Source organism: Acipenser ruthenus, chromosome 6, assembly GCF_902713425.1.
Source record: "Acipenser ruthenus chromosome 6, fAciRut3.2 maternal haplotype, whole genome shotgun sequence".
NCBI lineage: Eukaryota > Metazoa > Chordata > Actinopteri > Acipenseriformes > Acipenseridae > Acipenser > Acipenser ruthenus.
In genome coordinates this window covers 43,791,658-43,855,655 of record NC_081194.1, presented here as the reverse complement: position 1 = coordinate 43,855,655, position 63,998 = coordinate 43,791,658, and the positions used below count along the sequence as shown (strand labels likewise).

Sequence of the window (63,998 nt, the reverse complement as noted above, 5' to 3'; positions counted from 1 at the left end):
CTCCATGTCGCTTGGGCCAGGAGAAGTGTCGATCCTTTAAAGATCCTTTATATAATCCTTTTTTGGCACCAAGTAATGTCCCTCCTCTATAAAGCCTCCCCTTCCTGGAGTATCTCTGTCCAAATTTCTCCTGTGTATGCAACTCAAAATCTTTGTATACCACAAACATAAATCTACCAACATTTTTATCCTACCTGTGCCACCTATTCCATAAAGGTATTGCGCTTTCCTCCATCAAAGTGCACATCGCTGCAATATCGAGCATTTTACCTGGATGGGAGGATCACCCGGTAGGTTCTCACCCCTGAGATGTCCAGATTCTTCAGGGGGGTTAACCACTTAAGGCCCCCAAGAAAGCATGTCCTTCCACAATGGAACCTCAGTCTAGTACTGAATAAACTCATGGGGCCACCATTTGAACCCATGGCAACATTCGACCAAAAATTCCTCACGTGGAAAACGGCATTCTTGGTAGCAATAACATCAGCAAGAAGAATAAGTGAGGCCAGACAGCACTTAATTGATGTCAGAAGGGCACTAACTTTCTACATTCATAGAACCATCAACAAAAAGACCATCAGGACAGCTCTTTGTAGCTTTCAATTCACAAAATCAAGGTAGACCTGTCTCTAAACTCCAATCTCCAGGTGGATTACATCTTGCATCGAGTTTTGTTATGACCTGGACAAGAAACCGCTTCCAGGACCTGTAAACACACACTCAGTCAGAGGGGTAGCTACTACATGGGCACATTTAAAAACTGTCCCAATTCAAGACATGTGCAATGCCTTTACAAAACATTACAACATTACATAAATGTGTTTTCTTTTCAGCCAACTTTTGCTCACTCTGTATTATCTGTGGCTTCGGGCACTACTATCTAACCTACCACCCTTTTTCTACTTCCTATGGTAGGGTTCACTCTGTGTGTGGAGTTCATCTTACGAGGTAAGAAGACGAAGATTACCTGTAATATGGTTTCTTCGTAGAATGATGAACTCCACACACCTATATCCCACCCTCTTTCTCCCTTTCTTGGTTTCACTTTGGGTAATTGGTTTGGAAATTTGGACATCAATACTCCAGGAAGGGGAGGCTTTATAGAGGAGGGACATTACCTGCGCCAAAAAAGGATTATATCAAGGATCTCTGGGAAAGAGATCGGCTTTTCTCCTGACCCAAGAGACATTGGGACTGGGAGTTCACTCTGTGTGTGGATTTAATCATTCTTCAAAGAAACCATATTACAGGTACTCGACGTCTTTCCAATCAAAATACACAAAAACATATAGGTTTACTTCATTCATTTATGGAAAAGTGAGACTGAACCAGACCTGGGATAAATGTAGTTATAAATATGGTTTGTGAAAAGTAACTATTATTTGAAAATAATTAAAAACACATTGTAAATAATTGAAAATAATTAAATACAGGTTGCAAAAAGTAACTATTATTTGAAAATATTTAAATATGGTTTGTGGAAAGCAATTATTTGAAAATATTTAAATATGAGTAAAGTACTTGAAATACATTGAAATACTTTAAACTCTTCATAAATATGTAACTGTAACATACAGCAGCCTAGTTATTATCCTGCATTCTAAGAAGCTTAAGCCTTGTCCTTGTGTTTTTTTTTTTGTTTTTAATTTAATTTAGTAATCAGCAATTAATTTTACCCCATTTTTCTCCCAATTTGAAATGTCCAATTGTATTTTTAGGCTCAGCTCACCACTACCACCCCTACACTGACTTGGGAGCGGCGAAGACGAACACACGCTGTCCTCCGAAGCATGTGCTGTCAGCCGACCACTTCTTTCACTCTGGAGGCCTGCCATGCAGCCACCCAGAGCTACAGCGTCGGAGGACAGTGCAGCTCTGGGCAGCTTACAGGCAAGCCCGCAGGCGCCCGGCCAGTCTGGTGGGCGGTGAGCCGATGACACCCTGGCTGACCGAAACCCTTAGTTTTTGATTATTCGTTAACTATTTGGGAATAGTTGAACATGTTTTTTTTTTTTTTTTTTTTTTTTAAATAACGTACATATATTTAAATATTTTCAAATAGCATTTGTTTTCTGCAAACAAAATGTAAATATTTTCAAATATTTCACTTTGTGCAATTCATATTTCAATATTTAAAAACAAAATTGATTTATTCGAGCATACGTATTTAAATATTTCTATTTGAAATAGTTGGTGTTTACAAATAAAATATCAAATACATCAAAATTTGTCCCAGGTCTGGACTGAACCGACACAGTTGATTGGGTTAGATTATTGAATATATTCCCTCAGAATGATTTTGGTTGAATTTTAGTTACCCTTCCGCAACCACAGCCATAAACGGGATGTCTTGTTACAGAACTGGTCATTAAAAACCTTGTTATTCTCTTCATTTTGCTTTTCCAGGAAAATGTCAAGCTCCTGTGTTTGATGTCTTTGAAGCGTTTATCAGTACCGACAACATTCAAGTTTTTGCCAATGCTGCCACTGATTACATTATGTGCCTTATGAAGTTTGTCAAGGGGCTAGGTAAGTTGCTTGGTTGATTTTCAGGAGGCCCTGAAAATGAGCCCACAATCTCGAGGGCTGTTCCTGGCTACACGTTTTTGAAAATAGAAAATAAATAAAATGTAAGTTTAGGCAATGTGAACATTGTGTATGGAGAGAAGAGCTTTCAAATTAGTACCCTGTCAATTGGGTGTAGGGCCACCATGAGCAAGCAGGCCTGCACCGATTTGACATAAGCCTGCAAGATGTTTAAATTATTTTGGGAGGATATATAATCACTGTTCCTTTTAAATTCTTCAGGGAAATAGGGGGATGGAAATGTGTAGCAAAGTCTGTTATCCAGACTCTATGGCCTATAGAGTGATTGCTCTTGCTGTTTCAGCAGTATTGGACATGGAAGAGACAGCCAGTCTAACAGCTCTCAGGATTTTTTTTCACTGCTGTCTAACCTTTCATGACTGAAACTGACTTGCAGCTTTCTTCACCCAGAAGTCACTAGAAAAATAGGATGAACACATGTATAAATGGATAAACACAGAAGTTACTATGGTTCCGTGTTTATCCTTTAATAAAAGTGTTCATCTAATTTGTCCAATGACTTAATCACCTTGTATATTACATAATACATGTTAATGAGGACACCCCAGTTACACCAAAGTACATGTAGGAGGTTTTCAAATTTTTTGGTCAAATCCGGTATGAACTGTAGGGTCATTGCAAAACAGAGCTGTTATATTGTTGGCTTGGTCCACACGAAATAGCTCACATCACTCCTTTTGTGAGCTTTAAAACATACAGTAGTCTCCGGCTAAGAGAACAGCCCTCGGGAAGCAAGCAAAGTGTTCTCTTAGCCGAAGTGTTCTTTAAGACAGAGTTGAGCTCCAGACACAATATGGATCAATAAATACATAAATAAATATGTATTACTTGTCATGATACATGTGCGTCAACATATGAAATGAACAGAATAAGTAAGAGAAAATAGGCAAGTGTAGGTTAATAAACTGTAATAATAAAGTAACCCTGTGGCGGAGTGTCTCGCCTCTATGTATTATTATTTGTATTTTTGTTTACGGCGCGGGTAAAAGCGCCGCGTCTTTTATTATTATATTTAAAAACCCTGTGAGGATGCATGGCTGATCAGCTACTGATTATTTAACTAGCTGACAGTCATGCATCCTTACCAAACGCGTGCAGACTCTGGCCGAGGGGTAATAAGATAATTAACAACTAGTTAATCCCTCGGCCAGAGTATATAAACCTGTGCCAGTCTGGCTCGCAGTGGTGACGTCACGGACCAGGAAGTAACTGACACCAAAACAGTGGATGGGCGGGTGAAGCTGAATGCTAGTGCACTCAGCGTATTTATTAATAAACAAAACAAAAGATTTAAACAAAACAACAAAACACAAAACAAAAGGGCACGAGGGCCAAACGAATAAACAAACAAACAAGTAACTGTCATGCTGGATAATCCAGCACGTTTTAGCAATTGTTTTTAGATGTTGCTCACTCTCTCCGCTCCCCGTACTCTCCTCTGTACACCCAACCTCGAGTGCAGAGAGCTGCAGGTTTATATACTCTGGCCGAGGGATTAACTAGTTGTTAATTATCTTATTATCCCTCGGCCAGAGTCTGCACGCGTTTGGTAAGGATGCATGACTGTCAGCTAGTTAAATAATCAGTAGCTGATCAGCCATGCATCCTCACGGGGTTTTTAAATATAATAATAAAAGACGCGGCGCTTTTACCCGACCCGTAAACAAAAATACAAATAATAATACATAGAGGCGGGACACTCCGCCACAAACCCCTACACATGTTAAAAAATGCAGCAGCAGCTCTAGATTAATTATAAATACCTGTACAGGAGCAATATTCAAGACATGCACAACATTATTTAACAGAATGGTGAAGCAACTCACCAGAATGGGAAACACCAAATTGCTCAGCAACTTGTGTCTGATTCAGGTTTTTTTTAAGAGCTTGAACAATTTCATACTTTTTTATAGCAAGAGAAACAGTGCCGCGTTTCGCCGTTTGTTTGCATGCCATTTTGTAGCGATGGGCCAGCCACCACTGCATGGCATCAATGGTTACCTCATGAATTTGGGCAGCCAAAACACTCTCCTTCAGTTCGTGTTCACTAATGCTGGTGTGTATAAATATTTTCTCGGTAGCTACCAGTCGCTGCTGGATTAATCCATATATATTCATAAAACTGTTTTGGACTTTTGTGGACTGCAGCTTATTGAATACCTAACTTTATTTAAGAAAATGCATGATTTAAAGTTTTGTATAAAGTAGAATACTACAATGTGCTTCGCCCCCTCCCAGGAGAAGTGGACTGTAAGGAGATTGGAGACTGCGTTCATGGCTCTGGGTACAGTTCTACAGATTTGTGCCTTCCTGCTCTAGACTACTTAAGAAGGTGTTCACAGGTAGGTGTGAAGGAACCAGTAATAATCATACCTGTTGTAAACTGTCATCTTGAATTCGTTACATTCGATATAGTAAATACATGTCTGGAGCTAATTTATATAAGGTAATGCCTGCATGGTTGCCGTTGACAACCTTGTAAAAATAATGTATAGTTTTTCAAAGCTTTATAGTGTAGTTCAGTATACAAATAATGAAAACTTTTGAGTATAATATCAGTAATTGTCTGAAGGTTACAAAAGTTGGGATGACAGTATTAAAGGAATATTTTCATAGATGTGTGTTCAGGTTGTTTCTCCATTGTTTCTGAATAGATCACTACTTACTTGTCATGATTTCTTACTACGACAGGGAAAAAAATCTGAATAGAGAATTATACACACGTAAAAGGATATCAAACGGGGAAGAAATGAAATCTAATAAACTATAGAAGATATAAACTGCAGTATTCCGTTCGGCTGGTGTTACCTCAAGTGCATCGTTTCAGTAAATGTAATACAGTGCCTATAGTAAGTATTCACCCCCCCCCCCCCTTGGATGTTTTCACAGTTTGTTGTGTTACAACCTGAAATCTTGGTGCATTTAAATGTGATTTTTTTTCCTTTAATTTACACAACCTACTCAACACTTTCAATGTGTGAAAAAATGGGGGGGGGGGGGGGGGTCAAAAAACAACAATTAAAAATAAAAACCTGAAAAGTCTTCATTAGATAAGTATTCATCCCCTTTGCTATGACACTCATAAATAAGCTCAGGTGCAACCAATTGACTTCAGAATTCACACAATAAATTAAAGGGAGTCCATCTGTGTGCAATAAAAGTGATTTCAGATGATTTTCACATGATTTCAGATTAAATACACCTGTCTCTGTAAGGTCCCACAGTTGGGTAGTGCATTCAAAGCAAAGATACTACCATGAAGACCAAGGAGCTTTCAAAACAACTCCAGGATATAGTTGTGGAAAGGCACAGATCAGGGGAGGGGTATAAAAAGATTTCAAAGGCATTGAATATCCCTTGGAGCACAGTCAAGTCGATCATTAAGAAGTGGAAGGTATACAGCACCACCCAGAATCTGCTTACAGCAGGCTGTCCTCACGAACTGAGCAGCCAGGTAAGAAGGGCATTGGTCAGAGAAGCCAGCAAGAGGCCAATGACAACTCTGAAAGACCTACAGCGTTCCATAGTTGAGATGGAAGAAACTGTCCATGTGTCAACAATAGCTCGGGTACTCCACAAATCTGGCCTGTATGGAAGAGTGGCAAGAAGGAAGACATTTCTGAAAAAAGCCTATGTAAAATCCTGCTTGGAATTTGCAAAAAGGCATGTGGGAGACTCTGAAAAGATGTGGTAAAAGATTCTGTGGTCCGATGAAACAAAAATTGAACTATTTGGCCTAAATGCAAAGTGTTATGTCTGGCGCAAACCCAACACAGCACATCACCCAGGTAACACCATCCCTACTGTGAAGCATGGTGATGGCAGCATCATGCTATGTGGCTGCTTTTCATCGGCAGGGACTGGGAAGCTTGTCAGGGTAGAGGGCAAAATGGATGGAGCTAAATACAGGCAAATCCTTGAGGAAAACCAGCTTCAGTCTGCAAAAGACCTAAGACTGGGACGGAGACAGGACAATGACCCCAAGCACACAGCCAAAGCGAAACTGGAGTGGCTTAAAAACAAGAAAGTGAATGTCCTAGAGTGGCCCATTCAACGCCCGGACTTGAATCCGATTGAGAATCTTTGGCAAGACTTGAAGATTGCTGTCCACCAACGATCCCCATCCAACTTGACAGAGCTTGAACAATTTTGCCGAGAAGAATGTGCGAATATTGCACGATCCAGATGTGCAAACCTGGTAGAGACTTACCCCAAAAGACTCACAGCTGTAATTGCTGCCAAATGTGGTTCTACTAAGTATTGACTCGGGGCGAATACTTACCTCCAAGACATTTCAGTTTTTTTATTTTTCATTAACTGTTGTTAAACAATAAAATTTTTCTTGCCTCTTCAAAGTGTTGAGTAGGTTGTGTAAATCAAAGGGAAAAAAATCCAATTTAAATGCATCAAGATTTCAGGTTGTAACACAACAAACTGTGAAAACATCCAAGGGGGTGGGGGGTGAATACTGACTATAGGCACTGTGTCTCTCACTGGCTTGTGTTTATTTTCTTGTTAGTTTCTTTTCAGTAACTCTTCTCCACCTGCCCACGTTTCTCATCCCCTAATTCACATCCTGCCCATATCTATTGTATAAGGTTAACTCTGTTAAAATTCTCTCTTGTAGTTGCTTGCCAAAATCTACAAAATGCCCTCCAAGCCTATTTTCCTCAGTGCGCGATTGGCCAGCTTGCCTATGAAAGTGCAGGAGAGATCCAGCAGCAGTGAAGACGGCGTCGAGTCCATTCTGGCAGAGTTTGATGATGACACTGGTAGGTGATCACAGATTGTCAGGACAGCAATAATACAATATATATATATATATATAAATTACTATATGGTGCTGCAACCATTTTCGGCCAATCACATCGCATCTTTTTCATATTTTATCAGTACTCAAAACGAAGTTATTAAAGAACTGCAAAATGACAAACCATACAGTATATGTCATAACAACAAACAAACTTATCATATAATACGGTGAAGTATGAAAATATTTTTTGGGAAGTAACAAATATTTTTTGTAAATATAGTACGTATTTTTAATTATAATATAGGAGTTACATTAAAAGTTCATCCTTGCCTCAGAAAACATATGAAATTGACATCACTCAGTTGAGGTTATGTGATATGGAATACATATAAACTGTGTTAAACCTGTTTTATTCATTTAATTGTGAAGAACTTGAGAATACATGCATCCATTGGATCCTATGAATTGTATACATAATTTATCAGATTAAAAAAGCTCAATTATAGTGTTTCAGTGGGTTGATTTTTGTAATTGTTTGTTTTTCCAGGACTGATCCAAGTCTGGATCCTGTTACTGGAGCAGCTCACAGCTGCTGTCTCCAACTGCCCACGTCAGCACCAACCCCCAACGCTCGACTTGCTCTTTGAGCTTCTGAGAGAAGTCACCAAAACACCAGGTACATTCCTACCCTCATGCTTCTATTATTCAACTCAAGTCATTCAGTATTGTTAGTGGATGTGCCAGTTGGTTAATACTGTATAGCAGAGAGGATGTTTGACTATATTGACGGTTGTGGAAAATAACTTCAATAAAATACATGGAAAAACCTATGAAAATGTGCGTTCTCTGATGCATTATTGCTTGTTGATCTAGTTGTGTCTGTGTTTAAATACATCATGCATTTAAAATATAAATAACAGTATCACTTTCAGATCAAGGAAAAAGACTCGCTAGAAAAGATAGAACTACTTAACGAGTAAGAAAGTGTAGAAATATAGCTCAAACGTAACGTTAAACAGGCTATGACGAGGTTATATTAAGCTGTTGCTACCATGTGAATGTATTTGCTTTTTTGTAGCTGCTTCACGGTAGCGAACTGGTATGGTTCCTTCATAATTTAACTGTTCATATAAGCATAATGTTTTAAAATATATATATATATATATATATATATATATATATATATATATATATATATATATATATATTGTGAAAGATTTGACCCACTCGGGTTCGTTGCCCCTTTAAAAATAGACTCAACACGACAGAAATGGCGTTTTAAGCGTGGTTGCGCTACTTTTAATTCAACACAAAAACAAACAAATACCAAACAAAAACCTAACTCCGTTTGGAGTGCTTACTAAACAGGTACTTTCCCTGACTAACTTGCAGGACGGCTAAGCCGTTTACCTTGCACCACACAACACACACTAACACAGCACTTACTTCACTCTGGCTACTCGGAGACAGAGCACCTCTTGTGCCTCCTTCTACTCAGCAGCCCCGAGTAAACTGACTATTCGTCTTAAATACCCTTGCACCTGGGTCCCATTCTTAATTACTACCCAGGTGCAGGGGATAATTAAATAATAAAACAATTAAACAATTAAATTAAACAAAAGCAAAACAATCAAACAAAAAAGGTGCATTCTCTCGCAGGGAGGTTTTAACCCCCTCCCTGCTGTCTCACATTCCCGCTACTGTTACAATATATATATATATATATATATATATATATATATATATGTGTGTTGAAACGTATCTCCATTAAAACAGTCAAAATGTCTAACCTCTATGTGTTCCCCCAATTTGTCATAAAAACACACAAAATTAAAACCTTTTCTAGTTTCTTAGTTTAGAAATATTGCAACCTTGTTTTAATAAAATGTTATACTGCATCATTTTTTATATTTTTGTTCCAATTTCAGCTACACAGTTTTAAACAGTTCAGTCAAATGCCAGGCTGCTGTGTCCCTCATCTGTTTTATCACTGTCGAATCAGCCTTTGCCATTCAGATTTAAACAGTATAAACAGGGAATTACGTTCTGTGTTCAGCAGTGGATTAAACTCCCCAGTGTTATATCTGTGGTAATTTAAGGTCGAATCCCATTTGACTATTCTTTTTAAATATTGCTATTTATATATTTTTTAATTATTGACCCAAGCCAATCTTATCGTCAGGACAGTCCAAATTTCCTACTGTCCTGTGCAAGGAAACTAAATCCATATAATTATCCTGGAAAATAAATGATCACAGCTCTCATATTTGCATATGAAAGATTACTTTTTTAGTGTAAAGTCTTGAAATAAGCTGCTTCCCTTCTGTTTGTTTTGTTTTTTCCCTTTAGGGCCTGGGTTTGCCATATTTTCTGTCATCCAGCTTCTCCTTCCTGTGATGTCACTGTGGCTCCAGCGTAGCCGTGGCAATCACTCTTACTGGGATGTAGCCGCATCTAATTTCAAACATGCTATTGGCTTGTCCTGTGAGCTTGTGGTGGAACATATTCACAGCTTCATCCATTCAGGTAAAACAATTAAAATATGTAGGGAAACGTGTGCTTAGCTGCTTATTATATATTTATATTATTATGATTTAGTCATTTAGCATATATGTTTAGTAATTCAAAGATTGTTATTCAGGACATTTGTTATAGCAAAGCTGTTACTGACCAAAAGATTTTCAGTGCGATGGTTCTGTTCTAGGACCATGGGTTAGATTACTAAAGTGATTACCTCTGAATTGACATTAGCATGATTTTTTTTCAGTTACAATGCACCCAATAAAGATAACAAACCAGAAAATATATACAGTGCCTATAGAAAGTCTACACCCCCTTTTCAAAATGTTCACATTTTGTTGCGTTATAGCCTGGAATTAAAATGCATTCCAATAGTTTTTTTTTTTTCATTTATCTACACATCCTACCCCACAACTTCCAAGTACAAAAAAATATTCTAGAAATTTGTAGAAAATTAATTAAAAATAAAAACTGAAATAGCTTGGTTGGATAAGTATCCACCCCCCTTGTAATAGCAATCCTAAATTAGCTCAGGTGTAACCAATCACTTTCAAAATCACACACCAAGTTAAGTGGCCTCCACCTGTGTTAAATTGTAGTGATTCACATGATTTCAGGATAAATTCAGCAGTTCCTGTAGGTTCCCTCTGCTGGGTAGTGCATTTCAAAGCAAAGACTCAACCATGAGCACCAAGGCGCTTTCAAAAGAACTCCGGGACAAAGTTGTTGAAAGGCACAGATCAGGGGATGGGTATAAAAAAATATCAAAGGCCTTGAATATCCCTTGGAGCATTGTCAAGACTATTATTAAGAAGTGGAAGGTGTATGGCACCACCAAGACCCTGCCTAGATCAGGCCGTCCCTCCAAACTGGATGACTGAGCAAGAAGAAGACTGATCAGAGAGGCTACCAAGAGGCCAATGGCAACTTTGCAAGAGCTACAGGCTTTTATGGCCAAGACTGGTCAAAGTGTGCATGTGACAACAATATCCCAAGTACTCCACAAATCTGGTCTGTATGGTAGGGTGGCAAGAAGGAAGCCATTACTCAAGAAAGCCCACCTTGAATCCCGTTTCGAAGTATGCAAAAAAACACTCAGGAGATTCTGTAGCCATGTGGCAAAAAGTTTTGTGGCCTGACGAAACTAAAATGGAACTTTCTGGCCTAAATGCAAAGCGTTATGTTTGGTGCAAACCCAACACAGCGCATCACCCAAAGAACACCAACCCTACTGTGAAGCATGGTGGTGGCAGCATCATATTATTATTATTATTATTATTATTATTATTTATTAGCAGACACTTTTATCCAGGGCGACTTATAATTGTTACAAGATATCACATTATTTTTACATACAATTACATTATTTTTACACATTATTTTTACGTATAATTACCCATTTATACAGTTGGGTTTTTACTGGAGCAATCAAGGTAAAGTACCTTGCTCAAGGGTACAGCAGCAGTGTCCCCCACCTGGGATTGAACCCACGACCCTCCGGTCAAGAGTCCTTGAGGAAAACCTGCTGCCCTCTGCAAGAAAGCTGAAACTGGGATGGAAGTTCACCTTTCAGCATGACAACAACCCAAAGCACACAGCCAAAGCTACACTGGAGTGGCTAAGGAACAAAAAGGTAAATGTCCTTGAGTGGCCCAGTCAGAGCCCCGACCTATATCCAATCGAAAATTTGAGGCATGACTTGAAGATTGCTGTCCATCAACGCTCCCCAAGGAACTTGACAGAGCTTGAACAGATTTGAACAAAGAAGAATGGTTAAATATTAACAAATCTAGGTGTGCAAAGTTGGTAGAGACCTATCCCAGCAGACTCACAGCTGTAATTGCTGGCAAAAGTGCTTCCACCAAGTATTAACTCAGGGGGGTGGAGACTTATCCAATTATGATCTTCATAATATATATATATATATATATATATATATATATATATATATATATATATATACACACAGTGTATATATATATATATATATATATATATATATATATATATATATATATATATATATATATTATATACAGTGCCTTGCATAAGTATTCACCCCCCTTGGACTTTGTAGTGTTACATCCTGGAATTAAAATGGATTTAATTGGGATTTTTACCATTTGATTTACACAACATACTTAACATTTTGAAGGTGCAAAATATTTTTTATTGTGACACAAAAGTTAATTAAACAAAAAAAAGGACATTTGTTGGTTGCATAAGTATTCACCCCCCTGAGTCAATACTTGGTAGAAGCACCTTTGGCAGCAATTACAGCTGTGAGTCTTTTGGGTAAGTCTCTGCCAGCTTTGCACATCTGGATCCTGCAATTTTTGCCCATTCTTCTTGGCAAAATTGCTCAGGCTCTGTCAAATTGGATGGGGACTGTTGGTGAACAGCAATTTTCTTGCCACAGATTCTCAATCGGATTGAGGTCTGGGATTTGACTGGGCCATTCTAAGACATTCAGGTTCTTGGTTTTAAACCACTCCAGTGTAGCTTTGGCTGTGTGTTTAGGGTTATTGTCCTGCTGAAGGTGAACCTCCACCCCAGTCCCAGGTCTCTTGCAGACTGAAACAGGTTTTCCTCTAGAATTTCCCTGTATTTGGCTCCATCCATCTTGCCCTCAATCCTGACCAGTTTCCCAATCCCTGCCGATGAAAAGCATCCCCATAACATGATGCTGCCACCACAATGCTTCACCGTGGGGATGGTGTTCTCAGGGTGATGAGCAGTGTTGGCTTTGCGCCACACATAGTGTTTTGCGCTGAGGCCAAAAAGTTCAATTTTGGTCTCATCAGACCAGAGAACCTTTTTCCACATGTTTGCTGTGTCTCCCACATGCCTTTTGGCAAAATCCAAACGGGATTTGATATGGGGTTTTTTTCAGCAATCGCTTTCTTCTCGCCACTCTTCCATAAAGCCCAGCTTTGTGGAGCGTCCAGGTTATGGTTGTCCCATGGACGGTTTCTCCTATCTCAGCTGTGGATCTCTCCAGCTCCTTCAGAGTTACCATTGGCCTCGGTTGCTTCTCTGACTAATGCCCTCCTTACCTGGTCACTGAGTTTTGGTGGACAGCCTTCTCTAGGCAGAGTCGCGGTTGTGCCATATTCTTTCCATTTTTTAATATTGGATTTAACGGTGCTCCGGGGGGATGTTCAAAGTTTGGGATTTTTTTTTTATAACCCAGCCCTGATTGGTGCTTCTCCAGAACTTTATCCCAGACTTGTTTTGATAGCTCCTTGGTCTTCATGATGCTGTATGTTTAGATATGCTCTCTAACAAACTCTGGGTCCTTCCAGAAACAGGTGTATTTAATCTGAGATCATGTGACACTTTAATTGCACACAGGTGGACTCCATTCAACTAATTATGTGACTTCTGAAGGCAATTGGTTGCACCAGAGCTTATTTAGGGGTGTCACAGCAAAGGGGGTGAATACTTATGCAATCAAGACTTTTCAGTTTTTTATTTGTAAATAATTTTGAAAAATATGTAGATTTTTTTCCCCACTTCGACATTATGGACTATTTTGTGTAGATCAGTGACAAAAAATCCTAATTAAATCCATTTTAATTCCAGGTTATAACACTACAAAATGTGGAAAAGTCCAAGGGGGTGAATACTTATGCAAGGCATTGTGTGTGTGTATATATATATATATATATAATATATATATATATACACACAGTATATAATATATAATGTGTTTTGTTGGTAGTCTGAAGTTGTTTCTTATTCTTTTATAATTAGAATTGATGACTATTTGGGGTAAACAGCTTTACGAATTGTTAGCACAAGGGCTACATCGGTAAGAGCCACGAGTAGAATGGGAATGATATGGGATTACCATATGTCATATATAAAATCTATTGTTTTGCTGATTATGCTCATATCTGCTAATAGTTCTGCTAACATGTCTTCAGGGCAATACATGGCTATTATAATAGTATCCCAATGTTATTTTCATAGTGGCTAAAAAAAAAAACTTTTTCCTTTTGGGCAGATATTGGTTATGAAAGCATGATTAATTTGATGCTGAAGGATCTTTTCAAGCTTCTGGTCGCGTGTGTGGCGGAGCCTACTGAAACCATCTCCAGAGTGGGCTGCTCCTGCATTAGGTGAGGGTTACCTGTAGAGAAGTCAAACTCAGTATGCGACTCACAGGAGAGTACAGTTCACAAAAACTACATTTCACAGCAGCCTTTGAAACTCTGTTCCAATAGCTGTGCCTCCTATGAACATGGAACAGCAGAAAACAGTTCCTCATACGAAGCTGTAGATTTAATAATTTTTGTAACTATTAGTAGTATTGCAGTGGCCCTTTAATGAGGATCTTTTTGTAAAAATCTGAGACAACATGGTGAATATTGCTGCATTCAAGGCAAGAAAGAATCCAGATATCTTGGAGCAGGGGTGACCAACTCATTCATTTTTCTTTGCGGGCCATAAAAAACATGACTTTATTATTACCATTGCTTCTACTTATTTTTTAAGGGGAGGAACATTAAAAAGGTGGTATATAATAACAAGCCAACATGTACTGCTTTGAAATTTCTTACCAAAGGATTGACAGGAAGTGATCTTTTTTAAATGTAGTGTTATGGAAGACAGTAAAACGATAATTATTAGCTTTTTACACTTGCACACTGGAGCCGAGCCGAGCCGAGTCGTCACGATACGGCTAGTTTCACACTTTTCATTTTGTCAAGCCGAGCCGGAACCGTGAAACTCTGGCCTCGCAAGATATCTGATACTGGCTCGGTGTTGAGCAAGGCTGGGGGCGGGGTTAACTTGTATTGTCCAAAACGATGGAGTCTACCAAAAGATTTCACAGGAATTGAGAAAATTAGGGACTAAACCATGGCGTGATGTGAAAAAAAAAAAAAAAAAAAAAAAAAAACAGGATTACAAAAAAACTAAAGATTATAATAATAAAGCGGGTCAGACAGCAAAAAAAAGTAAATATTATGATTTAATGGACGCAGTTCTTGGTCACAGGCCTGCAACGATCGATATGGTCATTTTAAAAAAATACCGTATATTAACATGCATGTATAAAAACAAGTTGTAAAGAAACATATCTTTAAATATGTTTCGTTTAGATTTTGTTTTTAATAGGCCTACTTTAAATCTATATTTCTGAAGTGTTTACTGACATTTTTCAAATACTATCTGTAACGTTTTAAAGTTATTATTAGACAGTCCGCTGGCACGTTTGTAGCCTACTTTAAATTACTTTACGATTTCAGCTTGAGTGCTTTTAAGTAAGATGACACTGGCTGCAACTCTATTGTCGTTTTTTATACACAAATAAACTTACTTGATTTGAAAAACATCAACGATACAAGCAACTTCTTACACTACTTGGTTTGATTAAATGAGTAGTACACCGCAAAATATAAAAGCTGAACATTAATTTCAACAAAGAACAAGCCTTCTTCAATAGGATCATTAGCCTGCTATATTATATTAAACCAAGACAATAAAAAATAATAACGATCTGGTTCTCTCTTGCCTTTTTCTATTAATATAATTTAATTAATAGAGAATAAAAACATACTAAGATAACAACTACCTAGCCTAAGTTAATCATTTTTGTAATCTACCAGCGGCTTCTGTTGCATACACATCGCTGATAATAGTGCAGACTGTGGAAACCAATGTTCGTGTTGGGGTGCGTATATATATTTTTTTAATCAGTATCGTCCTTCTGGACGTCCTCTGAATGCCTTTTAATTTTTTTTTAAAACCATTTAAATGCAAAACCATAACAAAACATGTATAAAGGCTTTTTTAAAATGTATTTATTATTTGTCCTGCGGTTGCCTTTAATTAATTTTTCTGCACGTACTACTAATTTGTATACGATGTAGAATACATGAATGTAAACATCTAACACTAGTACGTACAATACTCTTTCAAATAAACGTGTAATGATTTTGAACATGCGCTTCTTCGGGTCAGTATTATTGTCATTGTTAACGCCCTGGCACCTCTTTCTTTACAAATTAAGCACTGGCGCTGCGGTTTAGTCCCATATTTCTCAATTCCTGTGAAATCTTTTGGTAGACTTTATCGTTTCAGACAGTACGACCTCGTGATCCATTCTCACAACAAATCCACACCACTCCTCTGTGCTTCTGTGTCCACAGTGCAGCTTCTACTTTGAACAGTAGTGTGAACACACCCGAGCCACCTCGGCTTGGCTCAGCTCGGGTGTGCAAGTGTGAAAAGGCTATTGTGCACCCTTTTAAAGAAGAAAACATGAATCTGCAACACTGTCAAGCAACCCTTAAGATTTCAGTGGGTATGCATCAAAAACAAGGTCGACCAAATAAACCACAGCAGCGAAATCAGTTTTCTAGGATTGCATTGGGTAGCAATTGTGTAATTATAGTCCTGAAGATCATTTTAATAAATGGCAAGAAATTCATAATGAATCCAAGTGGATCACCACAGAAATGGCAACCAATGCATTGGAATGCATATGAATTTGCAGCCATTGTTTTAAAGTGTAACTTTCAAGTTTCAGTGTAGTTATGTTCTTGACAGCTAAACTGAAGTGTTGCCAACACTGGGGAAACTGTGTTAATGGGTCTCCCCTTGCAGTACGGGTTATTACTTTGCTCTTGTTGCAGGTATGTACTTGTTACTGCTGGACCTGTGTTTACAGAAGAGATGTGGAGACTTTCCTGTTGTGCACTGCAAGATGCTTTCTCTGCCACTCTTGAACCAGTCAAGGTAAAGCAAAAGTCGTCTCTGTAAATTGTTATTAGTTTTATAGGGTTTATGTATTTGTTTTGTTATTTAAGAATGCATAGCTTCAGATATCATTTTAGGTTGTTTTGTACATTTACTGTTGGAGTTTTTATTTCCTTACTTGAATGGTTTAAAATGTCATATTGTCTGTGCTGTGTAAAATGCTAAACATTAGGCAGGATTTAGCTGCAAAATGTGGGGTTACAACTACTGAAAAACTGCTTTTTTGGTGATCGCTTAATTTTTGGTTGTATGTTTATTTCCTACATTTTCCTATATAAAAACCACACACATTGTTATTTGATTTTTTTAAAATGTATTTTTGAAAGCTACCAGTGAACTAAATTTACTAAATAGATCCTTCCAGATATTTAACCAATGCACCTCCGCCACATCCCCGCAATGTACTTTTAAGAAGAAAAGCATACCTCAGACTCCCAGAAGCCTCAAGCTTTGGCTCTGCTTCTCAGACTCGCATATTTTCAGACTCTCTGTGTTTCTTCATTTGACATATGGAAGTTGAATGCAGGGTTGTGGCAAAGTGCAGCACTGAAATATCTGGAAGGAGTGATTGGTAAAAATCTAAAACATGTTTACCATAATTGGAAAGTTTTTTTTTTTTTTTTTTCCATTTGCAGAACCTGTTGGCCTGCTTCCGCAGCGGCTCAGATAGCTTCTCTGGAGATGCGTGTGAGGTGAAGGTAGCGGCTCCTTCCCACTCAGCAACTGCAGAGGCAGAGTACTGGAGAATCCGAGCCATGGCACAGCAGGTACACACAAGCTTATAGGATTTAAACACGCTCCCTTCACTACCTTGATATCATCTATTTTCCCAGGCAAAGGAACAGTTAATAAGTATTCATATGTCGCTTATTCATTACTGATATACAGTAATTTAGATGTAAGGGGAAGCTCTAACAATGATGCAGCCCATGCATTTCACCTCCAACTTTCATGAGCACCTAATTCACATGAATTGTATACCTTGGTGAATAAGTTCTAGAATCTCAAAATCACAGAAACACTTGCCAAAACCAGACACAGTCAGATGCTCAGCTGAGGCTTTAGAAATCAGGACACAATCAGGATTTTTTTGTACTGGTTTTGGTAGTTAATAGATAGAGCACGCTGTAAAAATGGTATGTAAAGTTTGTTTGGCATGATAAAGGCACAAGATATCAAGAAGAAAAAACTGAAAAAGCCAAGCACTGACCATACACTAGCAATCATGCTTTCATGTTTAAATTTACAAAAAATAATTACATTAGAAAATACAAAACAAAAGCTGAGTACAAAAAAGAGACAATTCCAGGTAAAAGCAAACACGTTGTGATGCCTTCATCAGTGCATCACAGACCAACCCTTTTATGAGACAAATCATACCTAGAGGATTATATACAATTAACATGGATTATTCAATTATTAGTCATTTCATTGATCTATATTAGCAACATCAATAACATCACCACATTAAGTAATTTATTGCAGCTATTTGGATAACATATCACTACAAATAAAATTATGTCTTGATAATTCATACCAGCAGCATGGGTATCCAGCATGGGATATATTCTTATTATTCCACTTTGTAACGGTCACCCTGCACAACCGGCAGTTGCATTGTCCTCCCTAAGGAGATATTACTGGCCCTATTTAATATTATCAAACAAGTCAGCATAGAGTGGCAGACAGCAAACGCAGGGACGTCAGAGGTGTCAATTTCACGAACAAACGGTTTATTATTGTTATTATTATTATTATTATTTGTTTATTTAGCAGACGCCTTTATCCAAGGCGACTTACAGAAACTAGGGTGTGTGAACTATGCATCAGCTGCAGAGTCACTTACAATTACATCTCACCCGAAAGACGGAGCACAAGGAGGTTAAGTGACTTGCTCAGGGACACACAATGAGTCATTGGCTAAGGTGGGATTTGAACCGGGGACCTCCTGGTTATAAGCCCTTTTCTTTAACCACTAGACCACACAGCCTCCTATATTTATTGTTGTGAACAATAATATATCAACAAATTAAAAAATGAACAGAACAAAATACAAATGGGTATAATAAATAAATGTTTTTTTTCTGCTTAGTTAAGTCAATTTCGAAGCGTTTGCTATTACCTTCGCATCCTCTCCTTCAAGCTGAGTCAGAACCGCTCCTCGTCCTACATCGCTGGCATCTGTAAAGACTCGGAACATCTTGTTGATGTCCAGGTGAGCGAGGACTGGAGGACTGATCAAGGCTTCTTGGAGGAATTTGAAACTCTTTTGACACTCTTCTTTCCATTTCCATGGTACATCCTTCTTTTTCGGGTTATTAAGTGGAGCAGCAATATCCACAAAGCTGGGGATGTACTTGTGGTACCACCCTGCCAAACCTAGGAACCGTTGATCCTCCTTCAAGTTGGTAGGTATGGGATAATCCTGGATGGCTTGGAGCTTATGGGGATCAGCAGCTACACCCTCAACTGAAACCACATAACCTAGGAAATGGAGAGTGTGTTTGAATATGTGGCATTTTTTAAGATGGAGAGTCAGGCCGGCCAGATGAAGTTTGTTGAAGACAGCCTCAAGTTATTTAAGATGCTGTTCCGTGTTTGGGGAATATACAATGATGTCGTCAATGTAGATGAAACATATCTTCCCTCGAAAGTCTCCTAGAACTCGCTCCATCAGCCGTTGAAAAGTAGCTGCAGCATTTTTTAACCCAAATGACATTACAATAAACTGATAAAAACCAAAGGGTGTGGTGAATGCCGTCTTCGCTCTACTTCCTTCGTCCATCGCCACTTGCCAGTAACCTGAGCGTAGATTAAGGGAACTGAATACCACAGCACCACTCAGGGACTCCAGAATGTCATGGATGAGGGGCATGGGGTATGCGTCAAAGACGGTCTTGGCGTTTTAGCTTCCTGTAGTCCACACAGAACCGGAAACCACCATCTTTCTTCTCAGTGAGCACCACTGGAGAGGACCATGGGGAGTTGGATGGTTCTATAACTCCATCCTGAAGCATGTCTTGGATGTGTTCCTTGATCACAGCTTTTTTCAGTGGGGACACCCGATAAGCTCGGCCCCGGACAGGGACTTCGTCCTCAGTAGAGATGGAATGACTGATGACTGTTGTCCTCCCCAACTGGTCAGTGCAGACTGATGACCACTTCTGCTGGAGCTTCTGGAGTTGTAGCTCACCTGATCGTTCAGCAGAAGTCATAGTCATGGTCATGGTCACCTTCGCTGGTTGGCATGGCTTTGGCTCAGATGTGGATGGCGGCTGTCAAGGTGAATGGTAGTAGAGGCTAAGACTTGGTAAGGACCTGTCCCATGAAGCTTCCCACTCATACCCTGGTAAAAAAAGGATGATAAGAGAAATCCTTCTGGTATTTGAAATCCAGGCCTAGGACAAGTGGAAATGTCAAGTGACGATCCTCCAGGACACATGTGTCTAGAAACCAGACCTCTCCATGGAGAATGTAAGTGAGGCAAACTTGACCTTTGGTTTGGTGGGACTGTTCATCAGCCAACGAGAAATACTGGCCCTGTGCAGAACCCAGCTCTTCACCCGAATGAGCTATCTTCCTCCAGAGAATCTCTTTCATAAGAGTGAAAGTGCTACCAGTGTCCAGGACTGCAGCCCGTTGGAGCCCTCGACAGTCAACAGACAGGCTTGAAACAGGAAATGTTTTCTTCTTTTTCTGGCCATACTGACCTCTGCTGTCTTCTTGGCAGCTCCTTTATGGCTCTTCTTGTCCTGGATGGCTTTGCTGGAGTTTGCCTTGGCCCAGTACTCCCGCTGAGCAACGTTGTCTCTCCACCTGGGTGCCAGTGCAAACCAGATCTGCCATGGTCTTCACAGTTCCTTTAGGCAGCTTGTCAGTTTGAGATTGCAGTTATTGAGAATACGGCGAACCACTTCAGCCTCATCCAGGTCTGGCTTCCAGCGCAGGCATAGGGCACGATAGTCATAGGTGAAGTCAAGTATTTGCTCGTCGGTCTTCCACTTCTGCCTGGAAGTCAGATGGCAGAAAGGCTTGACGAAACACAGTCTTCAACTGTTCCCAGGACTGGATTCCTTTGCACTCCGCGACCCATCTGCTCTTTGCTGAGCCTTTCAGAACAGTCAACATGGTTGCCAGGATCTCATACAGCGTCAAGGAATTCATCGCACCTATCCAGGCATCGCTGCTGGCCTCCCCGCCGAATTGTGGGAAGCTGATTTTAATAGGCAGCTTTGCTTGGGAAAGATGTCCTTCATTTCTATAGCCACGGTAATCCACCGACACACCCTTAAATGAGAATTGTTGTGTTACAGACTGTATTCCAGATGAGAGGGATGGCAAAACTAGCGGCAGACAAGGTGTGCTGGTCTTCTTGGTGAGCTTCTTAAGCTCATCTTCCCACAGCACATCACGGCGTTTAAGACAATTGATGATGACTTTCTCTAACTCATCAAATGCTTCATCCATATTCTTCCCCATTTTGTCTGTGGCCTCTCTCTCATCTGCCTGTCCCTATCTGCGAAGCGTCCTTCGATGTACTCTCGCAGGACCTCTTCACAGTTAATGCTGCTCTCCTGACTCTGGCTTAAGTCTTGCTCAAGTAGCTCCACTTGTTGGGTGAGTTGTTGGATCTGCACATACATTTGCTCAATTGCACAACTGTCAGTAGGATTTCCGTCATCATCATCGCCCCCGGTAAGCTCGGCCCCTTCTTGGGTAATATACAGGTCACTAAGGCGGGTGACTAACTCGGTGACAGGCTCTCCGATAGTACTGTGGGGTCTATTTCCAATCTCAGAAAGGTTTAATGTAGACAAGGTCTGATTTTCCATTTCTGACATTAGGTTCACATCAATTTAAACTGATGAATTTAGAGGTGAATTTAATGAGACACAAAGGGTCCCTGTACGGGCCACCACTTCTGTAACGGTCACGCTGCACAACCGAAAGGCAGTTGCACTGTCCTCCCTAAGGTGGGATAAAATGATGTATTCATAATTCATTCTACCATCGTGGGTATCTAGCATGGTATACATTTTTGTTATTCCACTTAATAACATGCTTATGGGGACTAGTTTTGATTGTGTCACTTCCCCAAGGTGGGGTATCCACAAGCTCAACACCCATAAATCTGAGAGTGCAAACATTGTGTTGTTGTTCATTAAAGTGTCTTGCTACTCTTGTGTTCCCCTATACACATTTTAAGTTCCCTGATTGTCTTACCAACACAGCAAAGACAACAAGGGCATTTCAACAAGTATGCTACAAACTTTGATGCACATTACATTATTTTTTGTAAATAAAACATAAAAGCATAATTGCTCGTGTTTGTTGAGTGCTTGGCATTTTTCTATTGTTTTTTTTTTGTTTGTTTTGTTTTGTTACTGGTTTTGAGAATAGCACATATCCAGTGGATATGGATTACGCAAACACCTATACAGTTGGGAATTTCATTATGTTGGATTTTATCATTTTTCGAGAGGTTGTCTGTCTACCGTAAGTAAGGGAAGTCCTCCTTCTGCTTTTACTATAGTTAAAAGGGATATTATACTGTATTAATCTTGTAAAACAACAATTAAAGTCCTTATTACTGTACTGATTTGTTATTTTCTTTCTGAATGCATCATTTGGTCTAGCTTAAGAGATGTCTTTTTCTGTTTTTTGCAGGTCTTCATGCTAGACACCCAGTGTTCTCCCAAGACACCCAATAGCAAGGAGGGCTTTGAGCATGCACAGTCCTGTGTACTTATTATTGAGTTACCTGCTGATGAAAAAACAAATGGCCACACTCAGAAAAGGTAATTTGTCATTTTAGAATGGCAACCATGACTTATATACTCATCAACAATGCAGATGCATGGCAGAATTTGCTGACTTCCTGGCTATTTTATCTGCTAAACACAATAGGATTATTTTACATGATGACATTGAATTTGATCCAAAGAGTGTGGAATTAAGGCTTTTTGATTCTCTCCATTATATTCAGCATGTTACAGGACCTACTCAGAATCTTAGATTTAGTCATTTCTTGTTCATAAATAGTCAACAGGAGATCTTACTCTTTCTGATCATTTTTGCATTCTTTTTCAGGCCTTGCCTTTACCCAAGAGTGTGGCGCGTACTAATAAAACATTTTTCAACTGCAACAATGTTTTCCAAAATAGTGAGACTATCACCCCTCACTGCTGCCCACTCTCTGTCTACTGATGTTAGTTGAGATATAATCATCTTTTAACAACACTTTTGATATTGTGGCCCCAGATAAAACTCAAACAGTCTCTTCTAAGCAAACTGCACCATGGGTTAACAGTGGCCTATACCCAATGAAAAGGGAATGTTGTGAATTAGAACATAGATGTCGGCTACTAAATTGCACATTCACTATGATATTTAGAAACAACATCTATTAAAAGGACAATGAACCTCTGCCGTTGCTATTTCTCAAACCTTATTGATGTTAATAAAAAATAACTTGAGTGCTTTTTTCAACTATTGATAGATTTAGTAAATCCATCATTTGTTGCACTTTCTTATACTGAAGCCTCTACCACTAAGTGTGAAGAATTTCTTAACTATTTTCAAAATAATTATTACCATTAGCGATAACATTCCTCAGGATAGTTCTTATTTGAATGTGCCCACCAGACCGATTACGCTAAAGGATCTGAATATGTTAGTGATGCAGGTGAAATCTGCCACTTGTTCTTTAGATCCAATTCCAACTGGATTCCATAAAGATGTATTTTGTTATTTGTGTAATGGTGTTCTTACTATTATAAATAGATCTCTGTCAACTGGAATAGTTCCAAATGCCTTGAAAACTCTTTTGGTTAAGCCTCAACTCAAAAAATCTAACTTAGAAATTGCTAAGGTTCTTGAAAAGGTAGTAGTCAAACAACTCAACAGATTTCTGGATAGTAGCTATGTCCATGAAAAGTTTCAGTCTGGGTTTTAATCTGCTCATACTAAAGAGACTGCCCTTGTCAGAGAAGTAAATGACTTCCTGGTGAGTGCAAACTCTAACTCTTATTTCCATTTTGGTACTTTGATACTGTGAAAAAAAGCTGGGTTGGCTTAACTGGAATGGTTTTAAACTGGTTTAAGTCATATCTAACTAACGGACAATACTTTGTTTCGTTAGGGGAGTCTGTATCAGGATTATCTACTATTACTTGTGGTGTCTCCCAAGGCTCTATTCTTGGTCCCATGTTATTTTCTTTATATGTGCTACCAGTGGGTGAGATCATTCGTAAACAGTGTACATTTTCACTGTTATGCTGATGACACACAACTTTATATTTCTATGAAACCCGGTGACACAACTGCTATTTCCCCCTTACTAGAGTGTCTTGCTAATACCAAACGTTGGATGTTTAAAAATGTATTTGCCGTTAGGTTCTCAGCAACAGCTAAACCTTGCAAATTCCTTAAAAATAGATTTGAGCCATCTGACCTCTGATTTGGGGGTTATATTTGATTCTGATTTGAGTTGAGGCTCATTCGAAAAACATTACACAAGTGTGTTTTTTATCATCTATCTGAATTCATGCTTTTGTTTTGTCCGGACTTGACTATTGCAATGCTTTATTTGCTGGGCTTTCTGGTCGTGGTTTATCATGTTTGCAGCTTGTTCAGAATACAGCTGCTAGGGTTCTCACAAGAACAAAGAAAAGGACACATGTAACTCCTGTGGTGGCCTCACTACACTGCCTTCCAGTGCGTTTTAGAATCTTACCGTTGACATAAAGCACTAAATGGCTTGACACCAGATTGTCTAAGAGTTGAAATTTGAAATTGACACATTTTTATAAAATACTCACCTGTTCTGGAACCCTTTTCTGTATCACATGTGGTTGATGAATCATCAAGGAATTGGGAGGGCAGGTGTCATTTAATTATATTTATGTAAAGCTGCTCTAAATGCAATCACGTTGGGCTGACAATTTATTTATTACAGTTACAGAAAGCAATTTACTAAATTCTAAAGCTCAGTGTGTTATCTTCTGTTTTTGATTCCTCTTCTATTCATGCTGGACTGTTCAACAGGAAAGTTGGGTAAGGTATAAACACACGTTTCTAAGGCATGCTAATGATCTGCTTAAAGAATGTGCCATTCTTGTAGACCAGTAGCCCCAAAACACAAATATGGGTTTGAACAGTACCTGAAACCTGCATGTCAAAAGCTTTTATTAGAGAGTTTCCAGACCATGTTCCACAAGTTGCATATATAACTGCACCATGCCTTTGTTTGTGGTAGTGATTCACTGCAAGGCATTGATTTGAGTGCTGTTAGGGATTGAGGCAATGCAGAATTGGGAAAACTGTGTTCCATATTTCCTTAAATTGTGTCACAGTAATGCAAGATTGCAAAACAGACAATAAGCTGGGCTTTGACGCTTTCACAAAAACTGTCAAGCTGGAACCCATGCAAACAAACTTGAACTTTAACCTGGCATAGCTACGTGGCAGTTATATTACCTGGTCTGCAAACTCTCAATTCCTTTTTTAATTTAATATTTTTGGAAATAGAAGTACTTTTAAGGCTGTATTGAAATGTAGACCTCAGTTGCATACCCTTCCCAAGAAAACTGAAACATATACAGAACATATGTAGCCCACATTTTGTTCAAAAGGGCTATCTTTCCCAAGATTGGTAATTTATTATGCAAATTGAATTCCTTCCTTGAATTCTTTAAAAATGCATCTTCCTGTGCAAGTTATAGCAAATCTGGCAAGACTTTGATAGAGAGCTGATTGTAATTTGGTATCTCTAGGCTGTTAACTATATAAACTATTTTTGTTTTGGGACAGTGGAGTGGGGAGGCAATCTTCAAAAACTGCTTTTATTTAGCAGTCTAATCTAAATTTGCAACTTGAAGGTGAAAAAAACACTATTGGCCTGTCATCATGTTCTCTTTTTAGCAACAGAAACACCACATGATATGTGTAACCTCAAGATGGGATACTGTAGTTCAAATATGTACTATTGAAGTCTTAGTTATTACACCTTTCTTTTTGAAATTAAACACAAAAAGATCAAATAACTAATGTTGTGCTGCTATATAAATCTGTGCAATTCTAAAAATATCTATATGTTTCTCTTTTTATTTCATGCTACAGAATCCCATTTAGGACCATAGTGGTCAGCTTGCTCTCCCATCAGGTGTTGCTTCAGAACTTGTATGACATTCTGTTAGAAGAGTTTGTGAAGAGCTCCTTCCAGGCAGAACCTCAAGAGAAGTCTACCCCGGTGTCGGAAACCAAGCCAGCTGGGTTCTTGAAATACATTTCCATGCAAAACCTGGCCATTATCTTTGACCTTCTGCTGGACTCCTACAGGACTGCCAGAGATTTTGACACTAGGCCCGGACTAAAGTACCTGCTCATGAAAGTATCTGGAGTCTGCGGGGCTGCCAACCTCTACCGCCAGTCTGCCATGAGCTTCAACATCTACTTCCAGGCCTTGATCTGCGCTACCTTGACCAGCCAGGAGAACATCACCGCCGAACAGGTGAAGAAGATCCTCTACGAGGAAGAAGAGGGCAGTACAGACTCCTCCCAGCAGTGCTCCTCGGAGGATGAAGACATCTTTGAGGAAACTGCACAGGTCAGCCCTCCAAGGGGAAAGGAGAAGAGACAGTGGAGAGCCAAGATCCCCTCCCTCAGCATCCAACCTACTGGCAATGCAGACTGGGCTTGGCTTGTGAAGCGCCTCCACAAACTCTGCATGGACCTTTGTACCAACTACATCCAGATGCACCTTGATCTAGAAAGTAACATGGACGAGCCCCCAGTCCTTAAAGCAGACACTATTTTCTTTCTACCACTGTTTCCTTCTGAGACTTCAACACCCTCTACCGGAGGTCTTTCAAGAAAGGCCACCCCATCAGAAGAAAGTATACGTAACCAAGTTGTGGAGACGCCAGCAGAGGAGACACCAACATCGGGGCTAAGCACGGGCTGCCTGCCACCGCTGGAAAAGAGAGAGCAGGGCAAGAAGAAGGAGTGGTGGGAGAGTGCTGGGAACAAGCTTTACACCATTGCCACAGACAAGACCATCTCCAAGCTCATGGTAGAGTACAAGAAAAGAAAGCAGCAGCACAACTTGACTACCTTTGTGAAGGAGTCAAAGAATGACAAGAAGGGGGACCTTGTCACACTACGGGGCCCGGACTCCCCGGTTCCACAGAGGCCACAGCAGCTGGTGGATCAAGGTCAGATGAGACATTCATTCAGCGCCGGCCCAGAGGTTTTGAGGCAGGAGAAACGACCCCGTTCAGGGTCTATGGCCAATTCCCAAAATATTTCATTACGAGATGCCGAAGCACAAATACAGGTAAACTTGTAAATCAGAAATGCACATTGTGCATGTGAAAATGAGCTGTTTTCATGTAATATACTTCAGCACAAGACCTTTAGTAATACATAGTCGGCATAATGTTAGATTCTAATTTACCAATTTTCAATTTGTATTCTATGCAGTGAGAAATGCTGACAAGGTCTGTAAAAATAATCAAATCAGCTTGTATCGTTGTGAAAAACAATTGTACGCTAGTCAAGTATGTCTCATTGGGGGAGATTATTTTACCTCTTTGTGGGGTATTGAGACAGCAGGGATAATTATTACAATAAGAAGAAAACTGAAAACACAAAAAAGGTCATTCAGCTTTAAGGGCCAGATCCATTCTGCAATTTGCCATTTTTAACACGAGTAACGAGGGATCAAATCAAAATGAAATCCAGAAATAAACGCATCACACTAGTACAACAATTACAGACTTGGTATACCAGGTGGAATTCAGATAAAGAGCTCCAGCCTCTAAATCATTTAGATAAAGAGCTCCAGCCTCTAAATTATTTTAGTTTTGTGATTTGGGCACAGATACACACACAAGAGTCATGTAGCGTCATCTTGCCTTCAAATAGAAAAGCCTTATGAATAATACTTAATCCAACAAGTATGCATTGATAGATGGATTTTTATATATTTTCTAAAACATTTGCTAATTCAAAAATTGACCTGTATGTATATTTGTTTTTTTAGGCATGGACCAATATGGTATTAACAATCCTTAATCAAATCCAGCTCCTCCCGGACCCAACGTTTGTAGCTCTGCTACCTGCTGTGTTTCCATGCATCAGTCAGCTGACGTGTCACGTGACCGACGTACGGGTTCGCCAAGCTGTGAGGGAGTGGCTGGGGAGGTTGGGCAGAGTCTATGACATCATTCTGTAAGACGCATTCCGTTTCTAAAAAAAAAAAAAAGAGAGAGAAAATAAGAGAGAAATAAAAACTACCATATTTTTCCTTCAGTGGGCTATGCCTAAATAAGGGGGTTGTTTTTTTTTTTTTGTGCAGTGTTGTGACAGTATTGGGGTGGGGAAATGGATATAGGCGCTGAATAATAGTTCAAATATACAGTGCTAAAACTGTAGAATATATTTTAGCAGTAGTCGTGTTCATTTTCCTGCATTTACAGGTGGAAACTTGGCATTTACCGCTTTATCAAAATACAAAAATGAGGAAATTACAAACCTAAAATGGAAAAAAAAATATTGGCGAGTGCATGTGTATGTAGTCCATTTAAACACTTCTTCCCCAGAATTCAATGCTTAAAAATCTACATCCAGCCTTCTCTTTGCAACAACCATGAATCTGCTCTGATCTGATGAGACTCATTACAGGAGTTACCTAGACAGTTTCATGAGAGGGTATCCCACAACCTCTTGTAAAGGCACCTGAACTTTTACCTTGATCTCTTTTTGCTTCCTGGGGCCGGCTTATCAAAATTTGTAATCCTGGATAAAAGTAATTGTAATTGATCGTTTTGATCCAGTTTTTCAGAAAATGTCACTGCTGGAATACATTTATCCAGATTACAAATAATTATGGATTATGAAGTCAGTTTTTTAAAAAGTAATCTCGATCCCAAAATATAGGATTTCAAAATCCAGATCACTGTTATCCAGATTACAAGTTTTAAAAAGCCAGCCTCTGGGTATCAATTATTTTTACAGTTTTACAGCAAAATGTGCCCTAACGGTCCTGTTTTGGCCGATTTCCGATTTTTAAGAACTGGTTAAAATTTGGACAAAATTACTCTAGTAGATGTAAAAGTATGTGCCCTCACCTAGTGTAGATTCACTGTGCATCTTAACGGTTTTATGCTGCAGACATCTAGGCACTTAACACTCTAGACCTCAGACTGCGATGAATCTTTACAATAGGCTACTAGTTATCTTAAAATATCCATAAGGGTACCCAGTTATTTCACCAGATATTGTACCTGTGCCCTACCTCTTGAGTTTACCGTCCAGTAAACCAAATTTTGCTTGTTCCCAATTGTCAGACACCTCTTCATTTTCAAATGCAGGACAAGTGGGTTTTCCCCCATTTTATTCTGTAATGATATATTGCCTTGTTGTTACTCATTCAAGCTGATGTGGCTCCAGTAGACTTGTCAGATGCAGTAGGTCTGGTTTTCTTCTCAAATGGCAAGTATGAGCCACCAGCATGTTCTTGCATTAAAAAACAGTAGTGGACATCCTCCATCTAAATATATTTGCTGTCTGCTAGGAAATTATAGTCAGCTGCCACCCCCCCCCCCCCCCCCAAAAAAAAAATGAAGGCTTTGAGAAAATCTCAATTCATATACTCCCCAGCATGTCTAAATTAAATTCCATTCATAAGTACTAAAGAGGTTCTTCCGTCCTGTGCTTAGTCCCATTTGAGAGTTACAAACAACATGCTGTAAAACTGCAACTCCGTTACTGACTGCTACCACATGTTGAAGAGACACCTGTGTGAAATGTGATTTCCCCATCTTGCTTTTCTGATTACGAATAATCAATGAATTATAATCAATATTTAATGATTAGCAATGCATTTTATCTGTGAATTTTAGATGGATTGCTAAAAATGGAATGTATGAATTGCTGTGAATGTCAAATTTCCACCCAACAGATTTCCATAAGCGGCACCATGAACAGAAATGACATCAAACTGCTTTGTTCATTATTTCTTTTCATATTGATCATTGATTGTCGGTTATCTTGTTCTCAAAACTAAATGCACAAAAGCCAATGGTATCATCAGAATTATTTTGTATCGAAGATGAAATGCAGTGAACATTCAGGGAATGAAAATTTGTTTCTGGTATATGATTTGGGGTTTAAGTGTTGTTTACTATAACACTAAAAACATTTACACATTTCCAAAGATCAGTTTAGTAGTACAAGATGTGAATTCTGATAACAAATAATTCAGTGATGTCTGTAACCTCAAGAACAAATAGCTTCAGAAGTCATTTTATTTGCTTCCTTAATTTCCATTCTGAGTGGCTATAGGTTTGTTTGCTCTGATATCGGGCTATTATCCCCAGCGCTACCTACTCTGTATATATATTAACTACATGTAGAGTAGGTGGGACTGAAAGGTCATATTGTTGTATGATTTGAATGGTATGGGGAAGGCTATTCAGTCCCGCACTTAGGATTCAGTAGACCATGATAAACTCAATATTGGAGAAACATGACCCAGAACCACTCAGTAATATTAAGGAAAATGTAAAAAAAACAAATTCATTTCTATTCAAAATTTCAATTCTATTCAAATCTACTTACTCTGCTAAATGAAGAAAGCATTATAGCAGTAATGCTTTAAAACTCCCTGAATGATTACATAACAAGCAACTGCCTTGTTGTAAGTTGTTTGTTTTTCTGTAATTTAGTGGCAAGTCAAGTTCAGGCAACCAAGTGTTGAAGATTATTTGTTTATTCCAAGGCATTCAGCAGCATCTGCCAGCCCAGGTTCAGTGAAATGATCCTGTTAGCAGCACCTATTCACACTACAGCAGGATCCACTGGACTGAGCAGCCAACTGGTACCCATGCCCCCCCAGTGTAATATTAGTAAAGTCAACCACCAAGCTAGGGATTAAATCATGAAACCTCTTAAGGATGGATCAAGTGAAACAAGCCCTGGAAGGTGTATCATAAACATAACATAATAACATGGCAATGTGCACTAAAAATTGAAATTCCTTTTTTGTGATGCTTATTAGTCTAGTGCTGATAAGAAATGAGGGACACTATGAGAGCTTCCTCTTACAGCTCTGCAAGCACACTGAAATCCTAACCTGTACACTCCCTACCATTCAGACTCAAGCCAAGCAGAGACTGCCTGTTGTGCCACATGGAGGAATATTGTCCGAGCAGCAACAATTGGGCAACGTGCTGTAATAGCAGTGCTTTAAGGGCTTGTACATGACATCACAAGATGTCCCTAAACACCAAGGGTGTGTTTCACTTGAACAAGGCTTGTATAAAGGCACATTTGGGTACCGCATACAAAAGACACAAAATAATCATTAACTGGAAAACATCAGAAAGAAAATTCTGGATGAGAATTCCACAACATTTCAAAACAGTATTGTTTAGTAAGTCAAGTTGATTTTTCTGATTATGCAAGACATCTGAGCATAACTCAAAGTAAAATATTGGCTAAGAAGCTACAGAGAATTTAAACAACAACAAAAAAGCCCAATGTATTAAAGTTGTGTGTTTTTCCCATTACTGTCAATATAAATCGCATTTAATGAAGCTGTTGACAAAGAATATTTAAAATACATTTAGTTTTGATATGAAAAAAAAAAAACTTTGCCCCTTTTAAAAAAAAAAGGGGGGGAAATATTCTAATGCTAAAGCGGAATATTTTAATAAGGCTTACATGTACATTTAACATGCCTTTTGGTGTAAATTAGTGACGTTTTGAATATTGTACATTTATTGTGTGTATTTAATAGGCAGGAAAGCCACTTCCAAGTTAGTGTTTTCAGTATTGGAATTGGTGGGATTCTATTCTGTTTAAAAAAAGAGACTGCATTGTGTTATAATTGACTGTTCCACTTACTTCTATAGGCATTCCAAGTCGGCATATCCTACAATATAGTGCCTCAGTACAAAATCAAGATATCCTGTAATAAGCAAAATGTCATAAAGGCTTTATTTTACTAAACCTCAGTACAGCTCAGCCATGAGCCACTGAATGAATCTGACACCGACCTGCACTTTCAAAGGCCTGTCTATCATTTTGATAAAACTAACACAGATGTCTATACCATTTTGAAATAATATTAAAAATAAGTCTCCTACCTGATCATATCCCGACTGCGCCAACATAAAACACATACTGTGATCACTTTAAAAGGTATGTTGGAAACTAATCAATCCTCATAAGGTTTTAACTGTTTATCCAAATGGGAGTCAGTTTATTACACTTAACCAAACCTAACGCTAAATACCACAGAGATATCCTCAATTGTACAGTAGGTGTGCATATGCCTCTGAAGCCGAAAGGTCCGTTTTAGGCATGTATACGCAGAATAGTGTGATTTTACATGCAAAAGTTACTTACAGAGTTGTATAGAAGAAAAGGCCTGCTTTAAGTTATGTTGGAGTTCATTATAAGGGGAAATCTGAATTGACTGTAAATTAAAGTATTATGATGCACTCTAATTTACATTTTTAAAAATCACAGCCACTATAAAGGCGTGAATAATATAAAGGTACTATTTTGTTCCTGTAAAAGTCTATATATATAGAGAGAGCGAGAGCTATATATATAGAGAGAGAGAGATAGATATAGCTATATATCTATCGATGGATATATATATATATATATATATATATATATATATATATATATATATATATATATTGGGACTTTTAGTGAAAGTAATGAATGTAAAGGTATTTAGAAAGAAATATTATTAAATACTTTAACGTTTTTTTTCTGTGTGTCTAAAGGGTATTCCTTTTTTAACTGTATCAATGTACGTGTTCAGTCCTCTTTGTAATCTTATTATGCCACTTTCGTGTGTCAACAGTTGAATCTTGTTTAGCGTGTTTTTTCAGCAGTACAGTATTCACATTGACTGGAATGTTAATGCTAGAGGATCTCTCTCTGCCAAAAACAATCATACCAGTTTTATAAGATTCTGTTCAGGCAGTGTCTTGAGGGTTCAGTCAGCCTGGTGTGCCAGGTGATCTTACTGTACCAAAGGTTGCTTTTATTTTAGCCCTTTCAGTCCTGACAGGACCTTATCTTGGCGCTGTATGTTAACCTATGCCATCAGAAATCATGTTGGAACCTCACAGGACTCCTAGGTCCTCGTCTGAAGTAGTGTATACATATAGATCTAAAAAAAATCCTATTCTCGTGTATACTCAGTAAAGTGTTGCATTCTTCAGCTTGACAAAAACAATTCAGTACTGAAAGGGTTAAGTATTAATTGTGTTTATGCTGCATTATGTAAACTGATGACTTTTTTATTTATTTATTTATTTTACCACTGCCTGGTAAAATGAACACACACTGACCTAACGTTAGTTCAAAATATGACAGAAGATATTTTCCCCCAGATTAAAACAAGTTCAGCATAGGTTTTATCTAGTATCACTTTTTGGACTGTACACAATCTTCTACAACGATATTGTAACCTATTCCTTATTGGTTTTTTTAAGTCCTGTCACGGTTGTTTTTAATATTTATTTAGCAGAGATATCTTCAGGACTACTGACTAGCAGAGGGGGAGAAACATACATACTGATTACATACATACTACATCAGGCCTAACAAAAAACAACTTGGAGATATTTAGACATCTGATTGAATTATGAACATTCCAAACTTTTTGGGTTTCTCAACACACCAAGACAGTTAGGATGTCATTGAGCCTATGTTTTGGATTTGTTTCATTTTTCCTGTATTTAGCCAATTTACAAGTATAACAACACTCTTCTCTGTGCCCGGTTATGCCTAGTATATATTTATAGACATGGCTGTGTCACCTATTACTCAATACAATTGTTTGTACTCTATATACAATATCAATATACTCACACACTTGTGTGTTGTTTACTTGATTTCCTATTGGCCAAATAACATTCAGTAAACTGTTGCATGTGCCAATTATTGTTAATATGCTACACAAAGAGAATACAAAAACCAAGCCAATTTTAGATACTTTGGGGTCTTTCTTTTAAAAAGCTAAACCAGCTAAACAAAAAGGTCAAAATAATAAATGGGGGTAAAATTTCAAGGACTGATACACTGGCAAAATGTCTACTGTGTTCTGTGTTATTCTGTAGGAATGTTTCATTTGGTAACATTATTGTATGTTTGGCTGCGAGAAATGTATTTTTTTTATTGTAGCTTACGTTTAAATGTTTAAAAAATAATCAAGCGGTATATATCATATATACTGAAGTGTTTCACAGATTTTAATTTGTTGCCTGTGCTGTAGAATAAACAAGCACATGAAAAGCAAGTATACTTTTTGTGTTTTATTTCTGGGTACATTCAGGTTGAATACATGATCTAAATGTTATTAGTTTTTAAAAACTGTACAGCTTTCCCTCATCAAGACCCTAAAAACCACAACCCCTGCAATATGGCCAGATTTGACCAGAAAAATGTAATTCCTGACATTTTGTGTGTATCCCTTTAACACACCACCCCCACTGACCACAATCCATCATACCATGTCCAACTTCTCTGGAGTATCCTATGTGCTGGGATTGAACAGCTTTCCTCAGTCCATTCAAACCATGTGACAATGTGATCGTTCAACTCTGTCAGCCCCCAGTTACTTTCTGTCTATATATATATATATATATATATATATATATATATATATATATATATATATATATATATATATATATATATATACACACACACACACATACACAGTGGTTTGCAGAAGTATTCACCCCCTGCAAAGTTTTGACATTTTGTTGAATTTCAAATAATGTATGCACAGTTTTTCAAACAAACTTTTTTTATTCAAAGCTGTTGTGGTTAAACTGAACACTGTTATATGAGAAGGAGTTTAAATGTCAGCAAAACTTGCAAAGAAAATGTACAAAATGAAATTTGCTGGTTGCATAAATATTCAGACCCTTAAGTCAGTACTTGGTAGAAGCACCTTTTGCAGCAATTACTACTGTGAGTCTCTTTGGATAGGTCTCTACTAGCTTTGCACAGTAGGCTGGTGAAATCTTTCCCCATTCTTCACGGGAAAATTGCTCCAGTTCTGATAAGTTTGTTGGGGATCATCGATGGACTGCAATCTTCAAGTCTCGCCATAAATTTTCAATTGGATTCAAGTCAGGACTGACTGAGCCACTCAAGAACATTAATTCTCTTCTTGTTCAACCACTCCAGTGTGGCTTTGGCTTTGTGCTTCGAGTCATTGTCCTGCTGAAATGTGAATTTCCTTCCCAGTTTCAGAGTCTTGGCTGACTCAAACAGGTTTTCCGCAAGGATTCGCCTGTAATTTGCACCATCCATTCTCCCCTCTATCCTGACAAGCTTCCCAGTCCCTGCTGAAGAGAACCATCCCCATAACATGATGCTGCCACCACCATGCTTGACAGTTGGGATGGTGTTGACTGGGTGATGTGCAGTGTTGGCCTTGCGCCAGACGTAAAGATTGGAATTTAGACCGAAAAGTTCAATTTTTGTCTCGTCTGCCCACAAAACCTTTTTCCACATGTCTGCAGTATCATCTACATGCTTTTTGGAAATTCCATACTTGCTTTAAGATGAGGTTTTTTGAGTACTGACACAGGCCAGCTTTGTTTAGGGACTGGCTTATTGTTGATGTGTGAACACTGACTCCCATCTCAGACACAGAACTTTGCAGATCTCTCAAGGTCACTGTTGGCTTCAGAGTGACACACCAAACCATTTTCTTGCTTGCCTGGCTGCTCAGTTTGGGAGGGCAACCTGATCTGGGTAGTGTCTGGGTGGTATGATGCATCTTCCACTTCTTAATGATGGACTTCACTATGCTGAGAGGGATAATCAGCGCCCTTGAAATTTTCTTGTACCCTTCACCTGCTCTGTGCCTTTTTATCCCTGACTTGTTTCGAAAGCTCCTTGGTCTTCATGGTTGCTTTGTTGGATCACTATGTGAGTTGCAGCTTGAAAGTCTTTATATACCTGAGGGAAATTATCTACAAGTTAAACCACTTTGAGTACACACAGACTCAAACCATTTCACTAATTGTGTGACCTTTCAAACAAATCATTTGCACCAGAGCTGATTTAGGGCTGCAGTAGCAAAGGGGTTGAATACTTATGCAACTGAGATTAATGTGTTGTTCTCTGTAAATCTTACTTATTTATATTCTATATGCATTTTTTTAACTTTATCAATGTGGAGTAGTTTGTGTAGATTGTACATGTGAAGTCTAATTTGAAAGCGTTGTGGAGTACGCTCAGGTGGCAACAAAATGTGAAAACTTTGCAGGGGGGTGAATACCTCTGCAAACCACTGTGTATGTGTGTGTGTGTGTATATATATATATATATACTAGGTTTCAGAGAGGGTAGAACTGCAGTGTACAAAAATGAAGGTTGATAAGAAGAAAACATTTAAAAAATAAAATAAAAGTAATGTACACAAAAAGTTTAAATGATTAAAAAATAATTTATTTCAAGACGTTTCAGGCAAAAGCCCTTCTTCAGCTGTGTAGAAAGAAAAGTAATACAGTGCATTAAACTTTGAGGATTAGGTTAAGATGATGTCAGAATAGAATGTTCATTGCATGAGGCTCCAAAGTCCCAAGTTTGAAGATAAGCTTACGTTCTCTTCGCACCGACTATAATTTGTACCAAAACACTGACTGATTCCACAGATGGTGATGTCTTCACCAGTGTGATTATTGCTGTTCAAGTGTCGGGCTACTGGAAATGTCAAGGTGTAGAATCGAATGCTTCATAAATGTTCCACAAAACTATCTGCTAAACGTCTTTTAGTTTCCCCAATGTATAATTGGTTGCATTTTGTGCAAATGGTGCAGTACACTACTCCTTTAGAAGTAAATGTAAAGGGCTGGTGGATGTGGAGTGATGATTTTGGGCCTCTGATCTCAGTTTGGGAGTTAATATATTTGCATGTCGTACACGGTGGTCTGTTGCATGGGACTGTGCCTTTTAAAGGTTCTGCAGAAGAGCAAATTTCACTGTGGACCACGTATTCTTTTAGATTCATGTCTCTTCTATAGGACATTAGTGGTGGATTTTTAAAAATAGGTGCTGTAGATGGGTCTTGCTGTAGAATTTTAAAATTTCTTTGCACAATTTTCTGTACTTCTCTGTTGGTGGGATAGTAGGTGATGGCAAGTGCTAAATACCGTGTTTTGTGTTTAGACAGAAAGCATGTTTTACATACCGGCACCACTAAAAAACACACAGTGAACTCTAGTCCTCACTTATCTCATTTTCAAACGTGGAACTTTGGAGTCTCTTGGAATGAACATTCTGTTCTTAACATCATCCTCAGAGTTTATGAAAATCAACAAGTTTACTGCACGGTGTAGAAGGGCTGAAGAAGGGCTTTTGCCCGAAACATCTTGAAATAAATACTTGTATTGTAACACTTGAAATGTATTTGCTTACGATTGTAAGTCGCCCTGGATAAGGGCGTCTGCTAAGAAATAAATAATAATAATAATAATAATAATAATAATAATAAATGATTTTTTTAATCATTTAAACTTATTGTGTACATTGTTTTTATATTTTAATATTTTTTCTTCTATTATATATATATATATATATATATATACACAGCTCTGGAAAAAATTAAGAGACCACTGCAAAATTATCAGTTTCTCTGGTTTTACTATTTATAGGTATGTGTTTGGGTAAAATGAACATTTTTGTTTTATTCTATAAACTACTGACAACATTTCTCCCAAATTCCAAATAAAAATATTGTCATTTAGAGCATTTATTTGCAGGAAATGACAACTGGTCAAAATAACAAAAAAGATGGATGGTCACAAGCCATCAAACAAAGCCGAGCTGCTTGAATTTTTGCGCTAGGAGTGGCATAGAGTCACCCAACATCAATGTGAAAGACTGGTGGAGAGCATGCCAAGACACATGAAAGCTGTGCTTGAAAATCAGGGTTATTCCACCAAATATTGATTTCTGAACCCTTCCTAAGTTAAAACATTAGTATTGTGTTGTTCAAAAATGAATATGAACTTATTTTCTTTGCATTATTCGAGGTCTGACAACACTGCATCTTTTTTGTTATTTTGACCAGTTGTCATTTCCTGCAAATAAATGCTCTAAATAACAATATTTTTATTTGGAATTTGGGAGAAATGTTGTCAGTAGTTTATAGAATAAAACAAAAATGTTTATTTTACCCAAACACATACCTATAAATAGTAAAACCAGAGAAACTGATAATTTTGCAGTGGTCTCTTAATTTTTTCCAGAGCTGTATATATATATATATATATATAGTAACGTGGTGATTCTGTGGTGCAGTATGTTGGTTCAATAAACACAGACTGGCAACTTCAGATAGGGTGTAACGACACTCACGATGCCCTTTATATGAAGGCAGGTTGCAAAAATAAAGAAAACACAAACAGAAGAAAACAAACAAAAACCTATCTTCATAAGAAGATGCTAACTACTTTATTGGCCAGAGGCCCTACCTACCACCTGGGACAGCTAAGCTGTTTACCCAGTGCTGTTAAACAAGCAACAAAAAAAAGACCCAACTTCACAGCGTTCCCTTCTCTTTTGATTTCCAACAAACTCACTCCTCACAGTACCACACCCAGTCTTCTCTTCCCCCAGCTGGCTAAAACCTGTCCCATTTATAGGGCTCACAATTATCAAACTACCAGCAGGTGTCAACAATAATTCAATCCAATAAGCATTACCTCATCCTGTAATGTTGAGAGCACCCTCTAGTGGCTCTGATAATGCTACACAGGGAAAAGATACTTTGACAGGCGCTGGCTCACATAATGACCTTGTATGACCTTATTACAATATATATATATATATATATATATATATATATTACACAGACACACACACAGAGTCAGTGGATCTAACACAGCTGAAAAATCAGTCACATAATTTGAATGGAATGAGGAAGTCCCAGCACTCAAAGCACGTACAAAGTCAGGTAAAGGCAGATTTAGAAAAAAATTATATGGGAACAACAGAACCGAGAACCACTCAAAGACTGAAAACACTATAAAACAGTAAGGTAATCTAAAATGACTTTAAAAATCCTAAAACAAATTAAAAAAAGTTTGCTCAGCCTTTTATTCAAATGCAAAACAAACCAATAAATTATTATTTGATTGTAGACAGACATATGAGCAGTAAGACATGAGCTAATTACTAAAGGATTTTATAGGATTTCATTTATAACAGTATTTATCCACCAAAATATATTTGAGCTACTTAAAAAAAGTTAGACCTCAACTTCATCAAAAGACAGATGCTTGCATTATTTTGCTTAATATCCCTTAAGCAGGGCTGCAGCACACCATGGCAGGTGGATTCATAATGACCGCCTCATTCCTAGTAATATAGTGTACAGATTTAATCAGAAATGGACTGGAGTCTGAACACAACCTAGCACACATGCGACTTGTGATATTATTGCATTTAATCAAAATTTAACAAATACCCTTGAGGCAATACAGAGGATTTCTCCTGGAAACAGAACAGATGGTGCTTCCCAGCCAAACACACAGCAGCAGCTGGTTGCTCATTTCTTCAGCTATCCTTTAACTGCTAAAGATACATTTTCATCAAGGTGGCTTTTTCAGTGCTTTAATCCGTACTCGATAAGAAACATCTTAACCAACTTGCAACTGTTTTCTGTTAACTGTCTATAGAACAAACAGGGGAGTTGAATGAAAAGCTCTTGAAACATTTTAAAATGTTATTTGTATAGATCATCCTCCAATGTGGAACAAAATGTATACACCACCTTTCTTGGCACCATTTTGCACATGCAGTGTATGTATCATCATCAACCACAGGAGGTGGAAACCCCAGAAATGAGTTCTCTTGAGCTTGAATGACCCAAGATTATTACCTCATTGACCCATTTGTGGTCCGTACTCCCAAAAGAGTGAAACCTGTGTCTGTCGTCATTGTAGCAAGACAGACCAGATTACTAGTATTCAGCCAGTCAGTGTTTTATAAGCATGGGTAGTCTTATGAATTAAATATTATCAACACAACTGTCTACTAAAATTTTTAAGTAAAAAAAGGTAGATAAAAACAAGCACCCACAAGAAATATTGTATTGCTATTTGAACTAATGATCTTTAGTGTTCATGTACAGCACCCTACTGGTGAACAAACAGCATGTATGCTATTTTTGTGCACAGCAGGCTATTTCTGGAAGCTTTTATAGTAACAGGGTCTTTAGGTTGTTCATTTTGTTAAATTATAGGTTCTCCCGAGAGCATTGTTTTGCTGATGTCAAGCTTGAGGGGCAGATGCTACCTATTGAGAGTATTATTCTACAGTAATCTCTGCGTATAGGAACATCTCCTAAGAGAACACTTCGGCTTATGGAACAACCTTGTGGTGAAACAGAATTTTCCCATTGGAAATGTCGCTTAAAGAATACCTTTTTGGCTCAGATAGCGATTCGTTGCTAACCGATTCAAAACTGATACAGTACTGTTTTGTAACCTGATAACTCATCATTATCAAACTCAAACTCAAATGGTTTACTGGTATTCAATCTTTTCAAAACTGACTTGTCATCCGAGAGTAATCTAGAGCTGCTGCTGCATTTTCTTCTTTACATGTGTAGGGGTGATGTGTTAATAACCATTGTGTTAAAATTAATTATCTTATTCATAATTGCTATATGTAAGTGTGCTTTGTTAATTTATTTTGTCAGTTTGTTTATTATTAGAGGTTATTAACATGCCTGTAACAGGGCGAGATCTGTGCTGGCTATCTATCGCATGCATGATCCTGCAGGGGGAGGTCGACAGCCTCCTAAGTTCCGCCTGTCAATCATGGCAATGACACAAAGAGGTTGGGTGAGGGTGTGTTGTCTTTCCTTCTCTCTGAGTGGTTGAGAGGCGGGCCTTGGAGTGTCACTCGACCTATAAGACCTATAAGAACTACTCTCTGTTATCCATTCGGGTGTCCATTACAGGGGAAACCCAGTGACGCCGGTGTAAATAAACCAAGGCAGGAACGCCAGCGGCTGGAGCGAGAGAACAGGACAAGCAAGCACGGCTGAGGAAGACAGTCAATATTAAATTGACCACACATATCAGAAAACCAGTGCCGAATAATGGTCAAGGGATAAACTAGGTAATTGATAACCAGTTAATCCCTCGGCCACAATATAAAACCACGCAGCTTTGGCTGAACGAGGTTGGTGTGTTTGTTCAGAGGCGGAACGAGAGTCGGGAGGTAAAGAGAAATAATTAAAATCAAATAAACAATTGCTACGCATGCTGGGTCGACCAGGGTGTCCTCGACTCACCGCGCACCAGCGACCCCTGTGGTCTGGCCTGTAAGCTGCCCAGGGCTGCGTTGTCCTCCAACAATGTAGCTCTGGGTGGCTGCGTGGACAGCATGTGTTTGTCTTCACCCCTCCCGAGTCAGCGCAGGGGTGGTAGCGGTGAGCTGAGCCTAAAAATAATTTGACTACTAAATTGGGGAGAAAACAATAAAAAATAATTGGTGACTACTAAATTAAAAAAAATAAAAATAAAGTTGCATTCCTAAAATAAAGGCCTGCAGTCAGAATCAAGCTGGTAACCAAGGTAAAGTTTGGAACCCCTTCTTCTTCGCTGTTGAACTCCACTTCTAGTTTTACTAACAATTTCAGAAACATGACGAAACAATGTCTGCACATAACATCTGCTGCTTGCAATATACAGTTTACAAGACTTAAAACACTACGCAGTAGCTTGCAGACAACTTCCTTTGTCTCTACCCACCTCTCTCCTCTCAAACACTAACATGTATCCAGGTGCTGTCCTAATTTGACAGTCAAATGGGCACAATCATATTAAACCTGACAACAGAACGTACTGAGACTGTACTGTATAAAAATACATTTCTAGACTTGGCGTGCATGAATTAAATAATACATTTTCCCAGTAAGCATTCATTGACTATACTTTAATCAGTAAAATGGCAGCACAATTAAATCACATAAATAAATCTATCCATGCAGGGTATATATACATATATATATATATATATATATATTGTGACAAAGCACAACTCACTCGGGTTCGTTGCCCCTTTAAAAATACGACCCAGAACAATTAAATGGATTTTTAAGCGCTGGTGCGCTATTTTTAATAAACACAAAAATCAAACACACAAAACCAAATAAACACCTAGCTCTTATCGAGCACTAACTACACACACAGGAACCTAACTAACACAGGACGGCTAAGCCGTTTCCCTGCCCCAAAACTTAATTAAACCACACAGGTTTGACACAGCACTTACTTCTGTCTGACTGCTTGGAGACAGAGCACACTATCTGCCTCCTTCCATACAACAGCCTAGAACAGACTGGCTGCTCTCTTTAAATACCCTGCACCTGGCTCTGATTTACAATGATCACCAGGTGCAGGGGATAATTAAATAATAAAACAAAACAATTACATCAACCAATGTGCATTTGCACATGTTTTCTGCAGGGAGGATTTAACCCCCTCCCTGCTGTCTCACACATCCCCCCCCCCCCCCCCCCCCCATGTCTTTTCAAGACACCGGCCATACCACGGCCACCTCCCTCCACCCTTAAAAGACCACCCAGCCTCAAGTCCAGCAATGTCCATTGCCGCCCTCTTCCACGGGCGGGCTTGAGGATGGGTCGGTCCTTCCGGCGCTGCCAGGAAGGGACCGCAAACCGGCGACACGGGACCCCACCGGGCTAACAGGGCCGACCGAAGCGTAGGCCGGGGCACTGGAGGATGCCGCAGTGGACTCAGGTCTTCCCCTGGGAACTGGCGCAGTGATGTCCGATCACCCAGGGGGAGCGAAGCAGCTAACAGGGGGAGCAACAGCGACGTCTGGCAGCAGCCCAGCGACGTCTGGGTGCTCGGGGAGAGCAGAGCAGGTAACCAGGGGCAGAGCTGTGGCCAGTGCTGCAGACTCCTGGGCTTCAGGTCCAGCACAGGGAGGTCCAGGAAGACCGGCAGGGTGTCCAGGAGCAAGGGGTGAGGGACTGGACGCAGCGGCGCCGAACTGGACTGTAGGGGTGGTGGTCGGGGCTGTGGTGGAGGTATGCTTTTCACCTCCTCCCCTCTGGGCTCCTCCCCTCTGGGCTCCGGAAGCGACGGCTCCTCCCCTCTGGGCTCCGGAAGCGGCGGCTCCTCCCCTCTGGGCTCTGGAAGCGGCGGCTCCTCCCCTCTGGGCTCTGGAAGCGGCGGCTCCTCCCCTCTGGGCTCCGGAAGCGGCGGCTCCTCCCCTCTGGGCTCCGGAAGCGGCGGGTCCTCCCCTCTGGGCTCCGAAAGCGGCGGCTCCTCCCCTCTGGGCTCCGGAAGCGCAGGCTCCTCCCCTCTGGGCTCCGGAAGCGCAGGCTCCTCCCCTCTGGGCTCCGGAAGCGACGGCTCCTCCCCTCTGGGCTCTGGAGCTGGAGTCAGCGGGGTACCTCTTGCTTGCTCCCACTTTTGGAGTAGCAGGTCTAGCTCTGTCGGCTCCGGATCCGGTAGCCCCCACTCCTGTCTCCACTTCTTTGTCTGCTCTTTCTGAGCAGCGGTGTTACGATTGATCATTGCGATCAATTCTTTAAAATCCATTTTCTGGGTCGTAGGGGTGCCCACACACTCTGCCCGCATTCTCCACCATATGTGACAAAGCACAACTCACTCGGGTTCGTTGCCCCTTTAAAAATACGACCCAGAACAATGAAATGGATTTTTAAGCGCTGGTGCGCTATTTTTAATAAACACAAAAATCAAACACACAAAACCAAATAAACACCTAGCTCTTATCGAGCACTAACTACACACACAGGAACCTAACTAACACAGGACGGCTAAGCCGTTTCCCTGCCCCAAAACCACACAGGTTTGACACAGCACTTACTTCTGTCTGACTGCTTGGAGACAGAGCACACTATCTGCCTCCTTCCATACAACAGCCTAGAACAGACTGGCTGCTCTCTTTAAATACCCTGCACCTGGCTCTGATTTACAATGATCACCAGGTGCAGGGGATAATTAAATAATAAAACAAAACAATTACATCAACCAATGTGCATTTGCACATGTTTTCTGCAGGGAGGATTTAACCCCCTCCCTGCTGTCTCACACATCCCCCCCCCCCATGTCTTTTCAAGACACCGGCCATACCAATTATATATATATAATTTTTCCTCTTTTTTGAATACCCTGAAAACAGCAAAGCTGAAAGTTAATTTGTAGCAGAAGGCTGTCCCATTAACAATATCCACTGTCTGTAATCAATCCACTGTCAATGGGGTCTTAAATACTATTTGAGAACACACTTTCCTGTCAACATGAATTTACTACTAATTCCAGTCTGAGCAGCCTTTGGTTCTAAGTTAGCATGTTATATAGGGCAGACAAAACAGTGGTCTCAAGTTGTTTATGTTTGGTAACAGATTGGACAACTTTACTGCATATTCATTTCTGGATGTTGTTTCTTTGTAATACTTGAAAGAAAGATAAATGCATGTGGTTCCATTTCAAGTATGAAATGTAACCATTACTGAACGGGTATTTATTATTATTTGTTTATTTAGCAGACAGCAGACACCTTTATCCAAGGCGACTTACAGAGACTAGGGCGTGTGAACTATGCATCAGCTGCAGAGTCAGTTACAATTACGTCTCACCCGAAAGACGGAGGTCAAGGAGGTTAAGTGACTTGCTTAGGGTCACACAATGAGTCAGTGGCTGAGGTGTGATTTGAATCGGGGACCTCCTGGTTACAAGCCCTTTTCTTTAACCACTGGACCACATAGCCTCCTATTTAGCTCCTAGACCCGAAACCTGAATAAGATATAAAGCTGCTCAGTTGAGCCTGTGAGTCATGCCCGCCCCTGAGGGTATAAAGGACTGCGCACACAAATCTCAGCAAAATGTTTCCTTTCAAGAACTGACCTGACAGGAAAACCTATTGAGATAAGTACTTGTTACTTTTCAGCCCTGTGACTCTTAGAAACAGCTGTAAGAAAAGAAAGGGAAAATAAACTGACAGTGTTGAATTGACATTTCTCTCGTTATTATTTCCCTCTCCATGCTACACTGGTATGTGTCCTCACCTTGTCAAACACTGATCTCATCTGCAAGCTCAACAGCTTTCAGTTTAAAGTTGTGGACTTCTTCGCCATCCTGATCAAGTTGTATCCTCAGAAATAAACTTCAATATACGCCTCCATAATTTTTTTTTTAAAAATGCGTCTTATGAAAACCATAGTACTTCTAATTACTTCTGCCCTTGCGCCGTTAATTCAAAGTAATACAGTATATATTTCCATAAACCTAAACCATTAATCTGCTAATCTTCTAATGGTACATTTATTTGATCACTAGAATGGTACTTGAGACTGAACATTAAATGTGAATAAAGACAAAACTGAGTAATGTACTGTAACTGTTCCTTCTTGAGCTCTTGTAAATTAACTTGTTGATTCAACAAGTTATATCATGACTAATAATAATTTAAAACCTAAAACCAAATCCCATTGTATTGCATTAAGTGATGTCAATAAATCACCTCTGGAGGAAGACATGAACAGGATAAATACCCAGGATATTACGATCCTGTGTTAGTAAACTCTTCAGTATGTTTGCCAGTAGAATGTAAACACTGTTGGTTTCAGAGTGTTGGTGCTTTCACTACAGCAGCTTCAAATTTCTTTTTTTTTCTTTTACTAATGACCATAGTTTTGTATAATGTTTCTGTTAAGAGTCATTTTCCAGGAGCGGCTCTTCGATTCTAATTGCCTGCCATAGATATACAGTATGTAACATAGACTAGAATGACTACACAAGTCACAAAAGAACAGTAAAACAAAGAAAATGTCATTTGAATGGAAGTTACTTACTCTTTAACTTATTGTATTATTTGTATTGATTATGAATTCAATGGGATCATTGAAACATATCCCATTGTTGTATTTAAGTTCCATCTGTAGCTTTACTAAAAATACAATATATACAGTATATATATATTGTTCTACGTCACAGAGTTGACATTGGAATGATTACACAATCACTCAGAGGCAGAGGTAATATTTTACATCATCTTTTCCACTGCCTCTCTCCTTTGAATTGGGATAATTGCTTTTCTGTTCTACCAGAGATGTACTCAGAAAAAAACAAGCCTACCAAATATCGTCACCATAGACTTCCAACAAGCAGAATTCCTGTCATCACTGAACTGGGACAACAAGCAGTTTCTGAGCACCAGTGAAGATCTTTCTGAGGAGTGTTTCTCATGGTCTGTCTGTCGCCACTGTATGAAGAAACTATAACTCAAATCTTGAGGGCTAGCAGCAGTAGCTCCTCCTGCGACTTTGCATCACTCTGTAAAGTGAACATAGAGGATTTGGAGATTAAATAATAGCATTCATCCGTGTTTGTCCACATTTTACATTATGGATCAGGAAACCAGGGACAAAACATTGCAACTGGTTGCACAAAATCCTAATTCACTAGTCCCTCATGCATTTCTACTCTGGAGGTCTGGGTTCAAATCCAGTTTAGGACACCAGTGGGGTGTTTAGGTCACTTCTAAAGCTGTGAGGGGACTGTAGCCATTGTTTCTGCTTTTTCTTGAGCACTAAATTAAGTGAAGAACAGCTGCATACAGTTTGCAATACTTTTTATTATGTAGAATTGTTATCCATAATAGGACTGTATGCAATTAGCACTCGGATATATATGTAACATATTTACGCAATTTCCGACTCCGTCACCAGTTTTCTGATACAAAGCCCATCTCTTCAATGTTACAATTTATCTGAATATCCATCACAGCCAGCATTTTTTTCTTGCATGCACAAATCAGCCTGTCTTATATTGTGCAGTTACACAGCGCTTCCTCCAGTTTCACCTGATGAAAATGCAGTCAAAACAAAGCGAACGAGACAAGCTACGGTAATGTAACAGTTCATCATTAAACAGTTTTAGATACTGTGATGTATTTAAAAAAAAAATCTGTGATCTTTAGTTTCTTTTGTGCATTTTCATTTGCAAGTGAACTGTGACATTAGGGTCTTATCAAGCACTATATTCTGCAATTTTGAATACTGACTTTCGATACTGTTTTAATTCTGGAAACTGTGTTTTTTCTTTTTTTTTTTAATCATTTGCTAAATTGCATTGCCTTTTACGTTTTACACAGTTCTGTGCATGAGTAACATTTTGATTTCATTTTGCTGTTGGGTCGTTAATGGGGAATTTTACATGCTGCTACAATATGTACCGTATTTAAAAGTACGTACTGTATTACAGTCCATGTGTTGTCCCTGTTGGCAAGTGATATTTTCAGAATCATAACATTCTGAATTAAAATACTTCTTCTGTTGAAAATATAGTACTGTACCAACAAAACCAGCTACATTACATCTAAATGGAAGCCTACTTATTTTAAAACACAGTCTTTTCAGCTATGTAGTTTTGACATGGTATCTTTTTTGTGTTCCCTGAAAAACAGACAACGGTTGGAACGGGCCAAAATGAAAATATGCGTCACACTCTTTTAACCGTTACTGAACCGTTATAGGATTGGATATGTGAGTGCTGACTGTATTACTAAATGACTAATTACTAATTAGAAAAACACTTTTTGTAGACAGTAAGCAGCCCACCTGTATTTCATATTATGTTATTTTCCGTTCTGTATTCAAGAAAAGGGAAGTTCTATAGGCTAATATGTTAATATGTTACTTTCTGTTTCAGCTGCCTGTTTGGATTTTTTTTCTAGGGCTTCCAATCAAGAAACCATCTTATAAAGTTAAAATATGTAACATATAATACTTTAAATACTTGCGTGTGCATTTTCTTGGAGGAGGGTGTTCAGATTAGGATAATCAAGGATTTACTGTAAAACATCATATATAAGCGTATCTTACAGCAATTCTTCAGTGTCTATATTTTCCAGGTGGAGAAAGCAGTCTCATTGTCACCAAAACTTTCTTTAGAAACCTATTGAAATGCATTTGTGTATCTGTATCTAACAGTATTGACTGTTTTTTTTGTTGTTGTTTGTTTTGTTTTTAAATAAAATTTTCAAAAATAAATGTGTTGGGTTCTTCCTGCAGCTGTCCATGAATAAACAGAGTGAGTGAACACAAAAAGAACAAGAGTCTATAAGATGGGAATTTTGCTTGGAAGTAATATTTACTATGGAAGTTGTTTAACCTTTAATGGAACTACCATACAGTATATTTACAGAACCTAACTTACATATATTGCCATTTTTTCAGATTGTATGTCCTTTTTCCTACTTCGCATCAATTGTTTAATGTGAGCACAATCTTTCACCCTTCCGTATGTTGTTTAGTATTTTGAGATGTGGTAAAAATTAAAAGACGATATTGCAGCACACATATTTAAAAATGAAAAATTACCTTAAAGTATGCACAATTGCCATACACTTTGAAAAAGGGTAACATTTTAAAATAAGCGTCTTGCTGTAACCAATGTTAATCTAAGCACTGTGAATATTCAAAATCTAGGGTCTTTAACACACTTCAACAGCAAGTAAAACCACAAAATATTAAAAACACAGATCTTAAGAATATTTTCATTACCTATTAAGATACACTTCACTAGGAGAGGATGTTTTCCTTACTGTATCAAAAGGGTTGTGTTTTGCAATAGGATTCTGAGTTGTGGGAGATAAAAATTAATTGCAAATTTGTAGACAGATTTACAACTCGGTTTGCATGAGGAAAAGTGCTTGGAACCGTTCGAGAAACAGGCCCCTGGAGTTTATATGCATAGCACAGGGGTGAGACATTTGAATAAAATATTATTATTTCTTGTTTTGAATCCTTACAGATACCCCATACACATTTTCTACAAGAACAATAGTTTACATACCGCAATGGAAATTTTAGGAAAAATCTTTTATAGCAAATATTTTGCTTTTGTGGGTGAGGAACAAAAAGTTACAAGAAATAGATTATTTCAATTATTTCAGGAATTTTTTTGCAAAACTCCAAAAATGTTCATTCAAAAGTATTCATGCTCTTTGTGTTATGATAGTATTTCTACAAAGTGCTAGAAATTTCAATATGATAATGCAAAACCTAATTCTAGAAAAATCTAGAACATGCTGGATTGTAGGTGAACATTCCTAAAAGAGTATAAAAGGGTTAGGCATAGGATGATCACTGTCATTACCAATAAGTCAATATGGGAAAAAATAAAGAGCTATCTTAAGACCTTAGGCAGAACATTATTTATTGTCATAAAACTGGAGAAGGATACAAGTAGATTGTCAAGCATTTGAGTATCCCATTTTAAATTATTGTTTATATTATCAAGAAATGCAAGGCTCATGGTACTGTCACAACGCTCCCTCAGTCTGGAAGAAAGATGTTTTTTCACCAAGAACAAGAATTGTGAGGAAGGTTAATAACAATCAGAGATTGACTGCCAAAGATATTCAAAGTGAATTGGCTGCAAGTGGGACTGGGGTTTCCATTTCAACCGTAGATCGAGTATTGAATGGTGAAGGTCTCAATTGTCGCAGGCCAAGGAAAAAGACACTCTTAAGAAAACATCACAAGGACAATGGATATGAGTTGTGGTCAAAGGTTTGTGGAGTGATGAAACAAAAGAAATTGAGCTATTTGGTCACGCTGATAGTCATTACATTTGGAGAAAGTCTGGTGAGGCGTACAAAGAAAATAACACCATACCAACTGTCAAGCATGGAGGTGATAATATCCTTCTATGGGGCTGTTTTTCCTCTTATGGCACAGGAAATTTAGTTCCAATACACAGTAAAATGGATTGCATAGCATACCAAAAGACATTGGCTTCCGCTACAAAATTTGGTGTCAAGTGCAACTGGATGTTCCAACACAATGAGCACACATAAAATCAAGGTTCTGGAATGACCTAGTCAAAGTCATGATCTAAATCCGATTAAGAATCTCTGATATGTTGAAGGCGGCTGTGCACAAGAGAAGTCCTCGGAATTTCAATGAACTGGAACAATTTTGCGTTGACGAAAAAGGAGTCATGCCAAAAGCTCATTGACAAATATTCTAATCTTTTAAAAGAGGTTATTATTGCTAAAGGTGCCTCAACTAACTATTAATTTCATTTTTCTTGTCAGTGTATGAATACTTCTGAATTAGCATTTTTGGAGTTTTGCAAAAAAAAAATTGCTGAAATGTAGACATCGATTTCTTTTAACTTGTTTTTGTCATGCACAAAAGCAAAATGTTTCCTATAATTATTTGTTTTCGAGAAATTTCTAGAAATTATAAATTTCCATTGGGGTACTTTAGACTACAACACAACTATATATATATATATATATATATATATATATATATATATTAGTGAATACAATGATTACCTCTTGGCTTCCCATACCCTCTTCAAGTCTCTTTGCAAAAGTCACAGACAATCCAGTCACAGACTTACAATACTCATACATTCTGAGGTTATGGCTACTAAGCCAAGTCGACAAATATCTCGTCTACTGTCCTCAGTTAAAGAAAATGCAGGCAATTTTTTGGTGCATTAACATGGTTCTTTTAATGAACAGTAACACTGTTCCACAATACAAGATGCAATTGAAAATTAGATACAGTATGAAGGAAAACAAAATGTTAAATGTTTCGATGAACTAGCGTGCCTTAATAACCAGTAGAAATAAACAACAGCATTAAATATAAAACATTTTATTCAGTATATGCTTGCAATGGCTCACTTTGTAAGACAGTACAAAACATGAACATAATAGTATTTATAGTAGTATTTTTCACTAGAAGCTTTTATGTCCCTTAAGGAAAAGGCACTGCTTCTAAAACATGTTGATTAGTATGGGTTTCCAGTAGAACATCCACTTTAGTCAGTTATCTATTGTCCATCATGACCCACCCCCTTGACTGCTGTTCTGTTTTCTTGTTGGGTCCAGACTGGTACCTTCATACATGACTTTGTTTTTTAATCCATCTTTGATCAGTTTTTGCTGAATTCGAAGCTTAGCATTGTTGTATCTGCAGTAGAACCTTTAAAAGTACGTAAAAAGAAAAGTAAGTTAATTAACTATGAAACTTTAGCATGAATGTACAGCAACGGCCAAACATTTTGCATCACCTAGAATTTTAGGATTGAGACAATTAAAAAAAAAAAAAAAAAACCAATATGAACATAATTTAGATCTTTATTTAACATCATGTAAATCAAAGAAACTACAAAATTATATTGCAAAAGTCTACCGGAAGCCATAATAGTAGTACGGCTTTAGAAATGTAACATTTTTTTTATTTTTGTTTTTAGTTTGTTAAGTATATGGAAAACTACAAAGCGGTATGTAATTCAATATGTTAACATAACATTATTCAGCAGGTTTCATTCATTTTTATGAAGCAAAATTAGTTCATTCTATAAGGTGATGCAAAACTTTTGGCCATAGCTGTACAGTGCATTCAAATTGGGAGTTGTCACTACAGGTTGTCTTTCTTGGACACTGTCCATGCTACAAGGTTTTTGAGAACAAATTCAGAGATGTAAATAGGACTCCCATAGCTTAGCAGTTTGATCCATTCCAGGTGTAATTGTGAGCTTACTTAGACAGACCTGAGCTACCTTTACATTGTTGCTAACTATACTCAAAAGAAAACCAAAATGGACACAACTGCTAAGCAATGGGAGTCTTATTTCAATCCCTGTTCTACATTAAAACCAGTTATAGAATTCCATGAAGTGACATTAATGAGGAACCAATTCTAAAATATAAATCAACTCATACATATGTAAGCATGAGTTAGCATAATTGTATATTGTGATCCTCCCTGTATATGACAGCATAGTGAATTTTTAAGTAACATGGGTTATGGAGTTAAATATGACAAATCTGGGAGTGGATGGGAATGATTTCTTCCAAGTTACGCATGTTTCTTAATTCTGCCATAGTTAACATGTGTGGGTCTCAAGATTGATAGATTAGTATCAACATATAAAAATGGAAATCCAGCATGAATGAGCCATATAAATTGTCCTGATGGAGATCAAAGGACAACTGATAACTTACCAAGATCCCAGCGTTGTCAATATGAACCCTCCTACACCAAAATCAAAAGATCTTTTGACTCTGCCTAAAAGGAAAAGAAAAGCATTTAATAAAAAGAAAAACCTGGTACTGTAAGTGCAGTTTCGGTCCAGGACAAAGCAAAACAGACTTACTTGTTGCTAAGAAGTGTCCTAAACCAACGAAGATGGACGCAGCGGAGCCATGCAGCACAGCCCCTCTGGCACAGGGAATATTCTGGATGTCAAGGATTCCCAGGAGTTTGAATGACTACAAGAAGAGACAATAGGTTTACTAACAAGATGACTACTTACAGAAACAAAGAACGCGGATCACCTTTAAAACAAGTTATAGTATCTTGAAACGTTAATAATAAAATAAATAATACATTGAAGAAAAACTGTCCGTAAGCTCTTGTAGTCTAATTGCTGAAAAAGACACTACAAAAAAATATTTCCAACAAATATTACTATTTTCTTTATTTGCGATTAAAGGTTGTGGTTTGTTGTAATAACTACAATTGTTCTGTAACCAAAAAACTGCAATTTATTTAATTAACAAGGTGCATAAAATCGACTGCTTCTGGTGTTAATCTGATACGGAGCAAATGAAAAAATAATAAGCACTAAGACTACATCCAATACTATGAAACAAAATTGTTAAAAGTGTGCATGGTTGTTTTACAATATGGGTTATATTACAAATGGACTACAGGGACTAAAGCATTATAACGCTACTTCTAGATTTATATTAATATACAGACGGTCCATTTTTTTCTTCTTAGGAACACCTTATTATTGCAGTATAAATACAAAAAAGCGCTATCACTTCTAACCTTCACTCTTCAGCAGCACTGCACAGCAAAGATTTCACCTGAATTTTACCTTTGTTTTTTCTTCTTCGCCCTCAACTGCCATGGCGTTCTCAAAATTGTTCAACGACACTGCCAGTGCCTCTGCTGTACAATGTCACACGGGTACCTTTTTAATATGAATTGAGTTATTTTAAACCCCATATGTGGAATAACTAAAACAGGAAGAGTCCTGACAACTTACTGTTCCGGGCTGTTTCTGAACTGAAAATGTCAGTTCCTACATCTGAGATAGGTTTATAGTTACAGATTGACACGCAACCCCTTACGTAGTTAAGCAGCTTTTTTGCAACACGGTAAGAAATTGTCCGAAAACTGCTGAAAATTTTTCAAATCTTTTAAACCGTATTTGTACATTTTTTAAAACCTCTGGGCTCGTAATTTATGACGTCACAGAAACCCTAAATGAAATTGTCCTGTAACTCACTGAAGCCCGCCGAGATTATATATATATATATATATATATATATATATATATATATATATATATATATATATATATATATATATATATATATATGCATGCGTTTGTGCATGTCGTAGCTTAGAAATTATGTACTGTGCCAAATATTTATTAACAGATGATTTGACCTTTTTAGATTGTGAAAATGTTATGATTTACATTTACTTTTCAATAAAAATGTTAGCTAGTAGTCCGTTTCATTTTGCAACCGTTTAGTCAACGCAAAAAATAAGATCTAGAGTAAAAAACGACCATTCAAAAGCTTTAAAAGGTACAGTAAATTAAATTAGCAACATCCAGCAGGTGGCAGATTTCATCAATAGACCAACTTTGTTCATAACAAGTACACTATGCATTTATTTTTGTAATCATAGCAATTACCCATTAAACATAATTTGCCTATTATTATAGTATGGTAAAAGTCCCTTATGTTGGGTATTGTGCACACACTCAAATTCTGTTCTGCACGTGTGTGGACTGAGGGGGTATACTGGAAGCTTTGAATATTCAGGACTTGCTCATTAGTTCTAGTTGCCTGCCATAGATATACAGTGGCTCTCAAAAGTATTCACCCCCCTTGGACTTTTCCACATTTTATTGTGTTACAACATGGAATCAAAATTGATTTAATTAGGAGTTTTTGCCACTGATCAACACAAAAAAAGTCGATAATGTCAAAGTGAAAAATAAAATCTACAAATTGTTCTAAATTAATTACAAATACAAAACAGAAAATAATTGATTGCACTTGAGTCAATATTGGGTAGAGGCACCTTTGGCAGCAATTACAGCCATGAATCTATTTGGATAAGTCTCTACCAGCTTTGCACATCTGGACACTACCATTTTTGCCCATTCTTCTTTGCAAAATTGCTCAAGCTCCATCAAGTTGGATGGGGACCTTTGGTGAACAGCAATTTTCAACTCTTTCCACATATTCTCAATTGGATTGAGGTCCGGTCTTTGACTGGGCCACTCCAGGATATTGACCTTTTTGTTTTTAAGCCACTCCAGTGTGGCTTTGGCTGTATGTTTGGGGTCATTGTCCTGCTGGAAGATGAATCTTCTCCCAAGTCCCAGGTCTCTTGCAGACTTCAGCAGGTTTTCCTCCAGGATTTCTCTGTACTTTGTTGCATCCATTTTGCCATCTGTCTTCACGAGATTTCGAGGCCCTGACGCAGAGAAGCATCCCCATAGCATGATGCTGCCACCACCATGCTCTATTTTGGTCTCATCAGACCATAGAATCTTCTTCCACTTGGTCTCAGTCTCCCACATGCCTTCTGGCAAACTCTAGCCGAGATTTGATGAGAGTTTTTTTCAACAATGGCTTTCTTTTTGCCACTTCCCATAAAGGCCAGTTTTGTGAAGCATCCGGGCTATTGTTGCCGTATGCACAGTGTCTCCTAGCTTAGCCGTGGAAGACTGTAACTCCTTTAGAGTTGCCATAGGCCTCTTGGTGGCCTCCCTGACTAGTGCCCTTTTCGCCCGGATACTCAGTTTTTGAGGACGGCCTGTTCTAGACAGATTCACAGTTGTGCCATATTCTCTCCATTTCTTAATAACGGACTTTACTGTTCTCCGGGGGATATTCAATGCCTTGGAAATGTTCTTGTATCCTATCCCTCATTGGTGCTTTTGAAGAACCTTATTCTGGTCTTGCTTTGAATGTTCCTTCGTCTTCATGATGTAATTTTTGTTAGGAAATATATTAAACAACTGCGGAACATTCCAGAGACAGGTGTATTTAACCGGAAATCATGTGAAACACCTTAATTGCACACAGGTGGACTCCATTCAAATAATTATGTGACTTCTAAAGACAATTGGTTGCACCAGAGCTTATTTAGGTGTGTCATAGCAAAGGGGGTGAATACTTATGCAATCAATTAATTTCTGTTTTATATTTGTAATTAATTTAGAACAATTTGTAGATTTTATTTTTCACTTTGACATTATGGACTTTTTTTGCGTTGATCAGTGGCAAAAACTCCAAATTAAATTCATTTTGATTCCATGTTGTAACACAATAAAATGTGAAAAAGTCCAAGGGGGGTGAATACTTTTGAGAGCCATTGTATGTAACCTAGGCATATCTGTACTAAGGGGCAGATTACCAGCACCATCTAGTACTTTGCCACAATGGAAAAAAAAAAAAAGTCCTTTAGATTGGCTGGTGCGTTCTAATATAAAGCACTTTGTCTGATCTGGCCTATATTACATATGTCGGGCGACTAGTTAAAGAACAGCTCCTGAACTTCTAGTTAAAACACCTTAATATAAACTTTATTAAACCACCAAGAATGCCATTTGAAGATTCTTACTCTAAGTGTATGATTGCATGTATTTATTTATTTTTGTCTAACCTATGTACATTTCTATAATGTGTGTGTGTGTGTGTGTGTGTTATATTAGTACTTTTATGTTTTTGGTTAAGAACAGACAAAAGGAGGTAATGGGCCGTGAATGTACACAAGCTTAGATATGACTAAGCTTGTGGTATTCTTATTATTATTATTTGTTTATTTAGCAGACGCCTTTATCCAAGGCGACTTACAGAGACTAGGGTGTGTGAACTATGCATCAGCTGCAGAGTCACTTACAAATATATCCCACCCGAAAGACGGAGCACAAGGAGGTTAAGTGACTTGCTCAGGGTCACACAATGAGTCAGTGGCTGAGGTGGGATTTGAACCGGGGACCTCCTGGTTACAAGTCCTTTTCTTTAACCACTGCACCACACAGCCTCAGTAACAATGGAAAGACACTTATGGGCATTCTCACATGACAACATGTCCTTGAAATAGCACATAAGACAGTATGAGGCAGGCTCCTGAAGTGATCCAATCAATATGCTTCACACACAGTACCGCACAGACACACACAGTATTTGATGGCATGTGGCACTGTGGCGGAGTGTCCCGCCCCTATTTATTATTATTTGTATTTTTGTTTGCGGCGCGGGTAAAAGCGCCGCGTCTTTTATTATTATTTAAAAACCCCGTGAGGATGCATGGCTGATCAGCTACTGATTATTTAAATAGCTGACAGTCATGCATCCTTACCAAACGCGTGCAGACTCTGGCCGGGGGATAATAAGATAATTACCAACTAGTTAAATCCCTCGGCCAGAGTATATAAACCAGCAGCTCTCTGCACTCGGGGTTGGGGTGTTGGAGTAGAGAGTACGGGGAGCGGAGAGAAGGAATAACATTTAAAAAACAATTGCTAATACGTGCTGGATTATCCAGCACGGCACTTACTTGTTTGTTTATTTATTCGTTTGGCCCTCGTGCCCTTTTGTTTGTTTATTATTAAATACGCTGAGTGCTTTTGCACTCGGTTTTACCCGCCCATCCACTGTTTTGGAGTCAGTTACTTCCTGGTCCGTGACGTCATCCACCACACCACTGCGAGCCAGACTGCCACATATGGTGTCCTGCGTGGGACAAAACAAACGCCTCCAATAGCCGGACCAGGAAAGAAAAGCTCGTTTTTTTGTTCGTTTTTTTTTCAAAGTGTTTTTTGTGTGTTTTTTGGGGAAAAACAAAAAAAAAAAAAAATATGGGAAGAAGCGGACGGAGGAAGCAGCAGCTACAGCAGCGTGGGGCCGGTCGCAGGTCCCACTGTAGCTCAACCATGCTGGACGTCTGCCCCACCTGCTTGAAAGGTGAGGAGTGGTGCTTCGCTGTTGGGGAGGTGGGTCACATAGCACCCGACCAACCCCCTCCATGGCAGGAGAAAGAGGAGCCAGAGCGTCCAGTGAGGGAGGACCTGCATCCTCCAAAGAGGACGAATGCACTCTCCTCTGAGGGAGTCTGGGACTGGCTGGTGGAGCCGGGGAGGGATTATGAGGAAGCCCTCCCTGCAGTGATCAACCTCCTGTGGGCAAGAGATGGGGAGCGCTGGGAGGCCTGGGAACAGCAACACCACCCAGCATCCCTCCCAGACATCGCAGCCATGGTGCTCAACTACCTGGCTGCGGATACGGGAGAGACCCTGCTGCTGCCATCTCCAGCACCAAAGGGAGAGGAGCCATCGCTACCGTCTCCACCAGCAGAGGGAGAGGAGCCATCGCTACCGTCTCCACCAGCAGAGGGAGAGGAGCCATCGCTACCGTCTCCAGCATCAGAGGGAGAGGAGCCATCGCTACCGTCTCCACCAGCAGAGGGAGAATGCCTGCTGGTTTCGCCTCCACAGCCTGAGGAGGAGGAGCCCGAACGTCCTACGCCCGAGTGGGAGGAGCCCGAACGTCCTACGCCCGAGTGGGGGGAGCCCGAACGTCCTACGCCCGAGTGGGGGGAGCCCGAACGTCCTACGCCCAAGAGGGGGGAGTCGGTGCGTCCACAGCCCAAGAGGGAGGAGTCGGTGCATCCACAGCCCAAAGAGGGGGGAGTCGGTGCGTCCATAGCCCAAGAGGGGGAAGTCTGCGCTTCCACAGCCTTAGGACCCAAGCTGCCAGCAGAGGGAGAATGCCTGCTGTCCCCATCTCCGCCAGCAGAGGGTGAGTTCCTGCTGGTTCTGCCTCCACCGTCGTGGGAGGACGACGTGTTGCTCCCGCCTCCGCCAGCAGAGGGTGAGTTCCTGCTGGTGCCACTTCCACCCCCGTGGGAGGACTATGTGTTGCTCCCGCCTCCGCCAGCAGAGGGAATATGCCTGCTGGTTCCGCCTCCCTCGCCACCACCAGCAGAGGGAGCATGCCTGCTGGTTTCCCCACTGCAGCCTGAAGGGGAGGAAGCCCTGCGGCCTTGGCAGCCTGAAGGGGAGGAAGCCCTGCGGCCTTGGCAGCCTGAAGGGGAGGAAGCCCTGCGGCCTTGGCAGCCTGAAGGGGAGGAAGCCCTGCCGCCTTGGCCGCCAGAAGCGGAGGAGCCCCTGCCGCCTTGGCTGCCAGAAGAGGAGGAGCCCCTGCCGCCTTTACCAGCAAGAGGAGAGGAGCAGGAGCTGCCTCCACCACCACCACCATTGGGAGAAGTGGAGCTCCTGCTGTTGCCTTCATGGCTAGGGGCTCCCCTCCCACCATCGCCATTGCCTGGGGATGGCTGTTCTGCATCGCCTGGGGCTGCCTTTTGTTCTCCACAGGACACAGGGTACGAGGGAGAAGTGGAGCTCCCGCTGCCGCCTCCATGGCCAGGGGCTCCCCTCCCGAGTTCGCCTCCCGAGGGTCCACTGCGGCTGCCGTCGCCTTCCGAGGGTCCGCTGCGGCTGCCGTCGCCTTCCGAGGGTCCGCTGCCGCTGCTGCTGCCGTCGCCTGGGGTCGCCAGGGATCCTGCTTCGCCTGGGGTCGTCAAGGGTCCGGCTTCGCCTAGGGTCGCCGGGGATCCTGCTTTGCCTGGGGTCGCCAGGGATCCTGCTTCGCCTGGGGTCGTCGAGGGTCCGGCTTCACCTGGGGTCGCCAGGGATCCTGCTTCGCCTGGGGTCGCTACACGATGGCCGGAGCTCCATGAAAGGGAGCTGCCAGAAATGAAGAAAGGGGGGGAGGTCAGGAGACCAGCTCCCCCAGCCGCACTTTCGCGGCTGGAGATCATGTGGTCGGAGCCATGATGCAGTCATGCATCCTTACCAAACGCGTGCAGACTCTGGCCGGGGGATAATAAGATAATTACCAACTAGTTAAATCCCTCGGCCAGAGTATATAAACCAGCAGCTCTCTGCACTCGGGGTTGGGGTGTTGGAGTAGAGAGTACGGGGAGCGGAGAGAAGGAATAACATTTAAAAAACAATTGCTAATACGTGCTGGATTATCCAGCACGGCACTTACTTGTTTGTTTATTTATTCGTTTGGCCCTCGTGCCCTTTTGTTTGTTTATTATTAAATACGCTGAGTGCTTTTGCACTCGGTTTCACCCGCCCATCCACTGTTTTGGAGTCAGTTACTTCCTGGTCCGTGACGTCATCCACCACACCACTGCGAGCCAGACTGCCACAGGCACCCAACAAGTTTTCAGTGGAATACATATGGTACTGACAGCCACTTAGTATGTATTTAACAAACTATTATGTTGCATAAAATAATCACAGTTGTTTTGAATTACTGCAACACTATCTGGAAAGCATTAAATAAAAAGTACAAATTACAGGAAATACATCTAATCAATTGTGGTATAGCAAGAACACAGTGCTCCCTTGACATTTCAGTAATTTGGTTTATTCAATTTGACAGAAAATTGTAAAAGTACTGTACTATAGTATACTGTAAAAGGGCTGTTCACTAATTCACAGTTTTTTATGTGCAAGTCAGATTGCAAAATAGAGAGGAGTATTGCATGTGACAAGATAGGGGTGTGTGCAATAAAGTAAACAAGACACTATCAGCCTGCCAAGCCATTTTGTGTTATAACAGCATTTCCAGTTACATGATACATTTGTAGCAAAAGCTGTTATGTTTTTCTTCCAAGTAGAAAATTAACTGTTTCCGACTTTTTTTTTCTTAAGAAAATTGATTAAGAAAGGAGTTTTTAATGTAATGGCTTGGTTAATTTTAAAAATGTTTTTACTGCTCCACTTTCCTCCAGACTCACTGAAAACGAGCCTCTGTCTCAGTGAGTAAGCTACTTGATACATTCTAGATATAGATATAGATATAGATACACACACACACACACACACACAATAGTTTGCAGAAATATTCACCCCCTACCAATAATGTCACATTTTGTTGAATTACAAATAATGTATGCACAGTTTTTCAAACAAACTTTTTATTCAAAGCTGTAGTGGTTAAACTGAACACTGTTATATGAGGAGGTAAATGTCAGCAAAACTTGCAAAGAAAATGTACAAAATGAAATTTGCTGGTTGCATAAGTATTCAGCCCCTGAAGTCAGTACTTGGTAGAAGCACCTTTTGCAGCAATTACTGCTGTGAGTCTCTTTGGATAGGTCTCTACTAGCCTTGCACAGTAGGATGGTGAAATTTCTGCCCATTCTTCACGGGAAAATTGCTCCAGTTCTGATAAGTTTGTTGGGGATCGTCAATGGACTGCAATCTTCAAGTCTCACCATAAATTTTCGATTGGATTCAAGTCAGGACTTTGAGTGGGCCACTCAAGAACATTAATTCTCCTCTTGTTCAACCACTCCAGTGTGGCTTTGGCTTTGTGCTTTGGGTCATTGTCCTGCTGAAATCTGAATTTCCTCTTGGCTGACTCAAACAGGTTTTCCTCAAGGATTCGCCTGTACTTTGCACCACTCATTCTCCTGACAAGCTTCCCAGTCCCTGATGAAGAGAAGCACCCCCATAACATGATGCTGCCACCACCATGCTTGACAGCTGGGATGGTGTTGACTGGGTGATGTGCAGTGTTGGGCTTGCACCAGACGGAACGCTTGGAAGTTAGACAGAAAAGTTCAATTTTTGTCTCGTCTGACCACAAAACTCTTTTCCACATGTCTGCAGTATCATCTACATGCTTTTTCGCAAACTCTATCCGTGCTTTAAGAGGAGGCTTTTTGAGTAATGGCTTCTTTCTTGTCACCCGTCCATACAGGCTAGCTTTGTGTAGGGACTGGCTTATTGTTGATGTGTGAACATTGACTCCCATCTCAGACACAGAACTTTGCAGATCTCTCAAGGTCATTGTTGGCTCCAGTTTCCTGCTTGCCTGGCTGCTCAGTTTGGGAGGACGACCTGATCTGGGTAGTGTCTGGGTGGTATGATGCATCTTCCACTTCTTAATGATAGACTTCACTGTGCTGAGAGGGATAATCAGCGCCTTTGAAATTTTCTTGTACCCTCGCCTGCTCTGTGCCTCTCTACCACTTTATCCCTGACTTGTTTCGAAAGCTCCTTGGTCTTCATGGTTGCTTTGTTGGATCACTATGTGAGTTGCAGCTTGAAAGTCTTTATATACCTGAGGGAAATGATCTACGAGATAAACCACATTGAGTACACATAGGCTGAAACCATTTCACTAATCATGTGACGTTTCAAACAAATAATTTGCACCTGAGTTGATTTAGGGCTGCAGTAGCAAAGGGGTTGAATACTTATGCAACTGAGAATTCTGTTTTTCTCTGAAAATTGTACTTATTTATATTCTCTATGCATTTTTTAACTTTATCAACGTGGAGTAGATTCTCCATGTAAAGTCTAATTTGAAAGTGTTGTGGAGTACGCTCAGGTGCCAACAAAATTTCAGAAGTCATATAATTAGTTGAATGGAGTCCACCTGTGTGCAATTAAAGTGTCACATGATCTCAGATTAAATACACCTGTTTCTGGAAGGCCCCAGAGTTTGTTAGAGAGCATATCTAAACAAACAGCATCATGAAGACCAATGAGCTATCAAAACAAGTCTGTGATAAAGTTCTGGAGAAGCACCAATCAGGGTTGGGTTATAAAAAAAATATCTCAAACTTTGAACATCCCCCGGAGCACCGTTAAATCCGTTATTAAAAAATGGAAAGAATATGGCACAACCGCGACTCTGCCTAGAGAAGGCTGTCCACCAAAACTCAGTGACCAGGTAAGGAGGGCATTAGTCAGAGAAGCAACCAAGAGGCCAATGGTAACTCTGAAGGAGCTGGAGAGATCCACAGCTGAGATGGGAGAAACCGTCCATGGGACAACCATAACCCGGACGTTCCACAAAGCTGGGCTTTATGGAAGAGTGGCGAGAAGAAAGCCATTGCTGAAAAAAACCCCACATCAAATCCCATTTGGATTTTGCCAAAAGGCATGTGGGAGACACAGCAAACATGTGGAAAAAGGTTCTCTGGTCTGATGAGACCAAAATTGAACTTTTTGGCCTTAGCCCAAAACACTATGTGTGGCACAAAGCCAACACTGCTCATCACCCTGAGAACACCATCCCCACGGTGAAGCATGGTGGTGGCAGCATCATGTTATGGGGATGCTTTTCATCGGCAGGGATTGGGAAACTGGTCAGGATTGAGGGCAAGATGGATGGAGCCATATACAGGGAAATTCTAGAGGAAAACCTGGTTTCAGTCTGCAAGAGACCTAGGACTGGGGCGGAGGTGACCTTCAGCAGGACAATAACCCTAAACACACAGCCAAAGCTACACTGGAGTGGTTTAAAAACAAGAACCTGAATGTCTTAGAATGGCCCAGTCAAAGCCCAGACCTCAATCCGATTGAGTATCTGTGGCAAGACTTGGAAATTGCTGTTCACCAATGGTACCCATCCAACTTGACAGAGCTTGAGCAATTTTGCCAAGAAGAATGGGCAAAAATTGCAGGATCCAGATGTGCAAAGCTGGTAGAGACTTACCCAAAAAGACTCACAACTGTAATTGCTGCCAAAGGTGCTTCTACCAAGTATTGACTCAGGGGGTTGAATACTTATGCAACCAACAAATGTCTTTTTTTTTTGTTTAATTAACTTTTGTGTCACAATAAAAAATATTTTGCACCTTCAAAGTGTTAAGTATGTTGTGTAAATCAAATGGTAAAAATCCCAATTAAATCCATTTTAATTCCAGGTTGTAACACTACAAAATGTCCAAGTCCAAGGGAGGTGAATACTTATGGAGACAATGGTTTTATGTTGGGAAATATTTTTAAGAAAAATAAAAAACTGAAATAAATCTTGCTTGCATAAGTATTCAACCCCTGTGCTGTGGAAGCTCCCAGTTTACACCGATGAAAGAAATTGCCCTAACGAGAACACAATTACCTTACCATTGGCCTCCACCTATGAACCATTAAAGTTGCTGTCACATTTTCTGGATAAAAACCCCACTGTTGAAGGATCATTGGTCAGGCTGTGAATCTGAAGGAAAATGAAGACCAAAGAGCATTCTACAGAAGTTAGAGATAAAGTAATACAAATGCATAGATTAGGGAAAGGGTACAAAATAATATCCAAGTGTTTGGATATCCCAGTGAGCACAGTTGGATCAATAATCAGGAAGTGGAAGCTGCATCACACCACCCAGGCACTGCCAAGAAAAGGCCGTCCCTCAAAACTCAGCGCTCAAACAAGAAGGAGACATGTGAGAGAAGCCACAGAGAGGCCAACAATCACTTTGAAGGAGCTACAGAGTTCAGTGGCTGGGAGTGGAGTAATGGTGCACCAGTCAACCATATCAAGAGCTCTGCATAACACTGGCCTGTATGGGAGGGTGGCAAGAAAGAAGCCGTTACTCAAAAAGTACCATCTGAAAGCATGTCTGGAGTTTTGTCAGAAAGCATGAGAGTGCGATGTGGGAAAAGGTTTTGTGGTCAGATGAGACCAAGATAGAGCTTTTTGGCCAAAACTCAAAGCGCTATCTGTGGCGCAAACCTAACACTGCCCATGCCTCAAGACACACCATCCCTACAGTGAAGTATGGTGGTGGCAGCATCATGCTGTGGGGATGCTTCTCATCAGCAGGGACTGGGCATCTTGTTAAAATTGAAGGAAGAATGGATGGAGCAAAATACAGGGAAATACTGCAAGAGAACCTGCTTCAGTCCGCTAAAAAACTGAAGCTTGGGAGGAAATTCACCTTTCAGCAGGACGATGATCCCAAGCACAAGGCCAAAGCAACATTGGAGTTGCTCAAGAACAAAAAAGGTGAATGTCCTACAGTGGCCCAGTCAAAGTCCTGATCTCAATCCCATTGAGAATCTGTGGCACTATTTGAAAATTGCGGTCCACAAGCGTTGTCCAACCAACCTGAACAACCTGGAGCAAATCTGCCAAGAAGAATGGGCCAAAATCACTCCGACACTGTGTGCAAAGCTGGTACATACTTACCTCAAAAGACTTAAAGCTGTTATTGCAGCGAAAGGTGGCTCTACCAAATATTAATGTGTGGGGGTTGAATACTTAGGCAAGCAAGATATTTCAGTTTTTTATTTTTCTTAAAAATATTTCCCAACATAAAACCAATGTCACCTTACAATAATTGATTTTGAGTTTCAGTGTTTTAAAATAAAATATCAAACAGAACGAAATTTCAATGTACCATTTGTAATTC

General features: G+C 39.6%; 2 protein-coding genes across 5 annotated transcripts in view; one reads left to right on the top strand and one right to left on the bottom strand.

The window, feature by feature from the left end:
• The window catches only part of LOC117411314 (brefeldin A-inhibited guanine nucleotide-exchange protein 3-like), a 130,952-nt gene extending 96,975 nt beyond the window's left edge, over positions 1–33,977 (top strand). For 3 of the 4 annotated variants that reach the window (XM_059025419.1, XM_034018637.3, XM_059025416.1), the window contains 11 exons: positions 2,407–2,529; positions 4,846–4,949; positions 7,235–7,379; positions 7,908–8,036; positions 9,710–9,886; positions 13,890–14,004; positions 16,525–16,627; positions 17,284–17,415; positions 22,316–22,446; positions 25,769–26,984; positions 27,693–33,977. In XM_059025419.1, coding sequence (XP_058881402.1) covers positions 2,407–2,529; positions 4,846–4,949; positions 7,235–7,379; positions 7,908–8,036; positions 9,710–9,886; positions 13,890–14,004; positions 16,525–16,627; positions 17,284–17,415; positions 22,316–22,446; positions 25,769–26,984; positions 27,693–27,884 — 2,567 coding nt within the window. In that variant the 3' untranslated portion in view covers positions 27,885–33,977. The remainder of the gene's footprint in view (positions 1–2,406; positions 2,530–4,845; positions 4,950–7,234; positions 7,380–7,907; positions 8,037–9,709; positions 9,887–13,889; positions 14,005–16,524; positions 16,628–17,283; positions 17,416–22,315; positions 22,447–25,768; positions 26,985–27,692) is intronic. The other variant, XM_059025417.1, reaches the window with a different exon arrangement.
• A 16,394-nt stretch (positions 33,978–50,371) lies between these two features.
• Positions 50,372–52,839, bottom strand: LOC117411567 (cytochrome c oxidase assembly protein COX20, mitochondrial). Its single transcript, XM_034019213.3, has 4 exons — positions 52,624–52,839; positions 51,895–52,009; positions 51,743–51,806; positions 50,372–50,717 (listed from the first exon to the last, which is right to left on the bottom strand). The coding sequence occupies exons 1-4, from the start codon at positions 52,654–52,656 to the stop codon at positions 50,576–50,578; spliced, it is 354 nt and encodes a 117-aa protein (XP_033875104.1). The 5' UTR covers positions 52,657–52,839; the 3' UTR covers positions 50,372–50,575.
• Between the last annotated feature and the right edge of the window lie 11,159 nt (positions 52,840–63,998).

Coding starts and splice junctions, on each gene's coding strand:
- LOC117411567 (XM_034019213.3), bottom strand. CDS start 52,656: ATGGCAGTTGAGGGCGAAGAAGAAAAAACAAAG. Junction 52,010..52,623: donor GCGAAGAAGAAAAAACAAAG/GTAAAATTCAGG, acceptor CTCTTCTTGTAG/TCATTCAAACTCCTGGGAAT. Junction 51,807..51,894: donor AGGACACTTCTTAGCAACAA/GTAAGTCTGTTT, acceptor TTTTCCTTTTAG/GCAGAGTCAAAAGATCTTTT.